Source organism: Dermacentor andersoni, chromosome 2, assembly GCF_023375885.2.
Source record: "Dermacentor andersoni chromosome 2, qqDerAnde1_hic_scaffold, whole genome shotgun sequence".
In the NCBI taxonomy this organism is placed as follows: Eukaryota; Metazoa; Arthropoda; class Arachnida; order Ixodida; family Ixodidae; genus Dermacentor; species Dermacentor andersoni.
The window spans coordinates 105,593,682-105,654,629 of record NC_092815.1 but is presented as its reverse complement, the minus strand read 5'-3'; the positions used below and the strand labels follow the sequence as shown (position 1 = coordinate 105,654,629).

The window sequence follows — 60,948 nt, the reverse complement described above, 5'->3', positions numbered from 1 at the left end:
CCGACCAACGCCGCCGGAACAGCGTCTGAGAGAAGACCGCGCGCCTTCTGAAATAGCCGCCGCGAACCCTCGCCATTTTTAGGAAGTCCCCTCCGAGTGTTCACGCAGTCGTTTTTGCGTTGCCCCTGACGCGTGCTGTAGAGCTAAAGGGCATTGACCGCAGAGGAAGCTTTTGCCATGAGAGGCACCCGTTCCAGGTGGCGGGTGGCCGTGGAGCGAGCAGGCTTAGTGAACTTAGCGAACGCACACTTGGTGAACAGTGAGCTTGATGTCGCTTCTCGTCGGTGATCAAGGGAGTGCCTTGAAAGAGCAGGCAGGCGTCTTGGGGAGCACTTCCAGCGCGCTTCTAGCTCATTGTTCCGAGTCGTTCCTTAAATATCAAGAAATGGCGGAAAGTAATGCACTTGATCGGAAATGCAGACCGAATGAACTGTTCTTGAACTTTGGACGGTTACGAGAACCGTTCATATAACCGTCCTTTCAGCGTTGTCGAGCTGAAAGCCTCACTGAACGCGTGAAAGAGCTCTGCACCGTAAGCTGACAGGATCGTGTACGTCATGATCAAGAACTTGCACACTAACACACAAATAACGTTACTTGCACTTTTTTAACATCATTTGGGCTGTCGGATATACCTTCCTTCAACATGGAAAGAGGCCATTGTAGTTCCACTACTGAAACAAAGTAATGATCCATCTTCAGCTGACAGTTAGTGTCCGGTAGAGCTTACAAGTTGTCTTTGCAAGCTGTTCGAGAAGATGATAATTCGTCGTATGTTACGTTTCCTCGAATCTAAGAAAATGGTTCACCCTAATTATCAGTGCGGTTTCAGGAAAGGTCGTTCTACAACCGACCATCTCGTGCACATCGAGTTAAATGTCCGCGACACTTTCATTCGCAAGCGGTACGTCTTGTCCGCATTCCTAGATATGGTAAAGGCACACGATACGACGTGGCTCTACGGGATATTGCTAGATCTGTCGCATATGCGTATTCACGGAAACACGTTTAACGTTAGAGAAAGCTACCTCTCAAACCGCATATTCCGAGTCAGCATTGGTAATGCTCTTTCCAGGGCATTTCTGTAGGAAACTGAAGTGCCGCATGGTGGCGTACTAAGCTGTACTCTTCTAATGGTAAAAAAAAAAAAAAAATCTTTACGTTCATCAGTTCGACGTACCATGTTTTATTCAGTATACGTTGACGATGTACAAGTAGGATCCAAATCGTGTAACCTCGCAATTTGCGAGCTACATGCTAATCTTGGCCTGAAGATGGCCTCATAATGGGCTAATGAGGATGGGTTTAATCTTAATTCCCAGAAAAGCTACTGTGTCCTTTTTGCTAGGTGGAAAGGCCATGGCCCCAGATGCTAATATTGAACTCGGTCGACAGGGCTTACCTCCGCGCACAGAGCACACCGTGCTTGTTAATTTAATTAGTAAGGGAATGTTTACTGCAATTTATATTCCCGATAAAACTGCGAACCTTACTTTGTGTAGTTATGTAATACATTGCTGTCGCTTACGATTCGCGTGTCGGGCAAAACTGCGCGACTATCGTTCCTCTCTCGAATGTTTTTGTTACTGTTCAAATGCTATATGATAACCTACTAGAAAGCCCATAACGCAGTCACTATACGCCGGTCCTTATCAGTCGCGTTATCGCTTTGTAGCACTGCTCGCACTGTGGCATCGCGGTGTTTTTCACAGTATTGCCTCGTAAAAGGAAAGACACTCATTCCACAAGAGGCTCCTTCCTCACAGCCTCTGGCTAATGATTTCTCCGGATACACACATCTGGTCACAGGCATGCGCATAGAGGGGTAAAGTGAAGTTCGATACTCTACTGGCGACGATGTCCAAGCGTATACTTACAGAACGCCAGGAGCACGATTTGGTACAACGCTTCCTTGCTCAGTGAAGGTCACTTCTTTCTCGAATCTTGTGTCGCACAAAAGAACCTTCGGTAGTTACCGCACAGGACAAAAGGTTCGAAGCCGAAGCAAGTTTCCACAAAATATAGTTTTTTTTTTATTGTACAACTGCATGCAGAGGAGCAAATAAAAAGAAATGATGCGTCACGTGTACATGTGTACCAACATCTGCCTATTTACAGTGCTGAGCCGCATACTCTGTAAAGATCGCTTTCGGTGGCAATTCCACTTCCGCACGACACCGCATCCAGCAGCATGATGCGCCGCGCTGCACAGAACTGTTTTGTTGCTTGTCGTCGCCACGTTATTGCCGCTCACGCTTGTCAAGAAAGTACTCGACAACGATTCGACGTGAAGATAACGTTCCAAAAGAACTCTGACCGCCTGGCAAATATTTCCTCAAACAGAAGAAGTAAAGCACAACAACATTTAAAAAGCGCGGAAAGACTTTAAGACAGAGAGATACGTACACACGAGACCTCTCTGGATGGATGGATGGAAGGTAGGAGCGTCCCCTTTGAAACGGGTTGATGGCAGCTGCCACCATGCTCAGATGCAGTACATGTAGGAGAACTAAGTACGGCCACTGGTAACAGCTATAAATTAAGATTGGAATGGCAGACAGAGAAAGAGAAAGAAAAAGCAGGAAATGTCTATTATTAGTGTCGTCCAAGCGACAGAGAAGTAGATTTCCTTTTAAAACTGAAAGAAAGTGCCCTCGGGGCCCAATACTGTACACGTATGGATGGATGTATATACTGAACCACACAGTCGTTTATATTATGTTTGATAGTTATTTGTATGTCGTCCAATAAGGAAACTGCATAACCGGCTATTAAATTATGACATGAGTTCAGTTTTATGGTCGACAGACTACGTTATGTCATATTCTCATCTCTGGTCACTGCTGTCTTTATAGCTCAAGCGCCATACATCCAAAAAAGTAGCGCACACGGAATGCACACCATCGTACGTTCATCATTACCGACTAGCTCAAATGCATATATATATAAAAAAAAGATATCTTCCTAGCTTCCAACATATTCAAGGTGGATGGATCGGGATGTATGAAAGTACAAATGCAAAACAGGTGTAGCGATTGTCGGCGTTGTTCCGGACCACGGAAATGGCTTCGTCTTCCTGTTAGGTCGGTACGGTGCACTTAGTCGTGACCTGGGTTGCCAATCTGGGCATTGCGAAATTCCGCCGTATTGTCGAACTCGGCATCTTGTCAGTTCTAGCAGATTGGCTCGCGGGGCTACTGGAGCCCCTCTCGTTGGTTCAAGACGCCGTCATTGTAGAAGTGGACAATGTATGGCGGAATTCGAAAGTATCCAGAACAGCACGCCTGGCATCGCCGTCGCAGAGACCTGCCGAGAAGGGGCTGCTCTCTCGAACTTTGATGCGGACGTATCACAGTCTCCTCTCCGCGGGCGGTCAACGTTGACATTCGATGAGCTCTTTTGAAATGTTCATGGTATGGCCACCTTGGGATGCGTGCATCGCGGGCACCTGTCGCCGAGGGGGTTGCCCTTCTGGTACTGGTACACGTAGGTATCCTGCGCAGGGCAGAGAGAGAGAGGACTTACATGACCGTCCATTACAACAGAGAAAACACTTCATTAGCATAATCAATCTGACGTGATTTCAACATTTCTACTATCCTTTTCGGGGAACGGGCGACATGCTAGAATCACTACCCAGAGATACATAGTCTCGAAATATTAAACTTCAGTTCATTCGTCCCAAATTTCGGCTTCTATAAACGCTTGAATACTAAGGAGGCTGTTTCTGCAAGAATGAGATTAGTGCGCTGGTGCACTTTGTAGAGGGGTAAGGTGCCGGCTGTGGTAGAGTGACGGTCGCGTCACTATTGCTGACAAAGGTGGCTGTGAAAATGTCTGAAACATAGGGGAGGGGGGGAACCCTGTAGCGTCCTTGGAAATTTCATTTGAAGCATTACACCTAACGACAGCGCAAATCGTACTAAGTTTAATCGCAGAATAGCTACATGAACTCGCAAGGTTGGTGACACTTAGGCGAGATATACAATGCGCGCGCGCGCGCGCGTGTGTGTGCGTGTGTGTGTGTGTGTGTGTGTGTGTGTGTGTGTGTGCGCCATCGTTTTCGTTGTACTGCGAAGGAGACGGTTCATGAATTATATTACCACCGGCACGATTCTTGTCGAAAGGCAGGGCAAGTACGTTTTCCCAAATCTCCTTCTGTTAGCTTTTTTTAAACACCCTAAGCTATACGCATACTAATCATGGTGATGATGATGATCTTTGGTATCCCCTTCGGAACACGAGGAGTTGACAAATGGGCACCTAGCCTGCTTGAGCTAACCAGGTAATCTATAGGTGTTTATCAGTCTAGCATTCTGCCTATATCTCTTTAATTTTTTCTCTCTTCCTTAAAACTTCTATACCTACGTTACATATGCTTGTAACGCATCGGGTCCTATCAATCTCTTCCCTACTTCTTTTTTTCCACCAATACTCTAAACATCTCTTCCAATTATCTAGACTGTCGACCGGTTAATGCTCCCATCCGCTTTGGATCCCAGCGATTCTGGAAAGTGGACGTTAGCTACTGATCTCGCTGACTGAATACCCTTGCATTCCATGTGGATGTTCCAATACGCCTGGCGCCATAGCGCCCCCTTCTGTTAAGCAAACAAGCAACTTGGCGGTGTCGTCGATGCCGTACCTCTCCTCCCATGTACTTGGGCAGGTTCCTCCTGTCGATGTACTGCAGGAGGCTGTCCTTGCTGGTGAATATCACGCGCTGCACACCGTCGGACGGGAGCATGGTCTTCACTATCTTCCACACAGCTGCAACCACGGAAAAGGTGGCGTTAGTCTCGCGCATAAGAGGGAAAGAAAATCACAGTATCTGCCCTACAGGCGAATCATTGATTGCGATAGCAAATTATTAGACAGCTATGCGAAATAAGGTTACAGTCGTTTGATCAGCTGCATAAACTGCCGTAAACATTCGCTTATTAACTAAATTAACGAGCATGTTGTCACGCGCGCACAGGCAAACACGAACACATCTCGCTCGCTGTCAGAACGCTGGCGTGATGAAGAGCGGCAGCAGCGGCGAGCGAACTAACCATCGTGATGCCTCTCGCTTCCACGCGAACAAGGAGCGTGAGAACACAGCGCAGACGAAGCCATGAGCTATATGTCAGGCCAGCTAGCCTTCGATCCCAGCGCAAGTTGCCTGCAAGGGGCACGGCCTCGCTCAGCCACCGCAGCTGAATAGATGAGGAGATGTGCACTAACCTGACCTCTCCTTCCCTCCTCCAAGTGCGCTCACAGATCCCCACTCTTCTCGAACGCGAGAAGACACCGCCGCATCGAGCCATCATACTTTTCACCCTCGCAAGCTTTCGCTCGCACCTACAGCAACGGTGCGCGGCCGCGATGTTATCTCGATTGGACTTTATACAGAACATCACGGCGACGCCGGCGATGATGGCGGAAATTCGCCTGGAGTGTTCATATAATTGCTATCGCAGTAAAAGGAGCGAAGGAATAAAAAATTGCATTAAGTCGAGCACAACCTGCCGTACCCTATGTTGCCCTATGTGGAATCCGAGCACGACATGTACAGGATCAGTCACTTGAAGGGGAAACACCTCGTTATAGTATTGAAGAGCTTATACCAGCTGATGTTCAGTATAAAATCCAGAAAACTATTCTTTCGTTTATGGAGATCATCATTAGGCGTCGTATAAAGCACACTCCTTCCGTGAAGTGGAATATATGCTGAAATTATTGCGACTTGATTACTAATGCGGCGTTTCCCCTAAAAGTGAACGACCCTGTACTTCTCCGACGCATTAACATCCGCTCCCATCGCAATTTCAGTACACCGAATAACAAAAGACGGGAAAGAACCTCGAACATGGCAAATCAGTTCTGCGGAAGTCCGCAAGGTGGAGGAAGTCTCATGAAAGGAGAAAGCTGTCATCCATTCGAATGTAGGGCAAAGCTGCATTCGTATGGATCACAGCTTCCCTTTCATGAAAAGTACCTTGCACGACGCACACAATTTTAAAAGCACACTATACTCTGTACATATATACTATAACAATAAAATATCGAAGTTGTCCAAAGTATTTTAACTGCGCGCCTGCCTGGCGGTTCATTGCAAATTCGAGCAGTACCAGAGCCGTCACCAACCGGAACGTCGAAGAAAAGCCGGATGGTAAAAGTAGATTACGTTCTCGAGTTTAACGTTTCCAATCAACACAATGCTATCGACAGACTCCGCATACAGTGGCATTGGCTCCGGATTAATTTCGACCACCCGGGGCTCCATAACGTGCTCTTAAATCTGAGTAAACGAGTTTTTTTTTTTTTTTTGTATTTAGCCACCCCGCCTGGATGTCCCAGCTGCAGCCGGCAATCGAGCCTGCGACCTCGTGCTCAGCAGCTGGACGCCGTATATCCACATACCCACCAAGACAGGTAACGAAAAACCGGAACAGTAAAAGCCGCCTGTAGCACCGGTGACGGGGCCGTGAAGGAGAGTTACGAGAGAGAAAAAAACTGGCATTCGTGTCAACCCCCCCCCCCCCCCTTCCCACTCTAGACCGTGCACTAATAATACCAATTGCTCCGCAGCTGCCTTTGTCCTTTTCAGTTCGAATGCGACCGTGGTTTCACCAAGGCCGTTATCCACGCGCTCGACTTGACAACGGGCTCTTTGTAAGAACAGGACGAACGTGCCTGCTTCACGTCGCCAGATAGCTGGGGTATATAAATTCAGAAAGCTTGTCCGGAAAAGGAACGGGCATCCTTGAGGTTGCCCAGAAGGGGTGATCTTTTTTTTTTTCCCCTTCTTGTGAAAATGAAAAATATCCTACCCAGTGTGTGCCGAGAAGAATAAGCACACGCCGGAACCGTAATTAATGAAACATAAGAGCTGTCTAAGCGGTTTAGTTATCTTTTTTCCTACACGCATAAATGTGGACAATGGGCGCGCTAATATGGGAAAAGTCTAGTCAGGAGCACACTTACCGTTAAGAATCCACGGCATATTGTGGACAATGATGTATCCTGAAAGAGACAAGAAAACAATAAGAAAAAGATGATAAGGGGTAAGGAAAACGTGCGCGAACTTCCGCACGGATCCTCATAAGTAGTCGAGTTATAGACACACTTTTTTCCGTGTACTGTGGCAGAGACAACATCAGCTGTTACAACCCCTTCAGTCACGGCGTTCACATTTGCGGACGCGACCTATTTTTGCCATTTCTGTGCAGTGGTAGCAAGGAATAGAGCACAAAAATTAAGTTGAGAGTATAGTGGAACATTCCGCTAACCTAAATTACTTCCATTTTACTTTTGAGTGATATGTAGCGTTACAGAGTATACCGCTTTGGTGAAGGCACTACCGTGTCTTACGTGACGTTTGATGCGGGGCATGTCGGTAGCAGCCTCGAAGTATTCTTTTTCTTTTTTTGAAATGCTTGCCGCCAATAAATAACTTGTGCATGTAATTCGAGCTGGTGATTCTTCTCATTTTATGAAGAATAGTAGCATGAGTGACTTTACAATATTCACGTATTTAGTTACTCTGTAATTGTGATGACTCATCATTAAATGCACAAGGAATTATTCTACCACCTTGACTTGCTTTCAGTGGAGTCTCAATCACATTGGCATAAAATTGTGTATGTTTCACACATATATGGACAGTCGATCATAATTTGTGACTGAAGGGGATAAACTCCTACAAACCGCTCTTCTTTAAAATGTATTTTGCGCAACAGTTGCAGGACAACAAAGAGCTGAATCAGTAAACGCGTGAACATTTCAACGCTCAATGACTATACATGTGCCGTGACCCGACGCTTGCAACGTCCTTCTGTATAGCGCTGCAGTTAGTCATTTTATCCGCGTACTTGTCGCAGTCGCGATCTCGGCGCGAACGCGCTTTTACATCGCCAGGCTTTCTTTTAATGTTGCTATCTTTGGACAAGCGACAAACCGCGTATCTTCAAAGTTTCGTGAGCTAAATTAATCTCATCGTGGTCCGACCTACATGGCAAGCGAGACAGCGTCACCAGTTTCTCAGCAAAGCGTAACGTACTGTAGCTGTAAGCGCACCAAGGTAACGAATTTGCGTCACCACCGTAATCAACTTACCTCCTGCCTACCTTAACCTCTCTTTTTTGTTGCTCTATCGTGCCGTTATTTTCGGTTCCTCTTTTCTCTAATGTTCTTTTTTTCTTTCTTATTTCTTTTACTGCACGAATGTACTATCGCGCGTCCGATCTCCGAAGGACCGGTTATATCACATGTTATCTGTCTCAGTATTTCGGTTTCCTCCTTTCTTTCTTTCTTCTCTTTTAACACATTAACTTTTATCGTCTTTCCTCGACTGGGTCGTTCCGACGCTTTAGTATACCGGAAACAGCGGGCTATATATACGTCATGGCCCGCAGTATACATACATATATACGATTGTTTCTCATCAAGATTGCAGATTACTCCGCTCCCTAGTGCACCGCGGCGTAATATAGTCGCATGGCGCCCTTCGACGCCGTGCTTTATCTGCAATCTGTCGTCTTTCCAGTTCGATAGCCCGCGCCGCGGGACGCGGCAGTGACGTGGAGTCAGGGCCGAGGCAGTGTGTATACATACATAGAACCGCGCGCCCCGCACCGAGGTCGTCTTATCCCGTCTATAGGATCTCTTCTCAGACACGAGGGGAGGCCTAAGAGGGAGGGCTTCAAGGCAGCACTTACCTAGTGCCCACGGGTACAGTTCCTTGAAGATCATGACGACGAATTTGACGAGTTCCATGTCCTGCGACAGAACGTTCGATTTTAGTTCAGTTCTCCGGCTTCAGACGGCGTTTCGGCCTCTGCTGTCCTTTTTTTTTTTTTTTTTTTGTGGGTTGAATATTGCATTGAACAATCACGGAGCTTAAAAGTTAAAGACAGTACATCGTGTCTCGCACGTGCCGTTATACACTGCTGTTTATGCGCTGGCTGGTTACTTCGGTATTCGTTGTGGAGGTCGCTGTGCACAGCATAGCGGAGCGTTTATTCCTTTCATAACAACAATACGCGTACAAACTGACTAGAGAGAAAGAGAAAGGCAAAGGAAAGACAGGGAGGTTAACCAGATTATCTCCGGTTGGCTACCCTGTACTGGGGGAGGAAAAGGGGGATGAGATAGGTGAGAAAGAGAAAAGGATAAAAAAAATTAAAAAGGGAACTATACACACACAAACACGTACACCTGTCTATCTTATCTCTAACCTTTTGGCACAGCGGACCGTTTATAGCAGGTCGGAAATACGCAAGCGCTATAGTGTATATAGTGTGTTAAAAAGGGGGTGGCAAAAAAATGGGCCCGGACGTACCACGTTGCTGACGCCGGCGTCGGTGCAATCGAACACGACGGTCACTCTGAGCGCGTCCTTCTCGAACATGATCTTGTCCATGAAGAAGGCGAAATACTTGCGCATCTCCTCCACCATCGAGGAATCCTTGCGGTGCAGTTTCACGCGCAGGGTCACTGCATGCACCAAAGGAAACATGCGGCCAAGGAGTTAGACTGCAGTAGTATACGGAGTAAGTGCGAACGCGATTCGAAAGTTTGAATCTCTTAGCATAACGCGTAGACCACACTTGTCTATATAGGCGTATTCAGAAGCACTTGAGTGCGGGTGACGAAATCTTGAGATGGTATATACATATGAACAATCATAATGCGCTGGAAACGTTCCGTGTAAGACGGATCTTCAAGTAAGACAACGTACAAGAACACCGGTCTTCGTGATAATTTTGTCGCTGTCGTCGACATGTTGCAGCAACATGTAAAAGGAAAAACACAGACTGTCTCTATAATGCGAGTTTTTTGACATCATCACAAGATGACGTCATTACCGTTGTTAACGTCTGCGCCTCCGATATCCCGTAATACATTTAAACTATATAGTACACCTATATATACGCTATACTAAAGCAATAGCGACCTAGAAGTTGCACACGCTATCGGCGCAGCGTTTGTTGCAAGGGAGTAGTTAGTCCTTGTTATACCTACCGCTATGATCTGCGATAATTCACATTCTCTCGCACGGAGTGCGCGTTGGAGATACATGATGGAATCACGTTGGGCGAGGTTGAATTGCTTGATTCAAAGAAGAGTTAACATTAAGCAAAATTAACTTCCTTGAGAAAAACGAGAAAACCGTAGACGCAGAGAAAAATAGATATCTTGAAGGTATTGCGATTTGAGATTTGGAAAGATCTTTGTCTGGAAACGGCATGCAAGTGTCAGGGCTATTCGCCGAGCGTTTTAGTCTTTATTATAAAGCACATCTTGCTTATGGTAGGAACACGACGTTTGCAGGATGCTTTGCGCGTTTTCAGCGCCTGTTTGATCTTAGAACTAATGATGAAGTTGATGTAGTGTCCAAATTTTTCGTTTCTGCTTCTTTTTCCTTCTGTGAACTATAGTTTTCTCTATCGCTTATAAAGATGTTCAGTACAGACAATTAGACGGACCATTTTAGCGTAATGGGTGATCTGTGCTGCGGAGCACGTTTCGAGTCAGGGTCGAGGAAGTTATGTCCATTGTGACCACGCGACGGTGCGACATTGTATACCAATCAGCAGTTAAATGCTGTTAAAGTTAAAAGCTGTATAGGGCGCTCAACAGAAGTTTGACGCCTTCTTCTTAGCAATGTGGACCAAGTGTACAGCAGGCATGCAGTACAAGTGCACAGCCCAACACGCTGCATGGTCGAAGTACAATGGCGCACACATGTCTTCGAGAAGCTAGTGGTGGTCAAGCGAGCCTGTTCGACTTCTTATACTATTTATAGCCATATAGCTCTTACCATATAAGGCTGTCTTAAGAGCAACAATGATAAAGGAGACGAGCGCACTTCCAGAACCTCTGATAAGTTATATAGAGGCTTGCGCACGCACTAACAGTGACGTCAGAACTTACAGACGTGGCTTCCGAACTTGTCCGTGTTGTATGGAACGAGCGTCCCGTGGTGGAAGAACTCGATTGGGAAACCCTCCTCCGTTGCATCTGAAATTGAACAGCGAAGAGAAGAACGCGTTAGCTTCCTTTCATATTCTACTGCACGGAAAAAAGAAACATGGAGCACGAACAGCGTAATTATTCGCTAGCACGCGACAAGTTTCAATCACCGCAGTGTATTAGCGTTTTCTCTTTTTCATTTTTTGACAGCGCCGAAAGCGTGCTCACTAAATCGCAGTGGCCGCGTCGGCGACAGTACGTAGCTTGCACTGATGCCGTCTCAGACAGCCATGTTACAGCGACCCGCCGCTAGTTAAGACGGCAAGGATGCCTTTATAGCACCAGTTTATTTCTTTGCTTGCCGTCCTGTGGTTTCGCCTGAGTCGTTCGGTAGGTCGCTGGTCGGGTTCTTGCTTCCCCCCCCCCCCCAAAAAGAAAAACTATTAAAAAGAAACGCATCTGGCGGCGGGGTTCGTACCTCGGACCCCCAGCTCAGCAGCCCGACGCCCTAATAATTGGGCGACAAACGTCTTTCTATATTTTTATTTTGTTTACATGCCATTTATTGCATCATGTATAATATACTATATGCGAGAAGCGTGCAAGCGCTATAGCCAACACACCAGATATCCATGGCCTAAAGGCGCCTATAAATCACGATGTGCATACCATGCACCACAGAAAAACAAGAAGTTTTGCACTTAGAAGAGTGACGACGACGTGAAAACACGAGAAACGTGAAATGCGAAAACACTCGTGTACTTAGATTTAGGTGCACGTTAAAGAGCGCCAGGTGGTCCAAATCTCCGGAGTACCCCATCAAGGCGTGCCTCTCAATCAGATCGGGGTTTTGGCACGCAGAGCACCATAACTTAATTTTATTTAACAATTTTATTTAACGACGGTGCCCTGTGACCGTTGGCGCCGTGTGCTGCGTATCCGGCCGCCTGGCATGCAGCCTCTATATCTTCTCTACTTGTAAGGACACTGAGAGGAAATGTTGGGTTAAGCCTGATGGGTATAGATTAACGAAATAGGGCAGTCTTACTGCCAAGACGGCTCCGGGAGCCGTGTTTTGACGTTTTTTGAAAGCCGGAGAAACGACGCAAGTGATGAAACGCTATAGTAGCCTTCCCTATATACGCCGCCGTTGAGAGTTCCGTATACTATACATAGCCTTCTGTGACATCAGGTAATTTTAACGTGTATACCGTTCTGTTATATAAGCTACAGTTAGGCGTCACCGAGTAAATAAGGATTACGTATCACACTGCAGCACTCGAACGTAACGCAAATACAGACTTAACGCGGCGACATTGGAGAACCTTTCCTGCACGAGTGGACGACCGAAATACGAGAAGGCGCGGTGGAATTCCACGGCGCCATGCACACCGTCGTGATCGGCGCGAAATGCTTCTGGCGCGAAATGTAAATGTATAACCTTCACACCCTTATACTGCTTCTACCGCCATCGCAGACGCTCAGTGTAATGAAATGCAGTGCATACTACCGTTCACGCCCTTGCGCCATTAAACACTATGCATCATCATCAGTACCGTTGATACTTACTCCCGAGTACGAGGTCGTGGGCACGATTCCAGATTTCGTCGGGCGCATTTTGGCGGGAGCGGAATGCGAAAATTTGACGCTCGTGTATACCGCGTGATTTGGGTGCACGTTAACTCAGTTGTGCAGTGTTAAACATTATAGAAACTTCAGCACAACTTTGATTATACAATAAACAAAATTGGCCAAGGATCCTGAATAAATGAATTCAGGCCACTCAACTGTCTCGCAGAAGCCAGAGACGTATATTATTAACCTGTAAACATATGTGTATTCATGTATAGTGACGCTTATTATAGTGTTACCTTGGCTTATTATATGTGTACTATACTTGCTTATGTAATTACTGATAATAAATAAATAAATAAATAAATAAATAAATAAATAAATAAATAAATAAATAAATAAATAAATAAATATTATTAACGCTGCAGAAATATTGAGATGTACCGTGTTCAACAGCCCTCATATTTTTATCTTGTTATTAGGGAAATGTTACATTATTACGGCACCTTAAATAATGCATGGTAGCTATCCTGTCACTGACATGAACTGTGAAACTGTCAACATTTTCCTTGCTACATTCTTTTTCAATGCTAATAACGTTCTTGGCATTGTTCCGACTATCTATCCAACCGTTATCGTGAGCCGATCCCGCATATAGTGCAGTAAAAAAAAATGTGCGCCAACCTCGTTCACGGCTCTCTTCGATGAAAAAAAAACATTAAACTTTCTGCGAGTTCATTTTCGTCTCAAAAGCGAATGCCAATCGCATACTTGGATAGTCATGGCAAATGAGTTCTACCCGAATTCTTGTTTGTTTATTTATTTATTTCTTGTTGCCGTTGCTGTTAACTGTTCTCGCGCAGTCCATGCACAACGCCTCCAGGGCACATTCAAGCTGCGTTACGGCAGCCTTTAGCCGGCAGAATTACGTTTCGATTGAAATACTAGGAGAATACAGTTGGTATTGTGTTGAATTCAGACGCCTTCCCGTCTTAAAAACACTCTAAATGGCACAATTCTTTACAGCAAAGCTGTATAGGACTAGCAGATTCGCCCATCCGTCCGTCTGTCGCCTGTACGCCGAAAACTCCTCCGGCGCAACCGACTGGCTGCGCCAGTAGTGACGTCGTTGCTCTCCGTCGCAGCCGAGGGCGCGCGCAGCATTTTCACTCCGGCTCCGAAATGCGTTCGCCACGCGTCATACGTGCTCCTGAGGAGCAGGCAGCTTTCGATCAGCAACTCCGCGAGCAGAACTAGGAACGAGCTCGTCTACGCCGCGCCGATGCTGCAGCCCGGACACAAGAACAGGTTCATGCAGGCGAGCGCAAGCAGCAAGTGCGTACCGAGGATCCGGCAGCCTACCATGCCGTCGTTCAATGAACCGTCGGGATTAACCCAGTGATAAGCACCGGGGCCGCACGTTTCAGCTTCGATGATTAACCATCTGTACGGAGTGCTTGGGGGGTAATTCTTTAGCAATCGAGCTATTCACGAGCAAAAAAAAAAAAAAAGAAAATATGTGGCCGGGAATTCTCAGGGTCAACACCAGATAATTTAGGCAATCCCCTATAGAAATTTATATATGGACCCACTGAAATTCCCAGGCGGGCATCTGCGGCGTTTCTGTACATCTGCGTGCATCGCGAAACGCTCGTAACTCGTGTAAGACAAGTGCACACTACCGTTGATGCCGGACTGCTTCCTCCAGCGGAGCGAGTGTTTCGCCCAGGTGAGCGCCGCCGGGATGTCGAGGTCCTTGTGGCGCACGTATCGCCGACAGAGGTCGTCGTTCTCGCTGATCCGCTGCACGTCCTTCGGGTGGTACAGCTCTGCACACAAAGCCAAGTGACGAGGCCGTTATTGCACACTCTTTTTTTTTAACCGCACGTGTATGCACTCAGCCGCGCATGGTGCTGTTGGGGAAGAGGACGGTTGTCTGAGCCGTCCTGTAACGGCGAAACAAAGAGTCCGTATACGTAATTAGGAAAACGACTATATACAGTTCTTGTGCGGTGCTCTAGTTCCCTTAATTAACGCTGTGTTATCAGGGTGCTTGCGCTTAAGAGGAAGCTTTGGCTCGGGGGCTCCTGTCTAAATACATGGGAAAGAAGAAATCCTTTTTTTCGCGTCAACCACTGCACAAAATTTGAGGAGGTTTATTGCATTTAAAAGAAAAAGTTAGAATCTAGTGACTGTTGGTAGCGAATTTTCGATTTAGACCGGCAGTGTTTTAATAAAACTGTTAAAATCGCAAATTTTCAGAAAACGAAACTATACAGTTTACAGTTCTTTACTTAGCAATCAAAAGCGATATAACAATTCTGTAAATTGCTTCCAATAGTACATCTAAAGCGGACAAAATCGATGTATTAGACACGGCTCTCAAGTTTATCACTAATATGGGGGTAGGACATTTGCAAAACCGTTGTATACAATGTAACAAATTCGCGTAAGACAAAAACTCACATATCAAGTTTGTCCGCTTTGAATACTCTGATGGATGTCGTTTATAGAATTGCTATATCTGTTCTAGGTGCAAAGCTACGAAGTTCTAAACTTCGTGCTTCTATTTTTTTCAACCTCACCAATTTTTGAAAATACCCTTTTAAAAATGCAGGCCCTAAATCTAAATTCTACTTCCAACAGTCACTGGAATTTAACTTTCTTTCACAAATGCAACAATTTTCATTAAAGTCAGCCCAGTGGTTATCTCACTCAGAAATGCTCACAAATGCTCACTCAGAAATTCAAATAAGCGGGGTCGGAGTTGGGCGAAGTGGTTTGGTGGGATGCTTGCGTATTCGTTAACCTGACTGTGACATGTGCGCTTGCTGAAAAGCACGAGATATATCCGTCGCTCTCTGCTGGGGCAGAGGACATGCATACATTGACTGCGTGCAATGCGGAGCGGTCTGTAAGAACCGGTGAGTCAAAGCACTCCCGTTAAGTATAACCCGTAACGAAGGTTTACGTAAAGGAGTACAAGCCGAAAGCGTATCACGCGGTTACGCATATTATCGGGCAGCCGCTGCGAAAGGTCGTTTCGCATAGCTGGCCCATTATAGCGCTTGTTTTATATAGCCGGCACCTGGTGCACACTTAACGAGGGCGCGCGCGAGCCTCTTTCGGAGGTCAGTTTATGGATCGTCCGTTCGTCGAGTCTCATGACGCAAACTTGGGCCGCGAAGGATCTCAGTTTTACCTTCGAACACTTTCGACCTTGTGAACTGCTTTGCTTAACGCGTTTCTTTTTTTCTGTAATCGTCGATGCTAGCGCAACGCCTCGTGTATATATAAAAAAAAGATCAGATTCTCTTCACGTTTATTCCATGGCGATATTACAGCGACTTCGCTTTTGCAGTCAGCGGCGGTGAACGGGAGAAACCACTCAGTGTCAGCAGCAGCAGCAGCAGCAACAACAACGCAGTGCACACTGCTTGTCTGCATGGCTGGGTCTGCTCGGAAGCCGGTTTCGCTCGAGCGTCCGTGGGGCTGTTCGCAACAGAGCTATAGGTGCGGGGTCTGAGGGGGTGGGAGTGAGACCTTGGCAGACACCGGGCGGACGGCCGAGAGAGGAGTCTTGGCACTCCGTAAACAACTGTCGCCCCGAGCTGCAAGCTGACGCTTTTCTCCCGTGCCGCCCTCCGCTTGCTTTGCACGCTTCGACGGCCGCCGTTATGCAAAGCAGGCGGCGCCCGCGGAGATCGGCGTCAATGACACGCGCCAGCGCTCCTTTGCTCGGATGCGACACGTAACAGGTATATATACACGCACACCCCCTCGCGTCGTGGTCACGTGACGCGTTCCGCTTGGCGTGGAAGTGACATTTATCGTCGTCCCCCGCTTTCTGCCGGTCCGTCCGCATCGCGGCCGCCTTCTGTGCCTTCTGTCTACAAGCCCACGTGACCTTCAGTCGGCGCAGGCACCTTCCTCCGTCTTTGCGACGCGCGCAGCAACAATGATGCTTATATGTTCCTAATGCGGTGGTGACGTGACACTTCTTTTGGCGGCGCTGCTATAACTGGGCTTGATGGATAACGCGACGCATGCACTGACGCGCGCTATGGGCGCCCACCATGGCCTTTTCTATTCCTGTAGTGGGCTACCTAATTTGCGTCGTACTTCTGTCGCGTACACGTGTCTCGTACATACGCGTCAAAGGAGTCTGTTTAGGCAGGACGTTGGTTTATGATACGACGTAATGCAGGAAGGCAATGTATTTCAGGAGAGAGGCACTTGTGAGTTGTCGGCAATATACAGGGAGTCTGAACACGCTTGTAGCAACTTGACGCATGCGCACTCGCGTGCAGGCTATCTGTAGGACGTCCGGAAGGAGTGTCGATGAATTACTACTTCAAGTGGTTTCGAAGAGAACAACCGCCACGCACCCACTCTTTCGCTCTTATACCTGGTAGATTCTTTTTCTCGTTAACGTCGAGCGCACCTCATTAAAGAGAGAGGGTGTAACGAGGAAGAGGTATAGAAGTTAACCGGAAGAGCTTACGCTTGGCTACGATGCACGACAGGAGGCTATAGATACAGGGCCGAGAGACAGATAAAGGGAAGGCTTCGTAAAAACATGCTCGCAAGAGAAGAAATGTCAAGCAGTCAAAGGCGACGGCACAAACAGCTTGATCTAAATAAACACAACGTCACCTTCTGAGCGCTCTCCTTGCTAACAGGTAGATCATGTAACAGCATTAAAGTGAGGTCAGTGACACTTGAGAGGATCGAGGAACGACGCAAGCATCGATCGCTATCCAGCCCTTAATCCGCGTGGAATAGCCCGCTGATCATATTGGATTATTGGAAACGGAGGCTGTGCGATTTTTAATGTTGTACGTTAGCAACATTCTCACTGTCTGTGTGGACGTGTGTGCACGCCGCGCGCACATTCCACGCAACCAGAGAGGCCAACTAAATAATTTTGGTTCCGGTTCAAACGAAAACGCTTCCAACTCCAGAGACAAAATAACGGTTCAAACCGGTTTGAGTTCATTCGTTTTTCCTAAGAAACAAACAGGAAAACAGCATAGATTTATTTTGCACAAAATATGGATGGTGCTCCTCGGCTGCCACAGAAAGGCTAAAGAGCTGCAATCAATCAATCAATCAATCAATCAATCAATCAATCAATCAATCAATCAATCAATCAATCAATCAATCAATCAATCAATCAATCAATCAATCAATCAATCAATCAATCAATCAATCAATCAATCAATCAATCAATCAATCAATCAATTATTTACTGTGCCCATAAACAACCATGAGGTATAAGTGCTGGCGCACGCGTGCATTAAAAAAGAACGAAGAAAGCACAATGACAGGGGCATATAAGTAAAAAAAAAAAGAAAGCGCTGAATGAAAAGAACAATCTTGAAGAGTGTACATACATCAAGGCACGAGGTGAATACAAAAGAAAAGGAGGAGAAGGGCAGATGAACAATATGAGAAACTATGGCACAACAGCGCAGATCTCGGAAGAGAACAAAGACAGCGAATTACGAAAAATATCAAGGTCACGAAAATAAGCGTTTTAAAGACTATTCTGTGGACGGTTGAGCGTTGGTGATGACAGGCAGGAAGATGGAAAGGTATATGTTCTCTGGTGATCTTGCGCGGAATACCATATATGATACTACTGAGGAGTTAGGGGTACGTGAGGATACCGTGAAAGAGTTTGAAAAGAAACAGAAGGTTAGCGGCGATTACGTCGGCAGCGAAGTAAAGACAGAATGACAATAATCCAACAATGTTAGAACAAGGTCCAGCGTCCTTGTTAGCAAATTGGTGATGATAAATGCTTAAAAAACTTTTCTGGACCCGATCTGTAATGTCACTGTTGGATCCAGAAATGCCATTCCAGACGCCCGACACGGATTCGAGTTGAGGAAGAGAGATTGTTGTGTGCAAATTGAGGAACTGTGTAGGAGAATTTAATTATCTCGATAGTCCGCAAACAGCGCTATATGAGAGCCCATACTCCGCATTGCAACGCGTTCAGTGTGAGCTGAAGAGCGTAAAGTTGTATTACAAAGTACACCGAGATCATTTATCTGACAGAGCTTGCAGAATATACAGAATAAGAAAAAGAAATGCTTGCTGTTTTGCGTGTGAAAGTAGTGACTTTGGTCTTAGCAGCATTCGAGGTGATGTCATTATCTTTGTACCATTTAGAAAAAGAAAACAGGTCTGATTGCACGATGCGACAGTCACCAACAGTATGAATTTCCTTAGAAATCTGGATGTCATCGGCGTATAGATGGAATTAAAATTTACGAACAGCAGAATGAACATCATTAATGAATATTAAAACAAGGAGTGGTCCTAATACTTATCCTTATAATAATAATAATAATAATAATAATAATAATAATAATAATAATAATAATAATAATAATAATAATAATAATAATAATAATAATAATAATAATTGCGGAAGCACACTGCAGAAGCAATATGTCAATTATATAGCACTTCCTTCAGGGGAAAGGCAGGGAGCCAGAGGGCAAGATCCGGTTTGCTACCTACGCCGAGGAGAGAGGGGAGGGGGAGGTAAAGTGATAACAAAGTAGAGATAAAGAAAGAAAGGAGCGTAGACATACAATCACAGTCGGTCACTGTCGCCGCATACTGCCACCGCACAGCACAGTAGCACTTGCAGCACTATAAACATATCTGTTCAGGCTACAGCCGCTTGTCCAATTCTGTCACCCTCAAAAACCGCAACAGTGCCCTCGTCGCAAGTATATCGTATAGTTTTCTAAACACAGCAAGTCGATTTAGACTCCGCGCGCATGTGTACTCAATTCAAGATGTGGCGTTTATAACGCAAACATGTTGTTGCAGATAATCGGTTTGCAAAGTTGCCAAGTCGTCTGAAGCCGGAAGGACGACAAGTTAAGTACGGCTGAACCGCCAATACTAGCACGTCCCGCAGGCGAGACGGAGTTCCCCCTAGAAACTCGATGCCTGAGGCTAAGGAGGAAGCAAAGTCACGCGCCTCCTCGTTGGAGGCGTCAAAGCACGTCGGATAGCGCTTTCCGCTCGACGGGGAGGGGGGGGCCGGGGGGGTTGCTATGTGATTCAGCGTCTCGTGCCCGCCGCTTGCACGCGCAACGTACGGAGCAGCTGTTTGCGCAGGAAACTCTGACGACACTGAACGCCAACCGTTGTGTCTCGTATATGACGTACGCGTGTCCGTGTATACAGCGTGCAGTGTGAAAACAAGGCCGGGAAGGCGTCATTGATGCGTGCCTCACTATTTGCATTCACGAGGCATATAGCGCGAGCGACACTGCATGCATGTGGTGGAGAGCTTCGACACGTGGCCGGTTAGTTGTTAGTCGGGAGGAATATCGCAATGCCTTTCCCGTTGCCCTGATTAGCGGTGCGCTGCAGCCTCTCCTCGTCTCATTGTCTGTCCACTATCATCTCCTGCACACGTGGCGCCACTCTCTCCGCATCTTCTTTCTTTGCTTTGATTTCCCCTCGCTTCGAGACGCTTGCGATGAAACGTGAAATAAGTTTCTCGCTTTATAAGACCGGTTCGTGCGTCAGCGTTTCACAAAGCGTCACCCGGCGCTTGCCGCGGACAGCTCTGACTCGCCAAATCTACGCCTCCACTTTCAACTCTCTCTCTCTCTCTCTCTACCTTCACTGCTAGGAGGTGTTGCACTGTTGAAAATGGCCCTTGGGTATTCCGCTTGAATAACGTCTATGACGTGGGCCAGCCGGCTGTATCAAGGATGTACATTTGACACACGGGACAAAGCAAGCAACAGTCTAGAGGGGGGTTAACGACGTCCAGATTCCGAAAAGGAAGAAAAATAGAAAAAAAATGAAAACCATTCCACTCTATGAAGATGGAATGGCAGCAAAAGCTGACGACAGTCAAAGCTGTCAAACGAATGGGCGCCATTCCATCTTCACAGAGTGGAATGGTTGCCCGGGCTCGCGATTGTCGTTTTCGATCAGCATCGCGGGAACGTTCTTCGTCGGTGGTCGTTCCGCGCTGGCGCCGTTTACATTCATTTGCTGTTCCTTCCGGCGCTCCTCGAACGCATGTTGTTCTTCGGGTGTTCGAACTATACGTGTCCGCGCCATCGACAACGCAGCTGTTTTTAGCGCCGATACCGCTCCTGCTTATATACCGCGATAACCTTGACGTCACGCTATTTTTCAAGGCGATCATTCTAATCTGTTTCGCATTTTGGCATCTGCGTCGCCACACTGCACCCGTATGGGTTTGTTAGAAATCGCTAACTCCGTTTCTGTTGCCGGACGCCCAAAAAACTACGGAAGGTTAGTCATATGCAGCTTTTTCTGTAAAAAGAAGCGTATAGACGAATCGTGTGTTATTGGTAAGGTTTCTTTCAGATCCCATTGGGCCTTCTCTTTGTGCCGACATGTGCCTCCATCGCCGCCGTCGGGTTGAGTATGCGCGGCGGGAAAGCGCGACGCGTGAGCAATATATAGCTTCAACGTTTTCTCCTTTCGTGTTGGGCAGGGTACAATAAAGCAAAACAGCGCGTGGCACAGACAAAAGACGTACTGCATCAAGCGCTCTTTATGATTCTTTCAGATGCCCCGTGTACGCGGTGCTCTGTATTATGGCCATGTACACCAACGATCCCGAATAAACGCAATCTTGCGGGTGCACGCTGACTTTCCCTCCCTCTCCATCTCTAAGTCCAGAGATGGAGAGGGACACGCACACACACGCGCGGCCCTGAAGTTCCTGCACCAGCTCGCTGTGACTTCATGAATTATGACAGCTTACACTCGTCTAATTAATTGTTTATAAGCGATGAAGCACCGTCGACTGAACATAGCAAGTTTCTAGAACATTTACTGCGCTACAAAATGGTCCAAATAGAAGAAATTGCATCATCTGTAACGTACGTCATCCTGACGTACTTGTAGCGAGGTATCAGTGCGCACTTAAATAAAATAAGGAAAAGAACAAGAAAGAGTTATGTTTGGTCTTTATTTTATTCTCCCCTTTTAACCCTTTATTTCCTGCTAAATGAATTAAATTAAAGTTCTGAAAGGGAGAGCTAATAAAGTCTAAACTGATTTAGTATTGACCTTTCGCATCTCTGCAAACATGTGCGCCCCGTGCAGTACGAAAGGTATGCCTATATTTTTCAAAGTTATTTTAGAATCTGCCGACGGGGGGGTCACACGCATAGATTTGCTCGATTAAAAGGTCACGTCTCTGACGTACGCAGCTCGGCGGGTCACCGCGAGCCCCTCTCCCTCGCTTTCCATTTTGAGCCGCCGTTGGATCAAGCACGATACGGGACACGCAACACAAGACGGGCGTCCGCGGCACTTCAATCTCTTTCTCGCGCGCGCACAGCCGTGGCATTTCTCACCGACAGCTCGCCGGCGCCCCTGCTCGTGTGTACATTACCAAGAGAGGGGCGTGGGCTGGCTCGAGAGAGACAACACCAGATACCGGTTGCGCATGACTGGGATCGTGTTCTAGGCCCGCAGAAAAAAAAAAAAAAAGAAAAAACCGTCTCTGACGTCACTGAGTGCGTGCTCGACAGGCTCCGTATCGATAAGCGGTTTCTGTCAAATCTCCTTGTTGCTACTCGGCTGTAGTAAGCTGTTTGCGGGTTATGTGTTCGGCAGGGGAGGAGGAGGCCGGTGGGGAAGCGCGCGCTGCCTGGGCGCAGTGTTGAAGACGCGAGTAGCCGCTGTGCTTTTTGTTTATTCCCTCGAAAACAAGTCGCGAAATTTGGTCCTGGTAGCGATTTTATTCCGATTGGTTTTCTTCCGCCTGTGGTCCGAACGGCACTTCGCCTACGTTATGGCCAGGATCAGCTGATTGTAAGCAGTGAAATTTAAAATTAAGTTCTAGGATTTTACTTGCCAAAACCAGGATATGATTATAAGGCACGCCGTAGTGGAGGACTGCGGATTAATTTTTACCACCTGGGGTTCTTTGACGGGCACACAATGCACGGTGCTCGGGCGTTCTTGAATTTCGCCCCCCATTGAAATGCGGCCTATGCTGCCGGGATCCGATCCCGCCCCCTCGGGCGATGATAACAAAGTGAATCGAACGAAAGGAATCGCTACAACGTGCCGTCCTTTCTCACAAGCTATACGTACTCGAACCCAATGCTAGCGTGTGATGTCCGGCGGCGTCGAGTGGTTTGAAAATGGGTTGCTCAAGGACGATTTCTGCTTGCCTAACATTAGGCAACCTCTACTTCATGTAATCTGTATACCTGTAGCGCCGTTCGACTCAAGTAGGAGGCGTGAACTTGTCGGTATACGACGAAAAGAAAGCTGTGCACTCCCCCCTGCGCCCCAGAGCAATGGTATAGCCAGGCATTCTTTTCGGGATGAGGGCGGCTCACACTTGACCGCGGGAAGTGGGATTTGATGGGGGGAAGGGTAGACAGACAGGTGTTGTCTGTCTACCCTTCCCTTTTCGGGGGGCAGCACGTGCCCAGTGTGTCTTCACCATTTGTCATCGCCCCTGACCCAGATAGACAGAGCGCGCCGGTCGTTGCTCATCCAGTGGCCGGTGCACTAACAAGCGTGTCGGTAACGCGCTCATCGGGTTGTCTTTTGCGGATACTATACGGAAACAACCTAACGCTGCCTCTTCTGCACCGCGAGAAAGACAAATCGTGGACCTCTCAGAATTTTGGCCAGGACTTCCCTTGTTCCACTATGAACAACATCACGTCGTTTGGCGATCACTTCACAGCGTCGCAGACGTAGGCACGAACAGCAAGGAAGCGCGGCTGCGTTTGATGAGAAGAGTCGTCGACAAATGGTAACGGTTCGAAGACCAATGAAACCTCTATAGCTTCCTGTATCGATAAGGCAGCGATGCGCCAGGAATACGTATACGTGTGTTTGTGTGCCCTCCGCTCGGCATCCGCCAAGACGCTAAAGGGAAAGCGGCGGCGTTCATACATATACATGCGAAGCGAGAGGGGCAGCCCGTCCGGCCGGGCGAGGTGTTACGACACAACGGCGTAACCGACAGATGTTGCGAGGCCGCTGACCCCGAGACGACGCTGCATCTGCCGTTAATAAACGGCCGTTCGCGCGCCTCGTAGGGCCATGGCCAGCCCCAAGAGGCTCGCGCGGGTTCGTCGCTCGAACTTATATATAGACGAGGCTGATCAAAGCTGTAGGCTTGCGCCCCCCCCCCCCCCCCTCTTCTCTCTGAGATCCGGTCCGGTATTTTGAAGATGGGGCCAGCTAATGTTAGGTGTACGCACTCGACATTGCGGCATATTGGCAATATTCGATAGTGTGAGCTCGGTTCGCTGAAACGGACGTATAAACAACGCGATGAACGAGCGAAGCGGCGGGCAACTCTGCAGGTGCAGTATACCAGAAAATAACACGAACATTCTGCGACTTACGAAAGGGCATACTAAAGATAGACCCATCTGTGAAAGCGCGAGTTATTTGAGTATATAGATAGACATATAGAGTGGCAGCTCAGTGGCAATATGCCGTTCTGCTGTAGAGATTAAAGTCCCGGGCTCGATGCCCTGCCACGGCGGCCGCATTCCCTTGGAGGTGGAATGCAGAAACGCTCGTGTACCGTGCCATAGGCGCACGTTAAAGAGCTCCACGCTGTCTATACTCGTCTACATAACGTCTATACATACTCGTCTATAACTCGTCTATACATAACGCGGTGTATATAGCTGACGCTTGCAGTAAGATTTAGATCCGACTCAGATTTTAATTCAAATGCGGTTTAGACTGCGGAAATCAAGAACGGACATGTGCGCTAGTTCACCTCTCGATACCTGTAAGCGGTGTAGAGGAATTCTCGATTATCTGCTTCCCGTGCTATATATAGACACTATGCACACCATGTAAACGGAAGACCACTAAAGATTCGCTGACATTAAGCGCATGTCTCCGGAGGGATATATAACGACAAGAACGAGGCACCTATCAGCTTTTCAGAAGGCTACAGCAGTCTATTTTCAGTACCACGAAGCTGCGCTCGCGTTCCCCGTGAATGTGCGAATAAATTAATTCGGTGAGGCAATATCGAACGCACGCTATCTCCAGGAGTAATTCCCGGTCGACCTTCTTATCGCCCTGCACTGAAATACACGCGACAAAAATGTATAATAAGGCAAGAAAAAAGAAAGAAAGAAAGGACACTGTCGTAAACGATTGCATCACTTATTACATTTCCCGAAGAACCGGCCGACAATCGAAAGCGAACGTAACGCGGCCTCGAGCCTCGCTATATTTCCACGCAAATGCACGGACGCAAAGCAGCTCGCGTGCATACATATGCGGTCGCCCTCGAGATGGCAGGCCCCGATAGCGCTTTCCCTACGTGTCTCGCAAGGAAGAGAAGAACGTGCATATGCACGTTCTAGGGGCGCGAGCAGCGGAGGGCAGGCGCAGAAGACAGGCTGCTGGCTGCAGCGATAACTGCTATACGGGGTTTCATAACAGGCAACGTGTGTGCTCGCAGTCGGCTACGTCGATCCCGCGAGGGAATCACATCGCAGGATAGTCACGCTGGCTGCGGTGGTCACCGTCGGCGCCAGGGAAATGCGACGCAGCACCTATCCCTCATTAGCTCTCCACCCCTCCCCCCTCCTTTCATTCCCCGAAAAACAAGAAAACGCGCGCGCAGGCACGTGCACGTACACACGTTACAAAGTATGCCCACGCGCGCCTCGCTGGCTCAATAACTGTATATACGGCGTTCCGCAGCTGAGCACGAAGTGGCCGGTTCGACTCCCTGCCGCAGCAGCAGCAGCAGCATATCGAAGGAGGCGAAATGCAAAAAAATCGCTCGCGCATTTAGAGTGCGTTCACGTTAAAGAATCCCTGGCGGGCAAATTTAATAGGTAGCGCCCCACTATACGGAGTCTCCTATAGCCCCAGTGTTTCTTTTGGGTGTTACGCTCGAGAATCAATCAATCATATCAAGAACACCCTTGTTTTAGTTTCCTTTAACGAGATCTCCTTTTCGTTCTATATGTAGAGCGGTGTACCTCGGAGTATAGAGATAAAGCGTTCGGGTTCTGCGACTTCTTTCGGTCCTCTCACTACCCGCAAATACGGTCTTTCCCGCGGCTTCTTCGTGTGTCCTGGTATAAGCGGCTACGCGCACTGAAACTTGAGAACCTCTTTTTGTTATTTCGCTCGCAATGGGTAATGCGAAGAGGGCGACTAGGTGCATATTGAGCTACAAGCGCAAGACGAGTGGGGTAAGGAACCTTGCCTACTCTTTATCTTCCTTTCTTTCTTTCTTTCTTTCTTTCTTTCTTTCTTTCTTTCTTTCTTTCTTTCTTTCTTTCTTTCTTTCTTCGTTGTTGACTATAGAAGCGACACGACAACCGGTCTGTGGCGCAGGTAAGAACAACAGCTTATCGCACGTACGTAAGAAGTCGCATGTAGGATTACGAGGTCGGTGCACTAAGAGACAAGGAAGCAGGAACGGAGAACACATTATGCCTATGACGTAAGCGGGCCCCGCTTGAAATGCCTAGGTATGCAAAGCACTGTTTTGCCCTCTTCGCCGATCTCGTCCGCTTTCTTCAAACACCGCCGACTTTCCGTGGGTTCCTGTCTATCTTCTATTGAAGTTCTGTCCATTATTGATTGTACTAGCGCGCAACTCGATAGCCGTCTTAACGCCTGTACCGGCGCTTACGTTTAGCGCATACTATCGTACGACGGATGCGACGCGTCGTGTTGCATGTCCGAACGCGTGTTCGCAACGGCGAGAAGTGCAGAGCGCTCAGCCGTTCCTCTCTCTCTCTCTCTCTCTCTCTCTCTCTCTCTGCGCTGACGCTACACGCTAGATGATTACAAGGACTCGCCCCCAAGTCGACTGCTTCTTGTCCCCGCTTGACGATTCGTTGGAAAGGCAATGATGAGACTGCGCCATCCCGAAGATCGAAGTAGAATGGTACAGCTTCGTGCCACCTGGATTCCTTACTGCCTTTGCACTGTCACTGCACGGAACGTACTTCAGACATAACTATAAGTCGATAGGTCGCCCGGCGTCGACGCACGCCATTTCAAGTCGGGGAATCACAGCGCTGATACGGTGGACGAAATGCGTACCACACAGCCGCCGCTCCCACTGGACGGGAACCGCGTACGCAAAATGCACTCCACTCATGATTATAGCGCATTCATCGCGTACACCGTAACACGGGCGCGTCGAGTCTGCGCCAGAAATATTTCAGAAATAAGGTTCATGTGGTCGTCACATTACGGTGTTCTGCACATGAAAGCGAATGCGGGCTTGCATTTGATAAATGCATGCACTTTGCCGTTGCGGCAGTTTTGCGCGCATCCGTGTTCCTTGGATGTTCACTCTATTGTCTCTTTCCTAAGCGCAGTTTCATAGAACATTCGGCTATCGTTGCCGTCGCGCATGCCGCTGGCTTTGTCGACGACGTCGTGCCGTTGTCTCCCTGCTGCAGTCGCCGCCGCCGTAAATTGCACAGTAAATGAATTCAAGCTGCGAAACGAGTCTAAGCCTGGGTCCTCCTTTTTATTTTTTATTTTATTTTTGTCTGCCTTCGCTGTACCGTGAATCACGTGCCGCAACTGTTAAGCCTGCACAACGTTCGCGAAGTCGGTAGAAGGCTAACGTAGAGGAAATAGGACACGAGAAAATAAAACAGGACAGAGAAAAAGGAGGACTATAGCAAGAGGTGCTGCGCGGCTGTGTGTATATATGCCTAACAGGCCCAGCTGCTCTCTAACCAAACTCTATGGCCTGTTTGCCGGAAGCGAGAAATCTTGCACAGCTTTGCGCCACCGTTGTGGAAGCTATATATATAGCAGAGGTTCGTACGCGTTTCCTGGAACGGTGCCGACCTACGGTCCTGGTTCGCTCAGATGTTGGCGTTCAGGGCAGTATACAACCGATGGGACGCCGCCTCTATATGAACAACAGCAACACTTTTTTCTTGTTTGTTTTTTGTATGCTCTTTTTCGGTTCTATTTCACCGCTCGCTATCTATAGGAAAACCAGTGCGAGATGCTGCGAGTCATTCAAGGAAATGCGATTAAGTTGCTCCGTTACGGATGGATGATTCAAAGTAATACGTTTAGATATAAATAGTGCGTATTTTAACCTGTTGGAGTTAGCCCGCTAAGCCTGATGATGAGTTATGTGAAATCCATCATTGTCGCCGAAAGTTTCAATTGCCCGAGTGACCTTAGAATTGACTGCTGAAGAAGCTACCTGTCTAATAGCCGATAAACTACCGGTCGGTTAATTGTGTCTTTGTTATAATTAAATGTACAACAGCACATTAAACATGCCATCCCTGACAAACGGATCCATATAATGCAGTTCTGACGTCAAAATTTGAACTCACAAATTTTCCATGATCACTACATCGTTTACGCAAAGCCATTTTCTGTTTGTTTGTTTGTTTGTTTGTTTGTAATGTCCTGAAAAATAATCAAATCGGTCCAGAGAGTCAGACTAAATTAGGTTTGTATAACAGCCGTAAGAAAAATTTCAGATGGCAACTTAGCTTCAAGAAAGTCGTTCGAAGCCGTAGAAAAGGACAAAGCTTTAAACAAATTCGTGTACCTAGCGCACGTAGCCACTGTATAGGTGGGCTGTATAGATTGTTTTAATATGATAATGCTATGTTAAAGGAAGAATTAACGACTAATATCAGTTTAAGACTGATGAAGTATTCTTCCAAAAGCATATATATCTTTCTTAATATTGCGGTAAGAGGTCCCAGAATTATTTAATTATAAGAGAACTACTGTGACGCAAGACCTTGAGACGCCGTGCACGTTGGTTTACTTTCTGTGGACCGATACCGAAAGCGATCTGAATGCATACGCTAATATGATAAAAATAATTATTGCGACTTCTTTGTTGTCGTTTCTTTCTACTAACACTGCTCGTAGTACGTTTAATCATATCGCAGGCAATCGTCCATGCAATACAACAACAAAAAGGAAATAAAGAAGGAAAAAGCTCACAAATGTTAACTTAAAAGCACCGGTCAGCCTCGACGAAGGCCAGCAGCTAATCGCGGCAGCACTTAAGAGGAACGCCATCCATATATGTAGAGCCTGACTACCTCGTCAACAGTATCGTGCTGCAATAACCATATCTAAGCCGATCGCAAAACCCCGTATCTTGCGTCACCGAAACCTCGCGGATTGTGACTGCACGTAGCACAGTAAAGGTGAAACAAGAGAAGGTCGGCGCCGAGACGATTCGTCCATCGACGACGCGTTGGACGCGTGTCAGGTGTAGGAGCCTCGCCTGCGCGGAGGGAGGGGGAGTGGTCGGGGGAGGGGGTCGGTTGAATCCAGGAGACTTTCAAGTTGTGCGGAAAATCAGGCCACCTGCAGGACCTTCACGTCCTCACTGTTGGTCGCAGTAAATATACTTCGTGGTACGCAAACTCTTGTACATGAGTCGGCGCGAAGACGAATTGCACAGGAGGCGCGTACGCGCAGTCACCTATCATGGACTTTCCCACTAAACGTATTAGAGGGAACTGTGGCACTACGGTCGTTCGGGTACCATAGGGATGATGGTTAGCACATATGTGTTTGTCTGATCTTCGGGCTCATGGCTTCAGACGTTGTTGTGGCTCTGTTTACTATACGTTTCATCGGCCATTTATTGGCCTATATTTGGAAGCAGTCATACATTTTTATGCATTTTTAGCTCGGGAGAAAATAAGACTCTGCGCACGTCCACAATTATCGCGAATTATTTCGCCTGTAGCGCGTGCTCAATCTCGTTGAAAAACGGTCGATTTACAAAGCCGTGAAGCCGTTCGAAACCGAAATGACGAAGTTACGGGTAAATTCGGGCACTATAATTAACTATATCATTTACCACGCTCGCTTAACTGCGCCAATAATTGCAGCTCCCATAGAACATAGTGCCGTATAGAAACGTGTATGCCGCGCATATACATATTCCCGCAACCGCCGCCCTTGACAACTTCCGGTCTGTATAGAAAAGGCTCCGCAGTATATAGACGCTCCCAATGTGTGCGCCTCAAGCCATGCATCGCTTCTGCTGGCTATCGCCGGTCCGATCTCGCGCGCGTGGGGCACATCGATGCGTATCAGGGGTCGCGCTATCCGACGCACCTGCTGGGGCCACTCGAACACAAGCACGCGTGCGTCGGCTGGCCAAGGACACGGGCGTGCACAGATGCTATATCGGCTGCTCGATGTGTATACCGGTCGTATACCCGTGTATGTTATACGCTATTATTCAGCGGGCCATATATATATATATATATATATATATATATATATATATATATATATATATATATATATATATATATATATATATACAAGACCGGCTATCTGAGTGGAATGTGCTTCCGGAACGGGCGCCTCAATTGAGAAAGCAGCGGAAGCCCGGTCGAAAGCGTATCGCACATTGCCGTGAACGGCAGGTCAGTTGTCTTCACGGAAACCAAGATATTTCGATGACCGCGGCTGAAATGCCGGCAGTGAAGCTGAGAAACGGCGTGCCGCTGCCGCTCACACTTTCATTGATCCGGACGATGTGTAATTGTTTCGTGTCGATGTCGTGTCACAACGCGGAGTCTGAAAGAGAGATGTCTATTGCTGGGCGAATGCAGATGTTGACCTTGCACGAGTATAGTCGGTTACTCCCGAAGCATTCAGCTCTGCTTGAGCGAGGGTACGCGGGAAACAGAGAATAAAGATCAGCAGACCTGGTCTTCCACCGCAGCTCGGAACTCATAAAGCGGACTCTCACCATGGGCATCGCCATCTATACGCGGGAGTAACCGCTGATTGCGACGACCAGAACCTCTGCTTCGCCCACGACGGCGCTGCCTGCATGCTGTGGCCTCCAAGTTCGCAGAGACAACCGCTCTCGGAGCCTGCGCGGCGAGCGCACAAAACCCCGCACGCATTGCCAAGTGCGACGTTTGCGCGCGGTGCCTCAGCGATCAGCGCGCACTGCTCCAAACTGCGCGGTACCCGGTGAGTGTCAGGAGTTCGCTCCGCAGTGACGGTGACATAGCAACATTTTTTTTCGCCAAATGGAGATGGTCAAGAAGGTTAGATGCAAGGATATAGGGAGAATAAATCGCTAAATATTCTCACAGACTCGAAAGAGACTTGTCGCAACTACATGAGGGGCAGAATATGCAAAACTGCCCTTAGGATCCTCAGAGGGGGTAACCCCTCGGAGGAGGCGAAAATCAAACACAATCTGATCTGGATACCTGGACACGAGGGCATAAGGGGTAACGAGGCGGCGGACGGTCTAGCTCGAGCTAATAGATTCCGGGCTGGGCAGCAGCAGGAGTACCGCGCTAGTTACGCCGGGATCCTCAGTGACAGTTATTCGGAATTACTGCAACACTACAGGGGGACTAGATTCAAGTACCCACTGCCCCATAAAGCGCTGACGAAGGAGGAAGCAACGGGCTGGCGTAGGCTCCAGACAAACACCTTCCCCAACCTTTTCATATTCAACAAGATGTTCCCAACGCAGTATAGGGACACCTGCCCCTGGTGCGGGGCTACACCCACACTCTATCACATAACTTGGGAGTGCGAACGAAACGACGCATTCCGCGATCATAAACCCCCGAGTGCGGAGCATTGGGAGAGCCGGCTCGTCAGCTGCGAACTCGCCGTCCAAAGAAGGATGGTGGAGCACGCTAGGGACGCGGCCAAACTCAGTGGAGCCCTGGACTGAGGGACCACCCGTGCTGAAGAGGCTTCCCTTCGACGAGAAGACAGCGTGAAGAAGAGAAGACCTCGATCCGCGAGAATTCCATTTTATAATTCAATAAATGTTTTTCTCTCTCTCTCTCTCTCTAGTGTGAGGAGGCGGCATGGCGGCGTAATTGAAGGGATGGAAGAGGGTGACGCATACACATACGGACATAGGCAAATCCTACTTCTAAATCTTAACTGTTTTCCCAGTTAAAAACAACAAAGAAGAGTTGCGAATTGCATTTCATGTATACAATGCATGCACTTTCTCTTATACGTACAACAATGCCCATTGCGAGTGCTGTATACGCAATACGTATTAGGAATACCGTGGTCGCTGTAAGAAATTGTTGCATTGTTCAGTAGGACAAAATGGGACACGAGGCGCCCATTCGCCTTGCAAGCGGCCATGCTGTTGACGATACTCCAAAACATGGCATGTCCCCACACTGAGGTACGGGCCAAGAATCGGGTGGTTGTATGCAAAAATAATTGGAGATTTAAGATTTAGCATACGCAAGCGGGGCTTTGTGTACGCAACGCGACCGGCGCGTCCCCAACGCTTTGCGTCGGCGGCAATTAATGGGCATGGCGTGCGACACGAACTTGACTCCCTTGCCCTCCATAAACAATGGATGACACTACCTTATTCTTGTCGTTAGCGTATTCTGTTCGTAGCGACTGGGCCGAAAAAATCACGGAATGCTGGATTTGAGAGAAAACTAAATTTTACGCGGTCTGAACACGTGACCTCTAAAACGGGGGTTTCTCCTATGTGTAGTAGCCTCTGCAACTATATATTGCGAAGAATATGTGTCCCGCATTCTGCGTTGTCGCCAGCTCGCCCGCATCAACACCGAAGCACGGCAACAGGACCGCAAGCAGCATTACGACGCCTCTCATCGCGTCGTGTGCTTCCGCCCTGGGGAGGAAGTGCTACTCCGGACACCAGTTCGTACTCCTGGCTTGTGTGACAAGTTTCAGCTTCGGTTCATCGGCCCCTACAAAGTCTTGGAGCAGACTTCTCCAGTGAACTATCGCGTGGAACCAGTTATTGTTCCAAATGACCACCGCTGCCGCGCCGCTGAGATTGTCCACGTTTCCCGTATGAATCCTTTCACGAGACGTTCACCGCCCCTTTGAATTGCGGCCAGGATGGCCGCTCTCGCGCGAGGGGACATTAGTGTGGGAATTTATAAGCTATTCTTTGTCATCTGTGTCATCTGTACATGATCATCATCATATGGGGTTCATATGGGGTTCTTCTTCATCATCGCTTGTGGGGCTGGCTCTCGTGTGTGCTCCGTGCTGGGGGCGTGGTCGGTTCGCCTAATCTTCTGACGCGGAATTAACGCCGTGATAACTGCTGCGTTACAATTGATATATATATATATATATATATATATGTACAGTGATCTAATAGATTAGAAGTGTCATGCATTCGCAGAGAAGAAATGCGCATTAGGCGGTGTTAGATACGGGGCCGTTTCCTGAGCCTACTTCGAGTTCCCCAGACCACATCAAATCGCAACACAGCTAATTGAGGAGCGCAGAAACACGGATGCCACATTCCCGAGGCACGGCACGTGCAAACAAGTTGGCGGACCCCACTTCGTGTGCAGCCGGTGGAGCTATTCACTGCTTGGCTCTTCCCGAAAGTGAAGGGAAGGGACTCTTCCGTCCTGGCACTGTTGGGGGTAAAGTGGGTCCCGAAGAAAGACGGCTGTAATGCGCCGTGACAACCTGGCGGCGTCGCCCCCTACCCTCTATGCTGACGGCGCATTGCAAGTCAGCAAGGCAAGACCGCAGGGAGAAGAAAGCCCTCGGACAAACACCCGAGCAGCGACTCTCTTCGCCGGGTGTGACTCCATCGCACGGGCGCCTACCATTGGCCGCAAATGGCGTCACCTGAGCGGGCTCTCCCATTGGCCGAACGTGACGTGTCTTCGAGGCACCGAAGGGCTTAAAAGACGCAGACCGGGAGCATTCCCAGGGATTCCTTGAGCATTCCTGGATTCATCACTTTCGAACTTCTTGCGACGGGCCGCAGCGTCCGCGTTGCTGCCGGCCCGTAATGACTTTACTACTGTTAATTGACGCTCACAGTAAATAATGTAAATAAACCTCCCAAGTTTTCATCCCGAAGTCCTCCTCAACTCCTACAGCGGGGAACCCGCGCTACGCGTAAACGCCTGCTGCCGACTGTACGTGGTTGGATCGGCTTCTATTAGAATCTATGCACCAACTTGTCCAGCTCCACGCAGCTTCGCGCACTCACTTTCATGCAGGGCCCGAGCCAGCTCTTGCTCACATACATACTCGGGGTAGACGCCGCGCAGTTCGCAACATTATAGCGATCGGCGCTCGCCTGCGCATTTCTTCTAAATGCTATCTCGACTTCCGCTCGGCACTGTTTTTCCTCATTCGCTGTCGCGCTTATGCTTCGTTATGTGGTCCCGCTGCGGGGAAAAAAAAAGAAGTGATAACTGTCGCGCCGCATGCATATTGCATGTGCTCCGAAGACAAAAGACGCCGCGTTGCTTTTAGCTACACTTTCTCGTTTAATTGCAGGAAATTCTAACTCCCGACGTATATTAATTGCTCTACCCGGGGTGATTTCGCCATCCCTCGCGTGTCTTGCGAGAAATCAGGATGTGTGCTGTCGCAGCGAGTCGGCAACGCTATCTGCTTTAACCTTGAACGAGACAATGGTGCCCCCTCCCCGCCACGTGTTCATGGCTTCAAAGATTATACGTTGGGGGCAACGGCGGTGGCCATGCGTAGAGAATTGAGCTGCCTATGTTGAATTGGATTGAATTCCGGGGTTTTTCTTGCCATAACCACGATTTGATTATGAGGCACGCCGTAGCGGGGGACACCGGATTAATTTTGACCGCCAGGGGATCTTTTACGTGCGCAGGACACGGGCGGTTCTATATATTTTTTTTTTTTTTGGCATTTCGCCTTCATCGAAATGCGGCCGCCGCGGCTGGACTTCGATTCCGCGACTCGATGCTTAGCAGAGCAACACCACAGCCGATAAGCCACCGCGTCGGGTAAGGTGCGTATGTTAGCAGATCATTATGGAATAAAGCTTCTCTGTTATCCTGGCTCAAACAACCGCGACCCTCGTGAAGGCGACCGTCGGCGCCGGCTAAGAAGGTTATCGGCTTGGCAAATGACCTTTAAAGGGACACTAAAGCGAAACAATAAATCAGTTTAGACTAATGAAGCATTGCTTGAGAACCCTGCAGGCAGTCATTTCAAAAAAATAGTTTGATTATTAGATGAGAAAATGAAGGTCCAAGTATCAGTATTTGAATTTCGCGCCGAAACCCCAGCGCCGGTACGTCAGCGTGACGTCAGGGATTCCAAAGTATGTTTTCGCATTTGGGCCGCGTTGGCTGAATAAAGGTTCCCGAAACTTGCCATGTTTAATATTTGGTTCCTTTAGAACACAATGTAGTCAATCTGTACCGCTATATATAATTAGTAGGCCCTAGAAGGTGCCATCAAAATCCATGACGTCACAGCCCCCAGGTGCGGGAACTTAGGTATAGGCGTCGCCACCCGTATTTCGTTCTTGCGCTTTTTCTGGCTTACCAAACGTCTTATCGTTGTAAGAGTGGTGTTTTTGGTGTTCTATAACGGTACTTTACTGATGCAGAAGAAATCATTTTTCACTTTAGTGTCCCTTTAAGGTCTGCGCATTCAGGGACAATCGAAGGCGCGATAACAAACCGTATTAGTAAATAAGCCTTATAGGATACAAAAATAAGAAAAAGAGACAAGAAAGGCCACTCTTACCATGACAAGAAGCTTGACAGACCAAAAAAGACGAAAAAAAAATTAATAAAACGAAAGACTGATATAACGACGCCACCTCGTATTTCCACGTACCCGTTCACTGTGACGTCATGGATTTTGACGGCGTCTGCTCCGACTGCCTGGGTTAAGTTTTTCTCGGTAAAGGCTACACTTTATATTCTGAAGTATAGTCAGTGACTGGGCTTATGAAGTTTGGAGAACTTCTGCTGCGCCTCAACAACGGCCAAAATACACAAAAGAAAAGAACAACTTTGAAGTCAGTGACGCCACACCGACGTACCGGTCGCCGAGGTTGCAAGTTTGGCGTTGATTTACTGTTATAGTAATCAACGCCTTACCACCAAATTAACAGAGGTATAACTCAGAAAGAATATTTTGCCCGTCTATAGTGATCTGGCGTTCCTCCTTAAATTGCCAAGCGTACTGCTCTCTTCCATTTTCAACGTGGCCATGTTGCCCGCGCTGTTAAGACTCAGACGGGCACTTGGCGTTTTGTTCGCCTGTCGCACGGCTACGCCTGTCGCATTGTTACTTTTTTTCGCCGTAAAAGCACGGTCACTGACAGTGGAACGGCGGTGGTGTTGCTAGTCAGCGACACCTCTCCCTCTTAAGCTGGACGTGTCATCAACAGTAAGAGACATAACGACACCCCCTTTCCCAGGACGCGATGACTCGAGACGCAAACCTTTTTCGCAGTACTGGGCGTCAAAGGAAAGGATGAAGACTTGCGTTGTTGTGAAGAATGGGCGAACGAGACAGGATTGCCGGCTGAGACTGCAGTAGCACAACCAAAGGGTAAGGCGTACGCTTGCGTTCTTTTTTCGTTGCATTTTTAAAATGAAGCTTTCTTCCTGTTCCTTCGACATTTCCACTGCTGCTGCTGTTGTGCCTGCCACTGTCTGGCACATAGCGTCGGGGGGTGGTCCAGAGCATGCGTATACATGACAGGAGCGAGTCAGAGAGGAAACGCACCCTGGACAGCTTCAGACCGCTGCCTTCGTGTGTAAAAAGTGCTGCGCGTATACAAAAGCGAGGACAGTACGATCCCGCCCCTTTTATTACGGTGTGTATGCAGTACAGCAATACGTATGGTACTTCCGTTGCTCGTAAGTTCCCAAGCCCGTTGCTCCCAAAGGCAAGAGGACACAGTTTCTCAGTGTTGATGATAATGGAAATGACGATATTAGAGAAGATGATGATAATGGTGACGATGGTGGTGATGACATATTTTCAAGCTTTCTGAATAGGAAGCGTTTGTAACTAGCGGCATAGGTGTGCCCTACTCTTGAAAGGCATGCCCAACATTCACAGCGCGCCCTTTTGTTTTATTGCTAGGTTATTGTGCTTATTGCGTTATTGTGCTTATTGTGTATTGTGCTTATTGCTAGGTTATTGAGCTAGGTTATTCGGGCTGAGCATTATTTTGTGCGCGCATGAGGTCGCTTGGATTTTGTTTAAATGAAATTTCAAAGTACAGGGTGACTAAAAAGAAGTGCGAACTCCCGGGCATGCGGTCCGAGTAGAGTTATACTGCATACGTTCCCGGTAGCGAGCACACATACAGTAACCTTAGGCCTGAGAGACTTGTCGCTCTCTCTCTCTGCGTGCAGATTTCTTAAGTTCCGCATGGAACAGCTTGTCTAAACCTAGGGTCTACAGCCACGCTTGGGCCGTACAGCCTCTTAGAAACCGCAGGTACAGAGTGTACGGCACAGTCCGGCCCCGTTCGCCTTTCTTCTTAGTCCTCCCGTACTAACCGCGGCCTTGAGATTGTGTTAACCAACCTAAGCGACATCTTCATTCTTACGGTGGCGTCAACGCACCTCTGTGTTTCCGCGTCCCTCTCTCTCTATTTTTTTTTTTTTTTTGGCGGTGAATTCATAATGGAATGGCGACGCATTACTGGTCCCTCCGGAAAATTACCTCTCAGCATGGGCGTGTCGGCCGTTCATTTTCACCGCTGAAAAGACGACGTCGCCGTTTATTTCTTCGCAAGCGCAATTATAAGGAAAAGTGTAGGTCGAGGTTATGTGCGTGATTTCTTTTTCCGTCATAGCAGGCACCCGTGTTTATTACGCACCATGCAGCGTCAAATGCATAGAAGTCATTGGGCGCTTCAGAAAAAAAAAAAAAGAAGGAAAAATATGGACGACGGAATGAACCATAAGCGTCCGGACTTGGGCGTTTCATTCGCAAGAGATTCGCGCGAGTCTTCATGATTTTCGCGGTGCACGTCAGCTGTATTCCTTCAAACACGTTTGGTTGCGCCATCTAGTATACGCGAGGGCGTGCGGCCGCGAAGCACAGCGCGATCTCATTGCGACGCTGCCAGAAATCCTGTCCTGCCATTCCCTTATGTGCCGTGACGCGGCTCTTATTTGTTTTGAAGCCGTGCCCCATGAAAAAAAAAAAAAAAGAAAAGAAAAAGTGCTGAATGCGTCAAGACAACCCTCTAATAAAGCTTTGGTTTCATCGCGTCCTTGGGTATGTGGTTGGATGGGTTATAGTCTTATGCAAATTTCTAATGCTACTCAGCAGAATACTGTTCTGTTACAACTTTTCCTTTGCTTTCTTGGCAGGTATTTCCCGGTGCGCGAAGACGACAACAACCCGTTCTTGCGCAATATGGTTAGCGTGAAGAAGTAACCGCGCAGGAGAGAAGCACATGCATTCGCTAGCTGCCGTCTTTATGTGAGCGGTTTTTGTTGTCTTTTTTAAAGCGGGGCTTTATATAGATAGGCGAAACGAAAATGCGTCTGTACGCGCCTGTCTGCAGAAAACTATCATCATCAGCAATGGCTCGAGCGTCGTCGTCTTCTTCCACAGCTGCCTCCGTTGCGGCTCGTCATTCCAGCGTGGAATTTCACTTCTCTTCTGTCGTTGTAATGGGGAGGCCGCGTTTATAGGGGTATGAGCCACTGCTTAAGGGGGTATGAGCCATTCATTGTCTAACGCGACGGACCGATTTAATTTTGAAAAATCGCGAGCGTCAATGGCGGGCGGATGCTGCTAACCGCGCCCCCGAGCAAACTCGAGACATCGAACGCAAGCGTCAACGGCGGACTTCGAGCATACCGTCCCTAACGTCGTTCTCTCCGTCGCAGCCGAAAGTGTGTGTAACCAAGAAATACAAAGACGTAGCCAATAATTGAGAAAGACTTCAATGAACCGTCGCGATTAAGCCAGAGATAAACACCGGGGCCGCACGTTTCAGCTTCGCTGGCTTTACCATCTGTACGGAGTGCTTGGGCGGTGATTTATTTTTTCGATTTTCCTTTATTTTTGCACACAATTCATTATTTAGGATGTAAATCCCTCCCTTGTAAAAAATAAATAAAAAATAAATAAATAGGATTCCACCTCATACAGTTTTTTTTTCTTTCACATTAAAAAGAAAATCATCGACTTTATGCGACAACCCAGAACATCTTTGTATATGCTGTGCGAAGGACGTTAAAAATATGTAGCTTAGCGGAGATTTAATAGCGTTGTCATCGTCATCACCACCATCGTCATCATCAGTCAATCTATGTATTTACTGCAGGACGATCATCATCATCATCATCATCATCATTATCATCCTACACTTTGTCCACTGCAGGACGAAGGCCTCTCCCTGCGATCTCCAATTACCCCTGTCCTGCGCCAACCGGTTCCAACTAGCACCCGCGAATTCCCTCATTTCATCGCACCACGTAGTCTTCTGCCGCCTCTCTCAAGGATCTCCCAATCACACACCTGCCTTCTTCGAACCCTCACTTCGTCCCATACTTACAAAATTTCGTTGCATCACCGAATCTTCTTCCGTTCTCGAATGCCTTTCCCTTCCTTCCTCTTCTTTTTTTTTTGTGTGTGTGTATGTGTGTATCCCCACTGTTGCCCTATCGAGCCACTGCTTACCTGCTCTGTGCATTGTACGGCCTGCCCAACTCCGTCATGAATTTCGCAAATTAGCGCAAACGCAGAGGCGTGCCTCCGCGAGGGGAACAATGGAAGCACGGACGTCTCGCGTTGTTTGCGCCGGTATATGCACACATAGGTGGCCAGTATAACCGCAAGGTCGACGCTCATTATGTCGCGACAGAGGGGCGAGCACCTAACGAATGTAGCACGTCCGCCCCCTCGGGATTCGGTCCTTGACCCAACGATGGCGGGAGACGCGTTCCGGCGACGCGACAGGAAGAAATGACATCGGTCGCCAGCGCACGCGCTCTCATCACGCGCTGCGAGCTGGAACGGCTCGACTAGACCCATGCTATCCCTATACACCCAGGTTCGGTGGCGTATGTATGTACCGTGGAGCGTGGAAACACGGTCGGCCGCACATTCCGAAGGTCGCCACTGCGCACACACGCGAGAAACCGTCGCGGCCCAAGTGAAAAAGCCGATCGCATATGTGGCGCCGGTCGTGGATGTGATCACTCTTGTGGGTGCCCTTACACGGCGAGACGAACGCGAAAAAGCAAGTACGATTTTAAAGAAAGGAGACGGGGAGGAGCTGTGCTCGACACCGTTATCACCGAAGGGGGAGAGGCCGGCCCCCCGCGAGAAAGCCTCTGAAACACATCCGCCGGATCGAAGCACGGTGTCGCTTTCGCATCGCATTCCGTCGGTTTGCGAGGAAGCGATACCCGCACGTAGCCCCCGCTTCGGTGCCTGCGTTCCTGCCTCTGGGCTCCAATTTCTTCCTTTCTTCGCTGCACGGTGCATTCTACACCCGTACCACACCTATCAGGCATCGTGGGCACGCAGTGGATGCGTTCTTGAGATATTACCCTGTTCAGAGAAAGAATTGCCGAAAGTTGGACATAAACTGGTTGAGGCGAACGTGTAGTACGAAAAATGGAGACAAGATTTCAGGTACCCGATCCCTCTGCCACCGACGCCTGTTAATTAACATGTTTGGGCGCAGGCGACAGACTTCCCTGCCTGACCAGGGTGTCTGCAGCGGTAACCCTCTCACAGACAGCGTGCGCCGGCCGACCTGTGTCATGGTCATAAACACGTTTGTTCCGGGAAAGGAACCAGGGTAGCGCCCTTCGTACGATGCCGTCAGCGCTGAAGTGCCAGCATGTCTCTTGTTTCAGAAAGGGGGGGAGGGGAGGGGGGTTCTTCAGCGGCGGCTCCGGCGAATAAACGATACAAGTTGTTCCGTTACGACCAGGGCGTATACCGAAGGCGGTACAGTGTCGCGTAACGTCTCAAAACCTCAGCTGCCACGATCGAAGGATCGGATACTGTCGCACTGTCGCGTTTATAAGCGACTTGTTGCTATGCGACGTGACGCACGCCAAGGGCAGGGGTAATGTTGACAGTTAAGGCGCGTTTATAGTCCGACGTTATCGGCGCACGGGCGAGCGTCGGAGTCCCCTGGCCGCGTCCGGTTACGCTGGCTACACCCGTGTGTCGAACCATTGGTTCAACGGTAGACATTGTTGTTCTTGCCAACGTGACGTAACGTGTGCGCGCGCTCACGCTACGTCGGACTATATTTAGCCCGTTATTCTCGCGTTCCATTCCTGCGTCTGTGGCCTATGGAAACCAGCGCGTGCGTTCACATTTAAAGCGAAGCTTTATTTGCCTCTTTCTTTGACTTTCCCACTACTGCTGCTGCTGCTGCTGCTGCTGCTGCTGTGGTGTTGCACGCCGCTAACGCCGGCCACGTAGGGACGTAGTTGAGACGCACGCCACTAACGGCGGCCGCGTCGGGACGGGGTTGAGACGTGGCCATGTCACAAAAACATAAAAGGCATACGCTGTCGGTGTTTTGTTTCATTACATTTCTTTATGAGCTGTCATTCTCAAAATTCCAAGGAATAACTTTGTAAAGAATGTAAGACAAGGTAAGCACCACCTGGAGGGCCTGCGCGGCTGTGGTTCAGAATGATTAGTCGCTTAAGCGACGACCGTGGCATAGAGAAAGGGATTCCTTTCTCTATGACCGTGGCGTCAACACCGGATTTTCTGTAACACGGCGCCCTTAACGCTATCGCGTTACTACATGGCAGGAGTGTGGCACAAAGGAAAGATGACCCCAGAAGCCCGCGTCAACATTTACGCCGCGTCGAATGTGCACATTGCCCTCCGGACACCGTAAGTAGGCGTGACCCCCCATAAATGTGATTGCATAAATGCAGTGCAAAAGCTTCCGCGCTTGTCTCCGTGCTCATGCGCAACAGCAACGACAGTAGAGGGAGGAGGTGCGGAGAATGTTAACGAGGGAATAAAGAGAGACAGAGGAGGCAGTTTTGTGGTCTATACAAAGCCACAACCCAGAGTGGCGCCGAAGCGTGCACTTAGTGCCGAGGAGACGAAGGCTCGCACAAATCGTCGAGCGTAGCAGGCAAGTTAACATTTCACGTCACGTCACGACTGTCGTATGCCGTCAATATATCAAAGCCAAATAACGCCAACGAACGCAAACAGCAGACAGAGCTGCGCTTACTTCGATTCCCACAGTGCTTGGGATCTGCATATTTATCTTTAAAGCTGGTTTCTGCTATTCCATATGACGCATGCGCCAATTGTCTCAAAGAGCTAGATGGCTTTGGTACGAGATACGTGCGCATATGTGTGTAGCCTAATGGGTAGAGCATTGTGCTATTGCGCTGGGGTACCCTGGGACAAAGCCCACCATCGGACATGACCTTTCTTTATTATTGAACAGGTCTGAAGCGGGGTGAAACAGGAGCCTACCTACAGCAGAGTACCTAGTATCAGGCAAATATTGATTCGCATTGAAATCATTTACATTAAAAGTAGTAGGGTCAAGTTTAAACTGCTTTCCATAAGCAACTGAACCCGCTGTTACAATCCCGCAAACTGCATGCATCTATTAGGATGCCTAAAGAGGGCAGAATTTGCATAATAGATGTACATTCAGCCCTGCCCGATGGCATTATTGATAACAGAGTTTTTGCCACCAAATCAATTACACTTATTGCTTAACCTCCATGCTTACTGCCATTGGCTCTGTGAAACTTCTCTTCGTCCTCCAGAGTGAAATTTTACTTTCAAGCGCGGACCTCAATACAGTGACGTCATTGGCCAAAAATAGCCAAAGAAGCTTCGTGTTCATATCCAAACGAAACATTCCAGAAAGCTTTCCTTTTGCAGGAGAGCCGCAACGACCATGGATGCAACTATGTGAAAGGCAGCAAAACTTCTTAGTTTTTAAGGATGATTGATTGATTGATTGATTGATTGATTGATTGATTGATTGATTGATTGATTGATTGATTGATTGATTGATTGATTCAATTTATCGAATTATGTCAGCATACAGGGTACGATATGCACCGTAGTGGAGGGCTCCAGGTGAACTTTGACCACGTCAAGATCTACCGAGGCCTTCAGCAACGACGGTCAGGTGCTTGAAATTTTAACCGTACACCGAAAACTCGGAACGTGACCGTCTTTTTTCGCATTGCGTCGCCTTAACGAATGCGGTCGTAGAGACAGGGAATGAAACTGCGTGAGCTTTGTGCTCATCGAGCACTGTAAAATACTTTGCAACCTTAAAAGTGAAAAGGGTTCAAATCGGTCTACAACTCACACCATCGCACTCTTAATTTACACCCTTGAAAGTGAAAAGGGTGTGAATCGGTCTATAATCCACACCTCGAAAGTGATAAGGGTGTAAAATCGGTTTATGACTAACTCCCTTAGTGTATAAAGGTGTAAGTTAGTTTTACAATGTGCCCAGCGGCACAATGTGGTATAGGCACTGAGTTACACCTTATTTCTGTACAAGTAATCGCAAACAGGTCGCGCTCACACAGTTCGCGAACCTTCCGGTTAAACCTCCTGTGTGGAAACAAAGAAGACGAGAAAGGAGGATGGCGGTGCAGGCAACAGGTACACATCGAACGGGTATTGCGCAGAACACGCCCGTGCGTGAAGAAAAGTGATGCATATATAGTAGTATAAACTCAGTCACGTATACATGTATACGGCAGCGGGGAGGACGAACAGCATAGCCAGGCGGTACCACAAGAACTGTCGAACGCGACAGGTTCGGGTGTGGGCGATTAATGCCGTCCACGTCGTGTTGCTCCAGGAACCGGGTATAACACGCACGACTCACTAATCTCCACAAGAGCGCAAAAAAAAAAAAAGGTGGGGGGGGAGGCGGCGTGACGTGATCGGGTCGCGATAGGATGTGCTCGGCAGGTTAACGAGGATTATAGCATCGATAGTCAAGGGAAAGCGCAGCCTATAGGAACTTCGAAATGATCTCTCGCGTGTAGTGCGTTCGAACCAGTTTCGTAACACCTAAAGAGTTCATTGCTGAAAGCCACGTGACACCGGCCCGTAACAGCGGGCGCACATCCGTTTGAGCGTCGGGGCTATCGCGTTAAGCTTTACTGCTCAAGGCCACCCGTTAGTGAATTTCCACAAGGTTTCAATGTAACGTATTTCCTTCCAGAAGGCATGCAGTGGTGAATCTTAAATCTTAGTCCGCTGTAGTTAGGCACGACGCAATCGTCAGAAGGTTTAGGTGGACTTTTGAAGTTAGCTCGTCACGCAAGCTCTTTAGTTGCTTGTGGGACGCTGTTAAAACAGAAAGAGCTGAAGAATTACATTGCAGAAGTAAGGCAATGTAGACGCATGCCTTCTGTCTTGCCATACTCCTTTTTCTGTGACTTGCGTGAGGTTATAATGTCACCTAACATAGGCTTTCAGAGGCAAGTATGAAAATTTGAGAATTGCACCTTCGGTTCAAGTTCTTACGCCGCGTCCCGCTGCCGCGAGACGCGAGATTTGAAGGACCCTTAAACTTCGCCTTTAAGAGTGGAACGCGATAGCTTTCAAAGATCCCCGACTGCTTCTCAAGCTTCCCGGCAACTGCAGCTTACGTAACCGTAATGTTTTCCTGGAAACGGTGGCGTCCCGGTCCACGCGGAAGGCCTGCGTAGATCGGGATGCTTGGTTCGGGATGATTTTTCTCCTACGGACATCGCCGACACCGACGCCGGATTTTATGCGACACTGGGCCCTTAACGCTACAGCGTTAGAATGGTAATTAGCATTAGCCATTTCACTGTTCTTTATTGGCCCTCGAAAGCTGGTTCCGACCATTAGTGACGTAGCGCTCGAAACATTCACCGAACGCAGCCCTGCTTATCTACCCCGCCGCATCTCTCCGTATTCTCTTTTTCAAAATATAGCTGCAGGGACGATTGTCATCGCTACGAAACGGAGCTAGCCGGGAGCACGCAATTGTCGCCCCCCGTAGCAGATATCCGACTTGAAGGCATCGAGATCGGCTCTCAGCCAGATTCTCGTGACGGCTCGAGTCACGCCGACAGCGTATGCTAGCGATATCGTCGCAAAACATCATTACGCGCACTACAGAGTAGAGTCCAGTCCCGTGGTTGAGAAGAATCCTGATGCAGATTTGTGAAGCCTCGTATCGAGTTGAAGCACGACCTTTCGAAAATGAAAAATTATTGAGCGCAGTTCAATAAAAAGAAAAAAAAAACTGAGAGAGATAGAGAGAGAGATCAAGTTGCCGGACTTCGCCTTCCGCAGCACAAGATAGATAGATAGATAGATAGATAGATAGATAGATAGATAGATAGATAGATAGAGAGAGAGAGAGAGAGAGAGAGAGAGAGAGAGAGAGAGAGAGAGATCAAGTTGCCGGAACTTGCCTTCCGCAGCACATAGCAGCAGCTATTCAAAGTTGGGCATTCGAACAAACTGTGGGGCGTCCACATTGAAGACACTGTGGCGGTTATTGCGATAACACCGGTATTTGGTAAAGTTGTCCCTGCATATTCCCAAACGTTCCTCAAAGCTTCTCTGTCATTTCACCCCACATCCCTCTGAAGCTGGCTCTCTCCCTGCCCTGCGCTGTCTTGGTAATCTTCCAAGATACACTAATATCCCATGTCAGGGCGTTCCTGGGGCCATAAGAAACCGGACTATAGGTGTGGAATGAAATATGTTCACCATCTCTCTCCGGTGAGGTTCTATCTCGCTGCCCGGAGCCCTCATTGGTCCGTGACAAGTGCACGCGCGCAAACGGGCTGTATATACACCACGGTCATCTCGTATGAGGAGATTCGATAAGCGTCAGCCAAATAGATCAGCGTTCAAAGAGATCAGCCACTTTTGTTTTAGCAGTTGGCCGCTCATGGTGGCTGTCCTAGTGGGCAATGTGCCGAAGCCTATATGCACATTCGCGATTTTTTTTTCTTTTCTTCGCGCTGGGTTCGCACGTTTCGCAACTCTCTCATTGAATCCAATTTATGTGACTGCTGCTCCCGCCTCAGCGTCGCCGTTACATGATAGGCACGTTGTGGCACTCTGGCCGCATTTACTCCGACCTCCAACTCTTTTCTCCCACCCGTCGCTTTATTTGCTATTTCTGCATGCTTCACGCGTTCTTGGACAACACTAATCTTGGTCTGATGCCCGCGTCTAACGCTGCCTGAAACGAAATTCTCGGTGGCCCTTGATAACCATCTTAATCGCTTCTGTGACATTTCAGTTGAAGCGACGCCAACCAGACAGCATTAATCCGGGAACACCGACATATTTGAATTTAATCTGCATTCTAAGGCTAAAAACGTACATAGCCTATTTTGAGGGAACCCGAAAGAGGTAGCCCACGGTGATCTGCTGACCGTTTGTTTTATTTTTTATGTAGCGACTATGGAGCTAGAACATGGCAATATTTGACAGCGCCGAGCCCTCATCGACTCACGAAAAGAGGTGTCAGGTCGCTGAGGCGTTTAGTGAAACCAATGACGAGGGCGATGGTGATGGCGCTCGGCACGCTTTGGTAATGTAATGCAAGGTGCCGCATTACGAACAAACGCAAGGGAAGTGTCATTGTACCCATCACTTCGTAACATCACTAGTGATTTGCTATAGACTTGGGAAAATGGAACGAAAGCGTGCTTGTTACAATTGTGGACACATTGGCACAAACGCAATCTCATTGGCTTACGTAACCATCGAAAGTGAGTTAAAACCACTATACACAGAGCAAAGGAAATGCAGCGCGCTTATAACTCGATGGAAAAAAAAAAGAGATAAATAAACTACGTGTGATAAGTTTTCCGCGACACATGCAGTGGTGACAGTTGTCACAGGTGGCGTGACTCACTTTTCCAAACGGCCTCACATACGTTTTTTCGGTAATTAAACGGCCGAACACGTGATGATTAGCTTCCATTGCCTTATGCGATTTCTGAGTAAGGCCTAATGGCACGCACAATGTTTGACCACGTTATGTAGTCTCGTTTGTGACTCGTCCCAACGGCCATTCGAGAGCTTTTGGAAATCAGCCAAACCGAATGAGTCACGCTCACGGACAGTGCATCTCCATGACGCTACGCCTGATTTCGATGAAAAATGAATAATACAGGACAGCTTTAACGATATGAACAAATCGAATGAGTCACAAATGACTTTACTATATGGAGCGGCCTTTCGACGCAGCTATAATAATGGGTATTGAATTGTAAATCGTCGGAGTGCAATTCATTGGACCCTATACCCTTCCGCGTTCGCTGCAATTGCGCACCTTACAACCATCATCTCTATTAAACCCGTTTTCCTACGCTTTGTTTTTTCCCTTCTTATTCTTCTCGTAAACTCTCTGTTGTAAAATAAAATTTGACAATGAAATGCTATCATCAGCTCCGAGTAGAAAATCGAGAATAATACTCGAAAAAAGGCGGTTTAACCAGAGGTATAAGTCCCAATTAACTGCCCCGCATAGTTCAGAGCAACAGAGCAAGCTTATGCACTTTTTTCTCGTCGCTCGGTCAACAAATTGAATTTTGACCAGAGTACACGGAAAGTTGAAGTAAGGAAGGTAATTAGTGGAACTGAGCGATTGACTAAGGAATAAAATCGCCCGCATCGTATTTGAGTTGTTTTTTTACCTGGGTGCGCAGCCATCTCCTCGAGAATCTTCTTCCGGAAATCCTCCAGCTGAATGCGCGTCACGATGACATTGTGCTCGCCGAACTCATCATCTCCCGGCCTGAGATGCGGCATGATGGTGCGTGAGAGCGTCGTTTGATTCCTGTGGCAAATCCTTTCGAATGGACGTGGTGTTCGTTCACTGGTTCCAACACTTCCCTCGCGTGGCGGCGATGGCTGCTGGAATTATTTCCTCCGTCGAGTCACCGTGTTCGTCTGTCTGTCAGTCTAAATGTCGTCTGCCAATCCCTTCCGTCGGCAGACGGTGCGCGGCGGAAGCAACGGCGCGGCGGCGAAGTCAAAAGAGAAGCGCGGAAGTGAATGCGGCCAATGTCAGTCGACCGACCGCTGCTTCGGGTTCGTAAGTACTAAGAGAAAAGGAGACCAAGTTCGCGCTGCGGCTACGTTCCGGAGTTTTCTCTCTCTGCAACGGCCGCCGCGTCTGTTCACTTCTTTATATGCGCCTCGAGGGGAGCTCTCGGCTCCCAAGGTCGACACGCCGGACGCCGTCGCCCGCGGTACTGCGAACGCACAGACGCACTCCGAGGAGGAGGAGGGGTGACTGACGCGTTGACGTCAGCGGTCACGTGCCACCTCCGCGCCGGGTGTTTGCAAACGCCACTCAGCCCTTGCCACTTCCTCCCCGTATGCACTGACATGGCTTACTTTTGGTTTTTGCTGTATTTGTATCCCCTTTTCTTGCTTCGATTACGTTGTTCATCCTCTCCTCGCCTCCCGACAGCAGCCAGTTCCTAACAGCCGATCCGGCGCTTTCACTTTCACCGGTTCGCGCAGCCAGAGGTTGTTGGCATCAGAGGAGCGTGCGTGCGTCCGTAGGGACCGTATTGCTTCTTTCCCACGAAGGGTGATGCGGCAGAGGGAGGAGAACGTTCGTAGAGTGGGCTCAGGGTTTGACGGAGAGCGTTCTCGAAGACCGCGGGGCCTCGTAGAAGAGGGGCGCTCTTATTGGTTCGTTCTGTGCGTAAACAACGAGAGCTGAACAACATTCTTCGTTTATCGTGAGTAGTCTCGCTCATGAGAACGCCGTAAACAAACAACCACAAAAAATTTGTATAACAATAAGGAGACAGTGGAGTGGAGAGTTTAGAAGACATGTTTCAGGCACTATTATGGCGACCAAAGGCCTGACCCATCCATCTCCCGTCCTTTTTAAAAGAGCGCGCTGTTGCTTCTCGGATGATCCTCGACGACTATTCTTCCCTTTTTGAGGGGTGGCCGAGAAGAGAGAGTCTCTTTCTGCTCACGTGTTTTTGTGTCCCGAGCTGTACGTGTGTGTTCGACTTTACTTTCTTGTGTTCTTGCCACTGAAAAAAAAAAAGAAGTAAGAAAACATGCAGGAGCTACACTCTCATATCTTTCACTCCTTGTCGACATGTCAAACGCAGTCACGATAATTTTCGGGGTTCACTGACTGGGGGAACAGCGCATAGCGGTAGCTAAAAGTGAAAAACTGGGCACCATGCTCGGCACTTACACACTGATCCTTACACTAGGTCTGTTCCCGCCAGGACAGCGGAAAGCCTATACGATAGCCGAGTATCAGTTGCGCAAGCCCGTAATGTGCATTGTGCGCAGTGCGCGTGTTCCACGTCGACCACGTCGGGTGGAAAGTTGCTGGACAGAGAGCTCACGGAACTGAAACTTACCGCCTTCAAATAATGACGGCTTCATATCCGTCTCAAGAAATGGAGGAGGCAAGGGGAAAATGGGCGAAGCTAACTGAACTCCTGCCTCCCAGCATAGAACGTTTCAGTTTATTTATTTATTTATTTACTTATTTATTTATTTGCAGTCATGTTTAGTGGCATACAGCACAGCACGTCCTACTCGTAACAGTTTGAAGCGGACATGCAAAAGACACAAAAACGCAACCGATATCAAGTTACTCGTATGCTTAGTGTTCTGGTTGTTCTCTAGCGCATTTTTATTAGCATGTTGAAATTTAACCGCTCCCGAAGCTTGCAGTTGATATTAGTTCGGAGCCCACAGCTCGCTTCGCAAAATGGAGTATGTATGTATGTATGTATGTATGTATGTGTGTGTGTGTGTGTGTGTGTGTGTGTGCGTGTATGTATGTGTGTGCGCGCGTGTATGTATGTATGTATGTATGTATGTATGTATGTATGTATGTATGTGTGTGTGTATGTATGTATGTATGTGTGTATGTATGTGTGTATGTGTGTGTGTGTGTGCGTGTATGTATGTGTGTGTGTGTGCGTGTATGTATGTATGTATGTATGTATGTATGTATGTATGTATGTATGTATGCATGTATGTATGTATGTATGTATGTATGTATGTATGTATGTATGTATGTATGTATGTATGTATGTATGTGCAAGTTCGACAACTGCGCTGAGGCAGCCAGTATGTATGTGGTCGTCGTAGATGTTAGGCAAGTTTACGAGAACTTCGATCGCATGCTAGATATCTGTATTGCGTTTTTCACAAGCAGTATGCAGTTATCTTTTCACGTTAGCTGCTCCAAAACATTTCCTCTTGATGTTAGGGAAAAAAAGGAAACTAAATGCTATATACGGATGGGGTGATTCGCTGCGTGTGATTTGCACGGACCCTTAGGTGGATGTCTAAACCTATACTGGCCACTTCAAGTGGCTGCCAGTTGAACCATGACAGAAATACCGATCCACAACTAATTTAACGAACTACAATGCACAGAAACAGTTAGTAACCGAGCGCGCGGAAAAATGAATTTCCGCCACCAAATTTAAGTTTGACACTTTCACATGCTGAACTTTAGTCCGGTGTGAAATGCGGTGTATCTTTGTCATTGTGCGTTAATGGTGAGCTTGGAATGGATCTAATTGTAAAGCTTCGCCTTTAAGAGTGGAACGCGATAGCATTCACATACCTTTTACTGCTTTTCATGCTTCCCGGCAACTGCAGCTTATGTAACCGTAACGTTTACGGGAAACGCTGGCGGCGAACGATATATGCACGAAGGCAAGCTTTCTGGTAGACACGCGGCATCTTGCACGGGCCGATCTCCTGTTATAGTTTCGCACTTTTAATATTTAAGTCTGAGAAGAGCTAACATAAATTATATGCGCTGTCGGTGTTTTTTCATTTTTTTTTCATTACATTTGTTTGTGGGCTGCCGTTCTCAAAATTTCGAGAAATAACTTTGTAAAGAATGAAAGACAAGGTATGAGCAACTGCGGTGGTAGAAGAGTGGTTGGGTATGCGTGGTTCAAAATTTGGTGCGGAATTCTTTTCACCGAAGCTACGTCCGACGCTGGCCGAGGGACACCGACACAGACGCCGGATTTTCTGCGACAGGGGGCCCTTAACGCTATCGCGTTAAAAAAATGTGACATTACGTCGAGTCATCCTCGGTCCAGCGAGATTTTCTGACGGCAACCTTTCGCGTGGTCACCTTACCAAACGTAGAAAAATGAATCCCGCTTTTGTTTTTATGTCAGTCAATATTTATCGCTTCAGTAATGTTATTGAATAATGGGCCAATGTTGCTACGAAAAAAAGAAAAGAAAAAAAAGGGTATGTTGTTCGGTTTAAGTGTGCGGTTGCCTGGGTTAGTGACTCAGAAAAGAAAGTGTAAATGAAGGGTGGGGTATAAAAAAGCGAGAGAGGCCAGCTCGGTCACTAGAAAATATACTGTCAAAATATTACAATGTGTCCTTTGCCATTCCCTGACTAATGTGAGCTCCTTAGTCATTTCCACATTTCTCTTCTCTCTCAGTCCACATATCATTGTCACGCTGTAAAAAAAAAAAAAAAAAGAGTTATCGGAGCCCTGTGTCACAGTAGGCTTCAATACAAGAATGTCAGCGCCTATCTGCTACTGCCGGAAAGTGCAAACAGGAAACCACAAACAACATCGCAGCTTTATCGCGAGTGATCTTGTAGGTAAAACCGTAGTTATCAGGCTGAGGATAGCTTCGAGGAATATATATATATATCACTGTCGGCCACATGAGGTTACAGAACAAAAATCTGTATCAGGAACGATCTTATCTTCGAGTGAAAAACGAAGTCGAAACTGACCGTGGTTCACAAAATTATATAGATTGCAGCGCCCGCCGTGAAGAGAAAGTAGATATACTTAGTGAATCTTTGTCGTGACTCAGAACACGAGTCATGGAAATGAACGTAACTTTCGGCGAAAGAGAGGGACATTCTTTAGTGAGTCATGGATCATGTTTGTCTGGCCGTACGCCTAACATGCTACTCAAGGTAAGGTAGGTAACGCATGAAATTACACACTCATACACAGACATTCCACACTCGCACACAACATGCTCAAGTAACAAGCACAAGAATACACAGTAACGAGGGTCTATAGCGCTTCAGGTTCAAGACAGTGCCTCAGAGGTGGACTAAAACCGTCCTCAGTGCGCGTATATGGGCAGCAGCGCTGTTCCAGTGCGCAAGAATATTGTGCAGCTCCAAAGAGCTGCGACGTGAATTTGAAGAAGAATGTGGATTTGAGTGCCATGGCTATACGTACTGCCAGGTTACTCAAGAAATTGGGAAGTTTCCGAAATCGCGCACCCAATGTTATAACGTATACACGCTGATTACCCTCCATAAAAGAATTAACTCAAGCCGAATTAGGATTCATCGCATGTGTATAGTGTCTCTGACGCTACTCTTTTGGTATGCTTATAAGCTGGTTGTCTGAAACGTGCTAATATTTTTCATAAAACTTTGATGCCACCACTTTGTGGGTGTTGGCTCGCTCTCTTGTACGGTAGATAGGGGGAAGGTGGGAGATAGAAATTCAACACGATGGGCAAAAAGAGAACAAGGTGAAAGCGGGAGGCAACGTTTCAACAAGTGGACTTGCCTTCTTCAAAGAAGGCAAGTCCACTTTCAATGCTTACCACTATATCTGGGAAAGTTCTAAGATAAACTCGAGGGGAAGAAGATTGTGTCAATTGCCTCCGAACAAGAACTGTGCTTGTTAAATGATGGAAGCCCCACGTTTCTGCGTGGAACTGTCTACTGTAGCTGCCCGGACCTCACCTTTGTTTCATGCTCCTTCACTAGAAAGGTCAGGTGATTTCCGGATATTGAAATGCGGGGAAGTGACCACCTACCCACTTATCTTAGGATTGAAGGGATGACAGACTCCAAGTTAGCAGGCGTCACACAATGTATCGACTGGCCGATGTTCAAATCAATTGTCGAATACGGCTGTCGTCATGACTTGTCCTCTAGCCTAGAAGACGCCATAAAGGGTGCCCTAGAGGCTGCCACGCATTCTCCTCCGAGAACGTCTACACGCACCGAATATGACAATGAGCTGGAGAAGCATCGTGCAATTCGTCGCCGTGCAGAGCGACGATACAGGCGTACAAAGTCTGCACGTTACCTGAGGTTGGCCAGAACAACTCAAAAGAAAATTCAGCTTCACATGGACAAGCCTGCATCGCAAAGATGGATGTCATTCTGCGAGTCTGGATCCACGAAAACCTTTGTCTCACATATGTAGCTGTACGGCGTCTCCGTGGAACCCCTCAGCAGCGCCACCCTTTCAATTCTTCGGCCCTTCACCAAAAATGCAGAGAGATTGACGTCGCTGACGATTTCTACAGGAGGATTGGAGGCGAAACTAGATCCCCTGGAACATCGACGCTCGTCCACTCACCGATTTCACGCTACCCCCGCATGGACAGTCTTTTTGACATGGACGAACTCCAAGCTGCACTCGCTTTGTGCAAGCGTTCATCATCACCAGGACCCGATGGTATAACCTACAGTTCCCTATGTAATCTTGACGAAGAGGCTCCGAAAGTGCTCCTGCTCTTGTTCAACAGCTCCTGGCAGACAGGTACCGTTCCCCAGGAATGGAAGACCAGTCGCCTAATTCCACTGCTCAAGCCTGGCAAGTCGCCTGTAGACATTGCATCATACCGACCAACTGCGCTCGCCAGTTGCATCGGAAAACTAATGGAGAGGATGGTTCTGGCATGGCTAGAATGGTACCTCGAACATTAGCAGGTATATCCAGATGCAGTGGCCGGTTTGAGGTGTGGCCGTTCTTCCATAGACAATGTTATCGACTTGGTGACGTACGTCGAGCACCTGAAGTCCTCCGAAACATTATTTGCTGCCCTGTTTCGGGATGTTGAAGGAGCGTACGATAACGAAACGCACGAAGCGATTTTCAACGCGTTAGAGGCAGTAGGACTTGGCGGCAAGATCTTTTTCTGGGTTAGTAGCTATCTACATAAGAGATCCATTTTCATGCTTACCGAGGATGGCCCGACCTTCCAGCATTACCGTAACCGTGGGGTGCCTCAGGGCGGAGTACTGAGCCCAACGCTGTTCAGTCTAACACTCATTGGACTCGCCGACATCCTTCCATGCACCGTTAGGCTCTCCATCTATGCCGACGACATTTGTGTTTGGACTTTGGGTGTCACGCGACTGCAGCTTCGCGCGCGGCTTCAGAAGGTAGCCACTTTAACATCATCCTACCTTCGAAAACAAGGACTTCAATTATGTGAAAAGTGTGCAGCGGTGGCATTTACCAGGGAAACCAATGTCTCCACACGTGATATCCGTCGACAGACAGCTGATCTCCTACAGAATACAGCTACTACACACACGTCTATACTGATGGCTCAACTACATAACCAGTTCAGGTGGTGCTGTAGTTATACCAACAACAGGAATAACCCAGCGGTTAAAGACTTCCCATATCACTACGTCTACCGCTGCAAAGCTCGCGGCACTCCGCGACGCGCTTGATGTGATAATTGCTGAAAGTCCTCGAAAATGGGCAGTCTTCTGCGATGCAAAGTCGGCCTTGCAAAGTGTGCAGTCGTTTCTTTGACATAGAAATCACGATCAGCTCACGTGCGAAATCGTGGAACTTGTCCATCACTTGAGAGAAAAGGGCCATGGTATCTCTTTTCAATGGATACCAAGGATGACGCAGATAAGGTAGCTCGGACGTCAAACAAAGAAGACGGCTGCGTAGCCATTTGTCTCTGACGCTACGATACAACTTCGCATTCTAGCAGGCACGCTCTCCTTAGCAGAGTTGAATAGCACACATACAAGGCTCACCAGACTGCATATATTAAAACCTTCACTGCAACTTGGACCTCCTGCAGGAAGTCACCGACGCAAAGCGTCTCTTCTGTGTCGGTTGTGGCTGGGAGTTGCCTTCACGTTGTCTGCACTAATTGTAATGGCTGATAGTCCTGCATGTGATGTTTGCGGATGCGAGGAGAGCCTTGACCACTTATTGTGCCACTGTCCTCAATCCGCCTTTTGCGATGCCGAACTGCGCATGCGCAGCGCCCTAGCGGCTGAAGACCGAAGCAATTTGGCAGGCGCGCGGCCGGATTCGACTCTCTCCTCCGAGTGAGTGGAGTACGGCCGTGGCAGGCGCTGCACTTGCCAGTGGAATGGGGCGCCCGCCGTTTCTCTTAGACTCTTACAGACCGGCACATATCCGTGTCTTGCCGTTCTACATGGTTCACCCCAACGTATATCGCGACGACGCCTGCCCGTCCGGCGGGAGCCCTCCACTCTAGCACACATGCTCTGGGAGTGCGGGTCGAGATACCCCAAGTTCAGCAAGGAGGAGTGGGACTCGCGTTTGAGTAGCCGCGCTCTGGACAAGCAAATCCTGGCTGTCCGGCGTGCCCGTGACCAGATCGGTGGGCGAGACCTGCCAGTCCCGACATGGGATTAGCCGGGTGCGCGACGAGTTCGCGTCCTCGCCGGAACTCCAACAAAATTATTTCACTACTTGTATAGCCTTGCTATTCTCGCTGCCGCACGCATGGAACGCCTTTCGAACATTATTGCCATGGAAATTTGGCGCGACGCCAATGTCGTGTCTCGTTTACGGCTGCACCTCCCGTAACAATCCCAGCACGGCAATGCGGACTTTCCTATTTCCGTCTGTAAAACGCGATCGACAGCCGTGAAGCCCGGATTAAGGCTGCGCTTTGTGACAGTTATGTATTGGCATACGCAGTTTACCTCGCTGTTTTTGTCATTACTGACTCATACGAATAATCTCGACGAAGACTTAAATGTATGTTTGAGCTAGCGAAACAAACGATCTCTGAGCTCGCGCGACCTGTTGCGAAGTGTTTTTTTTTTTTTTCTATCCTCCCAGTATGGCAACAGCAACAATTTAACGGTAGTGTCGATCAACCACAGGGGTTCAACCGTTAACGCCGCTTCGGTACGAAGCACGTCGTCGCGTGCGGCCGAGCAAGTGGCCATTGCCTTGGCCCTGCTGGACGACAAACATTCAATACCTTCAGCGACTCTAAGGCAGCCATCCGCGCCTTCAGCGTTGGCGCCATGTGTCAGGAAGCCTGTCGCATCCTCGACGGCAAAAGCATCGCCACCCACACTCTCACGTGGTTCCCCGCTCACATGGGATCCATCATGGGAGGCCCCACAAACCTCAACGAACTGGCCCACTCCAAGGCGTGAGGTCTCGCTTTCCGCGACCATGGATAAGTTTTGTGCTTTCTGAGAACGTCTGGTTCGCACGAGCGGCTTTGACTCAAGTACTGTCCGTGCGCGTATCTATACTCTCTCCCTCTTCCTACTCTCTCTTCCCCTTCTCCCTACCCCCAGCGTAGAGTAGCCAACCGGACTCTTGACTGGTTAACATCCCGGCCTTCCTTATCTCTCTCTCGCTCCCCATCTCATCTCGTGGATGAACTGCTCTTGGCTTCAGCTGCGGAAGAGGCCCAGCGTTTGTTGGGTTACATTCACACATTTGTAACGAAATCTACGTCACCGTTCGCACGCGTTTCACCCGTGCCCCATAATACATCTTGGATCAAACCTTAAGCCTTCGACTTCCGCTAATGCTTCCCCGAAGAGACGCGGCTCTGTTTATCAATGCCTGCGCGTTCCGCATATGTATGGCCGACACCGCGGCCTGTGACCATTGCGGCGAAGAGGAGACAGTCCATCATGTTCTGTGCCAGTGTCCGCAGTATACAGTGCGCCGAGGCTGTCACTTTCGGTCTTGCTCAACCAGTTAGACGACCGGCCTCTGTCGAAAGAAAGAATTTAGCAACATCGACGGAACTCGACATCGCATCAGGATGCCGTGCAAGCGCTACTGCGCTAAAAATAAACGGCGAAACAGGTTGCTGAAATTCGTGTAAATGCGCTAGTCTTTCTTTCTTTACCTTTATTATGACAGGTATACCACAAGGTGTGCCGGTGGCCAACGAGTCACATTTCACTATTTTTGTGTCTTCTCCGGAATCAGATAGCTAAGCGTCCTTGTGAGGGCTATCGACCACACGCTTCGTGATCAGCTACCATGGTTGTATGGTCCATATCGAGTCCATTTGTGGCCTTTCCTTTTTTTCCTAGGCTTCCGCTGGCTTCCGGAGGAACGCAGTTCTGCTGAATACATATTGCGCCACATCAGGCGATCTCTTCTATAGCATTGACACCACAGAAAATTCTACTGAACTCTAAGACATGAAAACTTCTTTGCTATATCAACTTGCCGCATACTTGACCTAAATTTCTATCTTCGTAGGGCTTGAACTGGCCTGCCCCTCTATGCCCATTTTCTGGAGACGCCGAAACGACTGGCAATTTACTCTTATTCCACCATCGTAAGAAAATAAAAGTATTCTAAGTGAACCATTTTGGTGAATTGGCCAGAGTGATGTCATGTGTGTTCATGTGATTTTTTCATGTGATAATTTTTTAAGAGTGATGTTATTCATGAAATAATTTGTTCATGTATTTATTCATGTCTGTAACCTCCCTGCTGTAATGCCCTACGGGGCGATGCAGGTAACTAATAAATAAAAAAAATAATATTGTTTCTCTGACCGCATCCACTTTTGGGCGCTGTCATATATATGCTCACTGTGCCCTCGAGAAGCTTTTGTTTGTTTCAAAGCGGCTCCCTTGCTTATTTGTTAGCTCATCTTTCTCATTTTTCATTTTCTCGCCCCCAAAGCTTTTTTTTTTCTTTCTTTGCTTCTAGGACGCCACCTCATGTCTTTTACTAGCCCTATATCACATGCTTGACCTATTCCGCACGACGAGCACGTACTGTTCCTAGAAGGAAATCAAGTCAAATCAGTTACTGATTTGATATTTGAGTTATGTTTAGTGATTACGCTGCAACCCAGCTGACGAGATAGCCCCCCGCTCCAGAATCCAATGGGTGTAGACTCATTCTGCAATACAAGATACGTCGAAACCAACCCAAAGAAAAGCTACGAAGCCAAGGTCATCGCGGTGATACGTTGACAATTCGTCAGCGTCGGCGACGGCAGGCCCACTGCGTTCATGCGAGTCCACTCGGCTCGACGCGTGCACCATCGAGTTCACTCGCGTTAATAGCCAATTCCGAGCGATGACGCGCGCGAAACCGAGATCGCATACAGGCACGTATACACTCTTTCAGCGTAGTTCCGTGCAACACAGGGGAAGCTACCGACGTCTCAGCCAATCCGAAGAGCGCATCCGTCCGAGATTTTGCCGACCCGCGCTACGGTGCCCGCGCGAGCGTCCGCGTTTGCGGGAAGCTCGCAGCAGCCTTGGCCCTGTTGCACGAAACTACTGAGACAAAGTACAGCTCTCGGAGCTTCTTCGCCATTGTTCGCTTCCTCGTGACGTGTTCCGTTTCGCTGCAGCGCATCGCGGGCCGCCAGGACTCTCCTCGAGACCCCGAGCGAAGGCACTGGGTCCTCGACTATATTAGCTTCGCGCTTTTACCGGCCGTTTGAGACGCTGGCCGCACGAATAAAAATGAAGTAAAATAGGACGGCACCATTTACAAGATAACGCCGTCAAAGTTTGCGATAGAAATGCACTGTCGTTCCAGTTACTTTCTCAACCAGACGTCGCTTTACGCACTGAAGCACAAAAGTGACTGGAACGCGAATGCATTTCTCCGCAAAGTTCGGGAATTAGTATCTCGAAACTATAGTGTCGTCCTGGGAATTCGTTCCAAGTGGATCCGCCTTGCGAACTCCCTGGCTAGAATATGTAAATTGCAATAAATGCCAGCAGTTAATTAGCTAGAAGCTTAATTAGTTAACGTTAATTATTCCATTATGCATTTCAATTGTTTGTTCAAGTAATGTCCACCTCTTCCAGTAGACCAGCGCGTGGACTAGAATTGTGCCATCTGCCACTGTAAATTTAAAAAGAAAGTGTTCGCTGAAATACCCGGTATATAGGGTATCCCACGTGACTTGAGCTAAACCTTAAAGGTATGCAAATGCCAGGTAGCTGGACAGAAACAAGGTAATGTTGTTAGCCGTCACTCGGAGATACTCAGCTTACATTAATTACATAATTAGACTTAATGCATCAACTTCTCAAATATTACAATTAAATTAGAAGTGTCAACGAGAAATCTGTAGAGCAGCATGAAAAACTGCCGGTACAGCTTCCTGTTGCTCAATACGTGCTACATAAAAGCGATTTTTCCGAGCGCGAAAGAAGCCCGGGAATACACGCAAAGTGTATCAAGCGGTCAGTCGCGCGGCCATTCCGTCTCTTGTTTACCGTCTGTCCTCACTTCGAGGCAAAAGCAAATCAGCAATGTCACGCAACCGTGCTCCTATTACGGCCTCTCAAGCGCTGTCTGCATACGAGACTGATGTATTGCACGTGCTGCCCGCAGCCGGGTAGGCGCCTCGCCTTGTCCCGAGGCAACAGATGGGCGGTGTTTAGAGGAAACGTTCAACGCTGTATCCTGGTGACACTTTTGATTGGGCGCCGATCGCTTTGCGCCGATAACCGGCTCTCTTTCACCAAGCGAGGCCGACGCACGATTGCTGTCGTGAATAACCTGGTAAGCGAGTCAGCTGTATACAGCTGACGTGATTACTATAGTAATCACGTAATATTCACCGCTGTCTCGGTGCATTGCACGAGTAGAGTCACTCTCGAGTCCTTCATGGCCTAGCGGCGTGAGCGCGATGTGTGACGAACGAACGCAACGGAGCTACGTTGGTATGGTTTGTATCCGAGGACACCTCAGCACCTCTAATGAGTTGTGAATGCGAAAGCATTGACGCACGTTTGAACGCTGCTGATCAAGTGGTCCTTCGAGTTATGAACTCCTCGCGGGTAAGCGAGGTCGTTGAGACGCACAAGGCCGGTGCACTTCGATCCGTGACGTCATGCTACATTGCCCGACTGCCATAGAATCGAATGGGGACGCTCCCGAGTGAGCCGCGCTGATTTTGACGTAACCGATTTCGTCACGCCGACCAATAGGCATGCCTATTTCCGCTGCAGCGGAAATTTTGATCCAAGTAGCATGGTGTCTTAAAGCAGAGTGCACAGGCCTCATATCTAGGAGGCGCTAGTTTAGTCCAGTGTGCAAGACACTCGGCTTCTGAGCGTGGGGTCGTAGGCTCGAAACTCACTACCGCCACTGTTTTAAGCCAAGACCACACGTACGCGTGCGGACGCGCTCAAGCTCGCGCCCGCGCGCCTAGCGCCTGCCGCGCGTCGCGAGTAATGGCGGTGTGTACCCACAAAGACGCGCGACAGCGCGCGCTCACTGGTCTCACACACAGATGCCTTGGCAGGCGCCGCTTCGTACTTTGTTATCGACAGCGTTTGAAAGTGCTTCACTATCTATAAACGTAACTGCTATATTTTTATAGCTGTTAAATCAACGCAAAAAAGGAAAAAAAAAAGAAGCACTTTCTCGCATGATATAAATCTGCTTCCCTGAGAGTTGAACATTCCGCGCCGTAGCTGCGTAGCCAGGCTCGCAGACGCGAGGCAGCTGTTCCCCGAGATACGCCGCGTTTCAACGCGTACGAGCCATGCCGCACCGTCTGCGCATGCGTGTGGGCGGGTGAACGCGAGCTTGCGCGCGTCCGCAAGCGTGGTCTGGGCTTTTAGAGCGCAGCGGCGCCCGTTCCTGCGTTGAGCGTCGGCGTGCCTCGGCGTCGTTCCTCGGCGTAACCGAACGAACGAGCACAGTCGAGAGATGAAAGCGAACGCAGAGCGCAGCGGCAGGTGCGAAGAAGAGAGCGCGAGGAGGAAAGTTGAGGAGGAGGCCACAGTGAAAGCATGAGGCAGAAAGTGGGGGAGGAGAGTATGACGATAGGGTTGGAACATTACCACGGGGCGGTATACTTAACTTAAGGAAGTTTGCCCTGCAGATAAATATGCATACTCGTTCACTTATGTATAGCACCCTCTTCGGGAGTTGTGTGTGCAAGATAGTTTCTGAAACGCCAAGATAGTTTCTGAAAATCACTAGTAATCACTAGATCAGTGGAATCACTAGAAGTACTAATGAAAATGATGTATAAAAATCGTCGCGTATGTCATAAATGCCAATTGCATAGAAAGTTCGGACCCTGTAAGAAGCGTAGTTTCAAATAATGCATATATCTCCGCGAGAAATTTTCCATTTGAAGTGCGATAAATCAAGGAAAGCTCACAAACGTAGACGCTTTTGATAGCGAGATTGCAAAAAAAGAAAAGAAAGAAAGAAGAGAAAGTTGTCATTATCATTCACCGGAAATGACTGAGAACGTAGTGACTTAGAAAGTTGAAAACCAGGCAGACTAGTGGGCACTATCTTGTACGCGTTCGAAAAGTTGACGGTTTGTTTCACCGGTCGCGATTGGCCTATGTAGATCTGGGCCGTGATATCGGCGCGGCCTGGACAATCGTTTGAAGCGATACCGAACGTCGGCTTTTCGAACGCGTACAAGATAGCGGCCCACTGGCAGATCCTGGTATGACCCCCGAGATTAGGCAGCACCCGCGGCTGCCCGCAGCACGCTGAAAAATCACGGAGGCGACGTGCTGGTACGTACGTCACATCCGCTAACCATCGTGGTGCGCGCGTCATCGTTCTGCTTGAGACAGCCAATAAGAAAAGTACAC

At 48.3% G+C, this 60,948-nt stretch overlaps 1 protein-coding gene across 2 annotated transcripts; it reads right to left on the bottom strand.

Moving 5' to 3' along the window:
• Positions 1-2,005: 2,005 nt before the first annotated feature.
• On the bottom strand, positions 2,006-47,560 carry LOC126541490 (motile sperm domain-containing protein 2-like). 2 transcript variants are annotated; one of them, XM_050188253.3, is made up of 8 exons: positions 47,013-47,560; positions 14,214-14,360; positions 10,921-11,007; positions 9,326-9,480; positions 8,703-8,763; positions 6,970-7,008; positions 4,646-4,770; positions 2,006-3,495 (listed from the first exon to the last, which is right to left on the bottom strand). In XM_050188253.3, exons 1-8 carry the CDS (start codon positions 47,125-47,127, stop codon positions 3,409-3,411), a joined length of 816 nt encoding a protein of 271 aa, XP_050044210.1. In that variant the 5' UTR covers positions 47,128-47,560; the 3' UTR covers positions 2,006-3,408. The 2 variants fall into 2 exon arrangements, with proteins under 2 accessions (XP_050044210.1, XP_054932656.1); XM_055076681.2 differs by lacking the exons at positions 2,006-3,495; positions 4,646-4,770; positions 6,970-7,008 and having other exon boundaries at positions 7,053-8,763.
• Positions 47,561-60,948: the final 13,388 nt, after the last annotated feature.

Excerpts from the sequence above, each read along its gene's own strand:
- LOC126541490 (XM_055076681.2), bottom strand. The coding sequence starts at position 47,127 with ATGCCGCATCTCAGGCCGGGAGATGATGAGTTCGGCGAGCACAATGTC. Across the intron at positions 9,481-10,920 it reads CAAGTTCGGAAGCCACGTCT|TGACCCTGCGCGTGAAACTG; the intron begins GTAAGTTCTGAC and ends TGGTGCATGCAG. Across the intron at positions 8,764-9,325 it reads ACGCCGGCGTCAGCAACGTG|GACATGGAACTCGTCAAATT; the intron begins GTACGTCCGGGC and ends GTTCTGTCGCAG.